The sequence below is a fragment of the Nicotiana tomentosiformis genome, chromosome 8 (genome assembly GCF_000390325.3).
Source record: "Nicotiana tomentosiformis chromosome 8, ASM39032v3, whole genome shotgun sequence".
Taxonomy (NCBI): domain Eukaryota; kingdom Viridiplantae; phylum Streptophyta; class Magnoliopsida; order Solanales; family Solanaceae; genus Nicotiana; species Nicotiana tomentosiformis.
In genome coordinates, this window is record NC_090819.1 from 81,035,430 (window position 1) to 81,107,518 (window position 72,089).

At 37.9% G+C, this 72,089-nt stretch overlaps 1 protein-coding gene and 1 long non-coding RNA gene across 2 annotated transcripts; both read left to right on the forward strand.

Moving 5' to 3' along the window:
- The first annotated feature begins 17,442 nt into the window (after positions 1-17,442).
- On the forward strand, positions 17,443-17,952 carry LOC138897729 (uncharacterized). The gene has a single exon (XM_070183737.1). It carries the CDS (start codon positions 17,443-17,445, stop codon positions 17,950-17,952), a length of 510 nt encoding a protein of 169 aa, XP_070039838.1.
- A 19,366-nt stretch (positions 17,953-37,318) lies between these two features.
- On the forward strand, positions 37,319-37,844 carry LOC104093862 (uncharacterized). Its single transcript, XR_685735.4, has 2 exons — positions 37,319-37,539; positions 37,617-37,844. It is a non-coding gene; the product is annotated as an uncharacterized lncRNA (long non-coding RNA).
- The last annotated feature ends 34,245 nt before the right edge of the window (positions 37,845-72,089 follow it).

Consider the following 72,089-nt stretch of genomic DNA (forward strand, 5'->3'; position numbering starts at 1 on the left):
CGCTTTCCTGAAATCACCCTTTTAAATCGGAAAAGCTTATTTGCTGTAAAATAGTCGATTAGCGGTGCAGTCGACGATCCCGTGCCTTTCCCTCTCCAGTTATCCACTTGAGAGTATCAGTCTAGACCCTTCTAGAAACCCCACTCTAATTTTAAATGTGCATTTATCATGCCAAACCTAGTACGTATTGAGGCGTCATTGGCGTAACAACCACTTAGATAAACCTTTTCCAAAGTCTGACGGGATTTCCATAATCCCAAAGGACACTATCATGTTATGTGCATTACTTGGGAAAAATGTGCCAACATGTTGATCATTATTGCGTAAGTAATCGAATCTGGAGGGGGAAAGGCTAACCTTTGTTTATTTGCAAAAAATGAAGCATGAAATCCCCAGGTTTGGTATGGTCCAAAATATCCCACCTTTGCTAATTGACTGGTGGAAAGACCTTGCATATTGTGATAAAAATCATGTGAGGAGAGTACTTGGTGACTTGCCATATTTACTGAATATTCGACCAAATAGGGAACTGATCGAGGCCGCTACCATGTTCTGGGACGCAAAAAGAGATGTTTTTTGATTTGGCAATATAGAAATGTCTCCTCTCCTAGAAGAAATAGGAGGTTTCTCCAAGTTGCCTTGGGATACTCCGGGATTACTGGTACCAAAGAATCGTACTCCCCCCGGTTTTTTGAAAATGTTAGGTTTTAAGAAGAATGATGAGCTGCTCTATCTAAAGAAATCATACATCCATTTTGAGTTTCTTTACGAGCGTTATAGGCATAGCAAGTCATATCTTCTTCATCATGATGAACTACCCATTACTTCTTTGGGATGGGTACATCGCCGGGTTTATGTGTTCATTGTTTGCCTCTTGGGGTTGTTGATATTTCCAATGAAAGGAGGAAGGATTCATACTCGTTTGACCATGGTCGTCGGGACCTTAATGGATGGTATTGAAGGAGAAACTTATACTATCATCCCAATGATCTTTAGCTGAAATGTACCGCGCCCTAGATCGGTGCAAGCATGGATTCTGACACCTTGAGGGTTGTATTCTATTGCTACAAGTCTGGCTGCTGGAATAATTTCATAGAGGCGAGTATCGTCAACAGCTTCTACGAAGGCCACTGAATGACTACATAGCCAACCATCACCCAAAGAAAATGATGTTTGTTCCAGACACGTTTGCAAAGCCTGGAAATGCTGTAAGTTGGGTGCATTTCATTAGCAATCTGACAGACAAACAGGTGCATTGGATGTTCGAATAGTTTCCTAGTAGTGAGTTTATCATCAGATCGAAGGGGACTACTCACTTGGTGTTGATCGGGCAGCGAGGTATCCACTCTTACACTCCTATAAGGGTAATGAGACAAGCCGGAAGAAAATAGTCATACCTCGGGTTTCCAATATGGTCCAGTACAAGGAAGATTTCAAGGGAGATGTCATTCCGTTCAAATTCGAAGCACAACACATGTGGGACCAAAAGATCATTGTGGAAGAGGAAACTATAGAGCCAGACAGGTACCACACCGGTCATATATACTACTATCTGTCATGGCTAGAAGACGACGTAGCGGGAGACATCAAGCCAGGAGTCAATCTGAAGGATAAGGTCATAGATGAAGTGGCTGAGGCACATGTTAAGTATAAAAGGCTGCGCAAAAGGGTGTTCGAGTCTGAAGTTAAATATCTGGAGCAACACAAAGTGAACATGGAGGCGATAAGGGAGTGGAAAGAGATTGCCACCAAGTCAACAAAATGATTGGAATACTTGGAACAAGGATTGATTGAGCTGGAAGGGAAGATGAGAAAGAGACTCTCGGATTGTCAAGGCATGAACAATGATGAAGGAGGGAATCTAGCAAAATATTACTTACTGTTAGATATGCGCGACCTGGGAAACTTGATTGATGGGGTCAAAAGTGCCAAGCATGGAGAAGGTCCTTCAGGGACCCAGTAGATTAGGAGATAATGTTCTTTACTGCTTTCTAGCTTAGATTAGGATATTATTATCAATTTAGTGAAAGTTTGATTTTGGCTCATTTTCGTATTAATGAAATGAAGCAAATGTTGGCACCAATTTTCTCCAAGTCTATGTGTCGCTTAGGCCTACCTCAGGCACAATGAGGTCCCCAAAATTAGGACGCGAATTATTGCATGACTTTGTGAAACATGTTTAATATTGCGAACACTCTTTTATTTCACCTTACTAACTAGGTTACCTTTTCTTTTTTTTTTTCTTTTTTGATTATTCCCATTCCCAAAGGTTGGTTCGTGCATACTGGCATCATCGATATACACACTAGATCCAGAGGTCCTCCACCTCCTCCTCCACATAGCGACCCGAAAGGCAAAAGCAAGGGAAGATGGATGATTTAAGTATCAAGAAAGACAATGCTACTGTGGCAGAAAACGTTGAAACTTCCAATGGCAGAAGTACTCTGGGGCAGAATAAGCTGGTCTTATGTTTGGAGCAGAAAATCCTAGAACTACAGGGTGAGCTCGAGCAGGTCCGAAATCTGGCGAACCTTTCCCTTACGCTCAATGTTCCCGACATCAACCAGCAAAACCCGACTACCCAGAACCAAACACCACCAAAATATGCACAAAATCAGAATCCACCACCCATAGTTCTAAATCCTCCCGCACCACACCAGTATCATAATCCCGCACCTCCCCAAAACCTTAACCCGCCTTCAGTGCCAACCCCTCAACAACACCATCATCATCCAACTCAATAACCGCAAACTACCACTTATCACACTCCCCAAAATGTACCACAACCCACTCTCGATCCCCAAAACAAGACCAATGACCACCCACATACCCAAGTTCCAGGAATCTATCAAAGCAACCCGATATATGGGGTAAGGTCCAACCCGATATATGTGGAAACCTTACCCCATAACCCGCAGCAAACCCTATACATACCTGAATCAACTGAGAAATACATGCTCATTAGAAACATGGCAGAGGAACTCAATAAGCTCACAGGGAGAGTCCAGAGTGTTGAAGTGAGGAAAGGCGTTGGAGGTCTAAACTATGAGGACCTGTGCATTCAGCCGGATGTGGAACTACCAGAGGGTTACAAACCTCCCAAGTTCGAAATGTTTGATGGTGCTGGTGATCCAAAGGTGCATATGAGAACATATTGCGACAAGCTTGTAGGAGTGGGTAAGAATGAATAAATCCGCATGAAAGTGTTCATGCGAAGCCTTATAGGGGACGCTTTGTCTTGGTACATCAGTCAAAACCCAAAAAAGTGGGTTAATTGGGTGAGTATGGCATCAGATTTCATGGATAGATTGAGGTTCAACACGAAAAATGCGCCAGACATTTTCTACATTCAAAACCTCAAAAGAAAGCTGACAGAAAACTTCAGCAAATATGCTACTCGTTGGAGATCAGAGGCAGTGAAGGTAAGGTCAGCACTTGAAGAAGAACAAATGAACAAGTTCTTTGTTAGAGCTCAAGATCCACAATATTACGAAAGGTTGATGGTCATCAAAAATCACAAGTTCTCCAACATCATCAAGCTAGGAGAAAGAATAGAAGAAGGAATTAAGAATAGGATGGTAACCAATTTCGAAGCACTGCAGGCCACGAATAAAGCTTTGCAATAGGGAGGCATTTAAAAGAGGAAAGAAGTGGGTGCCGTGATGGTTTCCCAGGGCCCTAAGTCTCCCCTCACATACCAAGCACCTCCATCCACATATCAAACCTCACCCCCAAAATACCAATACCCTGCCATCACTTATCATACCTACAACACTCAACCTGCATATTACCATTTACCTCCACCCACCCGCCAAAACTACCCAAATCCACATCCTAATTTTGACCACAGACCGCCCAGACAGTACACCCCAATTGCTGAACCCATAGCCCAACTATATGAGAGACTGAAGGCCTCTAGTTATGTCACCTCTATTCCTGCTATTGTTGTGGAAAATCCTTCCCAATGGGTCAAACCCAACAAAACATGTGATCATCATTCAGGCATGAAGGTTCATACCATTGAGGAGTGCCACAAGTTGAAAGACAAAATTTAGACGCTGATCGACACTAAGGTTATACAAGCAAAGGAAGTTGCACTAAATGTTTGCAACAACTCTCTCCCGGATCACAGAGGTGAGGGAGTGAGTGTGATAGAAACTGATGAGGGGTGGGATCAGGAAGGGTCCATTGGACTCATTCGAGAGGGAGACGCTCCTAAAACATCTTCAGTCACCCTCGCACTAGTTGTGGTTCAAACTCAGGTGCCATTTGAAGTTGAGGTAGCTACACCCTTCACTGTAATGGTAGCTCCCACACCATCTTACAAGTTTGATGCCATCCCGTGGGATTATGTTGTAGAAGCAAGGAGAAAGGGAAAAGCCAAAATGGAAGAAATAGGTGTCGCATAAGGTATGACTAGGACTGGCAGAGTTTACACACTTGAGAATCTGGGAGGAACGAGCAAATAAGCTGCACCTAAGCCGTATATTGTTGAGACTGGCACTAGCGATCTCTGGAGGAAGATACAAGCAAGGGATTACTCTATTGTTGACCACTTGAACAAAACTCCCGCTCAGATATCCATCTTATCACTGTTGCAAAACTCAAACGTGCATATGAATGCTTTGATGAAGGTGTTGAATGAAGCTTTTATACCCACCGACATCACTAGTGGAGATATGGCTAACATGGTCGGACATGTATTGGAGAGCCACAAAATCACTTTCCATGAAAATGAGTTACCACCAGAAGGATTGAGTCACAACAGGGCGTTGCGCATCACAGTGCAATTCGAAGATAAGTTCATCGCCAGGGTCTTGATAGATGGAGTTTTGAGTCTGAATATATGTCCACTGACCATCTAAAGAGATTGGGTAAAATCCTGCACGAGATATAAATGGGAAGCATGAATGTGAAGGCGTTCGATGGATCTCAGATAGCCACAATCAGAGAAATCAACCTCAATCTACAAATGGGTCCGTCCTGATTTAATGTTGAGTTACAAGTACTTGATATATCTGGTACTTACAATCTATTGTTGGGACAGACATGGATACATGCAGCCGGGGAAGTGGCTTCAACTCTGCACCAGGCTGTGAAGTTTGAGTGGAATCATCAAGAAGTGATCATTCATGGAGATGGGAGCAACCCCATCTACAGCAATCAGACTGTCCCAGTCATCGAAAACAGAAATAAGTTGGGGGGGAGAAACATATCATCGCATTGAACGGGTTAACGCAATTGAAAAGGACCGATGGTGGAGCAATAAGATAGAAAGAATATTGCTGTGGACAGGATACGAACCAGGCATGGGTCTTGGCAAAAAGCTTCAGGGAATCACCAAACCCGTACAACCACAGTATCATGGCACGACCTTTGGACTCGGATATGAATACACATGGCAAGAATATCAGGATTGGACACTGCCGTGGCGTGCTCCTTATTATCTACTGGAACAACCCGTATCACTTTTGCACCAGACATTCTATCAGGCAGACATGATGTGGGGGTCTGAGGAAGATGAGGTTTTGGCTGGCATGAGGAAGCTGTTTCTAGATGAAGAAGACATGGACTGCAGTGCAATTGTTGAAGAGGAGGATGAGGAAGACCTTACTATTCAAACCATGGAAGAAGGAGCTATTCTCAAGAACTGGACCACTGCACCATCCCGAACTCGCTGAGTTCCTGGGTAGCCTGGAATATTAGCATGAATTATTTTCAAATAGTTTTGAGCATTTAAGAATTTTTCAATATTTTGTTTGAAATAATTACTCGAGCCATCGAGTCGTACTTGTTGACATTTTAAAAGTTTTTTTAAGGCATTATTGTTTTACATATTTATCATTATCTTTCTACATTATTTTCAGCATTATTATTACATATCCTGATAAATCTATGTCTGTGACATGTAATGAGACAACGCAACATAAGGACAGTGATTTGGAAGATGTGGAAGATGATATAATACAAGAGGAAATCATCAAAGAAGTAGAGAATTTTAAAAACAAACCAAAGTCTAATTTGGAGGAAACTGAGGCCGTTAACTTTGGGGATTCCGAAACAGTCAAGGAAACTCGTATAAGCATTCATCTATCACCATCAGAGAAAGAAGAGTATATCAGATTCCTAAAGGAGTCTGAAAACATCTTTGCATATTCCTACAATGATATGACTGGTTTAAGTACATCCATAGTAGCACACAAGCTACTCATCAATCCCATGTGTCCACTGGTGAAGCTGAAGCTCAGAAAGTTCAAGCCAGATATGAGTTTGAAGATAAAAGAGGAGGTCACCAAGCAAATCAAAGCCAAGGTTCTCCGAGTGGTAGAATACCCGACCTGGTTGGTCAACATTGTACCAGTTCCAAAGAAAGATGGGAAAGTTAGAGTATGTGTCGATTACCAAAATCTGAACAGATCAAGTCCTAAGGATGATTTCCTGCTGCCTAACATACACATACTGATTGACAACTGCGCCAAGCATGAACTCCAATCCTTCATGGATTGCTTCGCAGAATACCACCAGATTTGGATGGATGAAGAGGATGCCGAAAAGACTGCCTTTATCACACCATGGGGAATATATTGTTATAAAATGATGCTGTTTGGTTTAAAGTATGCTGGGGCCACCTACATGAAGGCCATGACAACTATCTTCCACGACATGATACACAAGGAAATAGAGGCTTACATGGATGATGTTATCATCAAATCTAAAACGAGTTCGGATCACATAGTAGACCTGAAGAAATTTTTCGATCGGCTTTGAAAATACAACTTGAAATTAAACCCTGCAAAGTGTGCCTTCGGAGTTCCTGCTGGAAATTTGTTAGGTTTCATCATCAGCCGCCGAGGTATTGAGCTAGACCCGTCAAACACCAAAGCTATCCAGGACCTACCACCTTCAAAGTATAAGTAAGAAGTGATGAGTTTTCTAGGGCGCCTCAATTACATCAGCCACTTTATAGCACAATCAACGGTGATATGTGAGCCAATCTTCAGAATGCTGAGGAAAGATGCTGCAACAAGCTGGACTGAAAGCCTTCGTCAAAATCAATGAGTATTTATCTAAACCGCCCGTGCTGGTCCCACCAGAACCAGGAAAACCTCTACTTTTTTATGTGTCTATGTTGGATGGGTCTTTTGGTTGTATTCTAGGATAACATGATGAAACTGGAAGGAAGGAGTAAGCGATATATTATCTAAGCAAGAATTTCACGCCTTACGAAGCGCGATAGAACGCACTTGCTGTGCTTTGACATGGATAGCCTATAAGTTGAGACATTATTTCTGTGCGTACACTACATATCTCATATCAAGGATGGATCCGCTGAAATACATTTTTCAGAAACCCATGCCTATGGGTAAGTTATCAAAATGGCAAATATTTCTGAGTGAGTTCGACATCGTCTATATAACTCAGAAGACAGTCAAAAGGCAAGCATTGGCGGATCACTTGGCAGAAAATCCCGTATACGGAGAATACAAACCATTGAAAACATATTTTCCCGACGAGGAGGTATCGTTTGTAGGAGAAGATATTACCGAGGCATACAATGGTTGGAGGATGTTCTTCGACGGAGCAACAAACTTCAAAGGAGTGGGTATCAGAGCTGTCTTAGTATCAGAAACCGGTCAACACTATCCGGTATCCGCAAAACTCAGGTTTCCATGCACCAACAATATGGCAGAATATGAGGTCTGCATCCTGGGGCTCAGGTTGGCCATTGACATGAACGTTCAGGAGTTGTTGGTAATTGGAGATTCAGATCTATTGATGCACCGGGTTCTAGGAGAATGGGCTACGAAGAACACCAAAATATTGTCATACTTCCAAGGATTCCGAATGAGTTTGCAGATGCATTAGCCACTTTAGCCTCCATAATACAACACCTAGACATGAATTTCATCGATCCTATCCCAATAGGAATTCATAAACAACCAGCTTATTGTGCTCATGTTGAGGAAGAGATTGACAGAAATTCGTGGTTCCATGACATCGAGGAATACTTGGAAATGGGAGAATATCCAGAGCACGCTACACACTCAGAAGCGCACGCTTCGAAGATTGACCAATCATTTCTTTCAAAGAAGAGAAATTATTTATAGAAGGAATCCTGACTTGGGATTGTTGCAATGTATCGATGCCAAGAAGGCGTCTAGATTGCTCGAGGAAATACATGCTGGAACTTGCAGACCCCACATGAATGGTTTCGTTTTGGCCAAGAAGATATTAAGAGCAGGATATTTCTGGATGACTATGGAAACAAAATGCATCAAATATTTTCAAAAGTGTCACCAATGCCAGATATATGCTGATATGATACGAGTGCCGCCCAACGAACTCAATGCAACGAGTTCACCCTGGCCCTTCTCTACTTGGGGTATGGATGTCATCGGACCAATTGAACCTGCTGCTTCAAATGGACATAGGTTCATTCTGGTGGATATAGATTACTTCACGAAAAGGGTTGAAGCCGCATCCTATAAGGCTGTAACTAAGAAGGTGCTAGCAGATTTTGTTCGGGACATCATCGTTTATCGATTTGGATTACCTGAGTCAATCATTATTGAAAATGTCGCCAATCTCAACAGTGACTTGATGAAATCCATGTGTGAAACATTCAAGATCAAGCATCGAAACTTTACAACATACATGCCGCAAATGAATGGAGCCGTAAAAGCCGCTAACAAGAACATCAAGAAGATATTGAGGAAAATGGTAGACAATTACAAACAATGGCACGAGAAGCTACTGTTTACTTTGCTCGGGTATCACACCACAGTTCGTACATCCACTGGGGCAACCCCCTATCTACTGGTTTACGGTATTAAAGCTGTTATTCCTGCCGAAGTAGAAATACCTTCCTTAAGAATTATACAGGAAGCCGAGCTCACCGTCGCAGAATGGATACGGAGCCGGTATGAACAACTAGCTCTCATTGATGGAAAAAGAATGAGCGCAGTATGTCACGGTCAACTCTACCAGAATAGAATGGCAAGAGCTTTCAAGAAAAAGCTTAGATCAAGGCAATTCACACCGGGGCAATTGGTACTGAAACGGATCTTCCCACATCAGGATGAAGCAAGGCCCTTATATGGTTCACCGAGTGTTAACAGGAGGAACACTTATACTTGCAGAAACGGATGGAGAGACTTGGCCAAAACCTATCAATTCGGACGCAATCAAGAGATACTATGTTTAAGACTATGTTTGCATTCTCTATTTGCTGTAATGGAACTACGCTTGACTTGATTCCCGTATAAGAGGGGATACGTAGGCAGCCCTGTGGGTTCGGTCACATCATAATAAAATCTTCATACCCCATATGGTTAGAAACTGGGGCAGGATCTCGAGTTTGCCCGACCCTATCATGTTTGAAATCACCAAGTAAAGTAACACAGGAAGTACGCATTTAAACAGGGGTAGAATTTTGAGGATCCTCGAAATTCCGAGTTAAGGAAGTACGCATTTAAACAGGGGCAGAAGTTTGAGGAGGATCCTCAAAATTCCGATTTAAGGAAGTTGCAATGTCTCAAAAGCATGTCATAGTCATCAATTCAACAAATTATCTGCTCCCATGCATTATCACATATTTCAAAAACAACTACATTTTATACAAGCAGTTTATCACAGATGTATGTTTTTCGAAAATTTTATTTTTTTAGCAGCCAGGCATTACCCGGGGTAACTCAAACAGGGCCTCCAAACAAGAGCAAAGGCAAAGCAATGAATCAAGAGCACAAACCAACCTTACCCCCCGCAAAACTCACAATTATTCTTTGGATGCAATCACAATGAACATAACAGGAATGACCGCAAATACATACACACAGATCACTATCTTCATAACGATAAAAGTCACCAAACGCAAACACGTCAAGCTAAGAAATGCTTTATCCTCTCGCATTTAGTCATTGTTTTTCTTGCATATGGCTAAGCATTGTCCTTATCGTTGCATAGGGTCAAACACTGCCCTTACGTTGCATGAGGCTAAGCATTGCCTCTACACGGCATGAGGCTAAGCATTGTCTCCATCATTACATAAGGCTAAGCTTTGCCTTTACTACGCACGAGACTAAACACTGCCTCCATAATTTCCATAGGGCTAAGCACTACCCTCATTATTGCATAAGGATAAACATTGCCTTTCCTACATATGATAAACACTGTCTCCATAATTTGCATGAGGCTAAGAATTGCCTCCAGAATTTCATAAGGCTAAGCATTGCCTTTTCCCTGCATGAGACTAAACACTATCTCCATCTCTTGCATGAGGCTAAGCATTGCTTCCAGTATTGCATAAGTCTAAGAATTGCCTTTCCTTGCATGAGACTAAACACTCTCTTCATCTCCTGCATGAGGCTAAGCATTGTCTTTCCTTGCTAGAGACTAAGCACTGCCTCCTTTCCTTACACGAGGCTAAGCATTCCCTCCATCATTGCATAAGGCTAAGCACTGCCTTTCTTTGCATGAGACTAAGCACTGTCTCCATTCCTTGCACGAGGCTAAGCATGGCCTCCATTGTTACATAAGGCTAGGAATTGCCTTTCCTTGTATGAGACTAAACACTCTCTTCATCTCCTGCATGAGGCTAAGCATTGCCTTTCCTTGCTAGAGACTAAGCACTGCCTCCTTTCCTTACACGAGGCTAAGCATTCCCTCCATCATTGCATAAGGCTAAGCACTGCCTTTCTTTGCATGAGACTAAGCACTGTCTCCATTCCTTGCACGAGGCTAAGCATGGCCTCCATTGTTACATAAGGCTAGGAATTGCCTTTCCTTGCATGAGACTGAGCATTGTCTCCACTCTTTGCATCGGGCTAAGCACTGCCCTTATCTCATACAAGACTAAACCTGATCTCGTCTCATTCTCACATACGACTAAGAATCACCTGCTTCCTTTATCAAGCAATACATATTACCACATACTTGCATCTCATGGGCTGAAACATCCACATTGTCCGAAGGCATCATAGTCCAAAGGCACCATCCTCATAGCCTGATGACACCATGCCATGGCCGGAGGATCTCTCAAAATCGCATATCATTATTCAAAGGCGTAATAGTCCAGAGGCACCATCCTCATGGTCCGGGGACACCATTCCATGTCCTGCGAATCCCATATCATACACTTCATGGCCCAGGACATCATAGTCTAAGGACCTCATCCTCATCGTCCAAATACAACTCTCATAGTCCAAAGGTAATTTGTATCATGGTTAAATTTCCTCAATCACCCATATATGTTCACATGCATCGTGTTTTAAGTTTTGTAGTTAACTCAGGAGGAAGCCATTATACAAACAGGAGCAATTCTCGCTCCGATTTCCGTTCACAACATTCACGACACTATCCTACCCAAGAGATCCTTTTTCAAAACATATGACCACTCTTATAACAACTCCATCAGTTTCGTTCGTCGTTGGATCCAGAACTACACACGGTTTGATTTTCGTAACACCAGGGATATGTAGGCAACTTAAGAACAAGGGTTTGACCCCCATTTTTTCAGAAACACATCATCCTCACTCATTTCAGTCAAAATTGGTCATCAATTTCTTTACCAGGCAACTCTTTCATCATTCCCGTATAAAGAGGGGCAGCTGTTGATACACAATTTTGCTCCATATTTTATAAATATCATATATACTTTTAAAATATCATTTCTGCATCATCACCAATTTACAAGAATCATATAAGGACTTTCAGTAATTTTTCATAATTCTTAAGACTTTAAAATTGATTTTCTCTTGCATTTAGATTGTTTAAATGTTTATTAATTATCCTTTCAAATTATTCTTTGATGACTTAATCATCCAAATTTATTATCTACACCTACATGTATGTATTATAATATTCTACTTCATTTTATATAACAACAATTGTATTGTTTGAGCTATTTACACAATTTTATAATAATAGCCTATACTCTACAATTAATTGCATTTATCATTTCATTTAGGGTCAAAATAATATTTTCATATTTTTATAATCTTCAACTATTATTTTAAAGTATTAAGTTTCATAAATAGTATTTTTTTATATTTTATTTAACTATTTTATTAAATTAATTTCCCTTAATTTCTTGTATTTAAAATCCAGCCCAATCCTAAGCCAATATTTAGGGCCAAATTAATGGCCCAACTACCCCAAACCTCATCCCAATAACCCCTAACCCAATACCAGCAACCCATTACCCTATACTCGTCCGCTAACCCAATCCGCCACACATTAAATCATGGCCGATGATCTCAAAGATCAACAACCCACAACCTCCCCCTTATTGTTATTACCCAAACCCCTGAAACCCTAACCCATTACCTCCCAAATGGCCGCCCCAAATTACTCTAGTTTCCCCCTCTCTTCTAAGAAACCCTAGCAGCCGCCTCCCCAAATCTTCTCTGATTCCGACCTAAAGTATGAAATCATTCTGTGATTCACTTACCTTATTCGTAATACCTCGATATTATGTATGCGTCTGTGGAATTACTTGAGTACTTGCTCGATTTTGGCAAGTATGACCTTCTGAGATCGGACTAGATCAACTTTGATCTATGGAATTTGGACGATATTGTGTCTATATACATGAGAGAAAAGGGTGATTCTCGCCTTTACTTGCTGGCTTGCGACCCAGGAACCCTAATTAGGGTTTGGAATTTGATTTCTTTCCTTCAACAGTTACTCTACTGATTGCATGTAATATTTTCCTTTTTCTGGTTTATGTTTTCTTGATTGCTTTCCTTGATTACTCACGTGATTCAACACTATATAAACTCATATCCCAAATTCCCCAAGGAGGAGACATTAATCACTATTATTCTTTTACTCTTTCACTCTATATTGTTCTGAACTTTGGCTCTTGGCTGACTGAAAGCCAGGGCCACCGGAATTCGACTAATTAACCTTTCTTGGTGCGAGCACTGCCCGGGGTTCATCTGAAACCATTGGAAACTCTGACACACTTAGATTATAGGTTCTACTGCTCTTTGTTGACATTTGGAGTACTGTTGAGATTGTTCTTCTTGTTTATCTGTTTATCACTTGATAACTGGTAAGTTTCTTGGCCTTCGCAGTTTCATTCTCCTTCGTTTGTGTTCGTATTATTTACACTCATGCCACTAAAATTTGTGAGTTAATATGTTTCTATGCCACCTATGTATGCAGCCTTATTGGCTCTGAAGTTGTCTTGTGACTCTGAGCTTTTTCTAGTATTTGAACTTGCTAAAATTTCCAACTCTGATATGTCAATTACCTGTGTTTAATATGAATGATTGTTGGATCTCTTAAGCATGTTTACCTTAATGTCTGTGTTTGAATGCTTTTTACCAGTTACTCTCCCTGAATTTATCCCCTACTTTATTCTTCATCCTTACGATAGACAACTCATGTGTTCTAATGTATTTGATACTCTACTGCGACCAATTCTTAACTGTGATGTCAGCCAATTATGAGCTTTATTGTGTGTTCCATGCTTAGTTCAATCCTGGGTGGTTTAATAATACTTATAGTCTGTAAGGTAAAATGTAATATCCAACCTTTATGTGACAATCTAGCTCTTAATGTGTCTTTGTATATTGAGAATTCTGGCTCTACTAAACCTATTTAGTTTACTATGTTATGCTGATGTTTGTTGTCAATCTTACTTTCCTACCTTGTCCTGAATTGTTATGTCAACCAAACTCATGCTTAGGAAGTAATTTCATCCATGCCTAACTTGTTACTCTTTTGGTCCTGCCGTTCATAAGGACCTGTTATTTTGCTGAATCCTGCACTCCTTAGTACTAGTTCAGACCTTAGGAATAAATTTTACAGCTGACCTTCTTTCACCATATATGGCAAAATAGTATTAGATTTGATGCTTACTTCTCTTACTGTTGAAGTTTGATATTGTCTCTTGTACTGTGATAACTTTCTCTTATTAAGTAATTGCTCGACCATGAACCTATACTGTTAATTTCCATGTTGAACTTACTACATTGAGGTTGTTCTTTATTGCTCCCTTAGCTTTTCATGATCAAATCCCCTATTTGAAAATTGTCTTAAGCTGTTTTTGGCCATGCTAGTGTTTGAAACTTCATTCGAAAGAGTCTGTTATCCTAGGATAATCAATCATGTTCCCTTAAAATTCAAGCATGAACTCGTCTTGTATGTGTCCTGCCAATATGTCACATGATTTTGTCTATACATCTTGGTGATAATTAGCTTTACCAAGATGCTGGGGCAAGCAAAGCTGACCGGAAGCATCATTCTGGTGGCAAAACTTTTAGCTGGATTCAACTTGAGAAGTGTGACAACCCGAGGAGATATTTTGTTGCCCACAAACGCCGAATGATTGATCAAAACAACTCTATTCGAAATGGTAAATGGCGATATGGGTTATAATGTAATCCTCGGAAGGTCGTGGACACAAGAGATGAAGGCCGTACCCTCAACGTATCACTAGTTGTTAAAATTCCCAACCCTGGAAAGAATCAAGTAGATAAGAGGAGACCAACCAGTGGCAAGGGAGATGAACGCAACAACTATTTCGAGAAGCAAGGGGAATGGTCCTAGCAAATAGCAATTACAGGAATCGATGCCTTCCCCATTCCCGAATGAAGACGATAAAGGCGAGGAGTCATCAGAATCCCACCAGGTGCCAAGATATTTTAAGGTACCAGAGGAGACGGATGCGACCAAGTTGACCGCGCAAGAACTCGAGCAAGTGGCCCTATTCGAAGAATTTTTGGAAAGGAAGTTTCACTTGGGAACATGACTCGATCCCGAAATCAGGTTAGAATTTACAAATTTTCTTAAAGCTAACGCAGATTGCTTTGCATGGTCACACTTGGATATGACAGGTATCCCATTAGAGGTGGTCGTTCACAATCTGCGTCTGGACCCAAATTTCCCACCGTTAAGGAAAAAGAAACGTCTGATAGCTGAGGTCAAGAATAGGTTTGTTAAAGAAGAGGTAACTCGACTACTCAATATCGGTTCCATTCGGGAGGTAAAATATCCATAATGATTATCCAATGTAGTTGTAGTTCCAAAAAAGAATAACAAGTTTAGGATGTGCGTAGATTATAAGTATTTAAATAAGGCGTGCCCTAAGGACTAGTTTCTGTTGCCAAACATTGATCAAATGATTGATGCTACAGCCAGACACGAGTTAATGAGTTTTCTTGATTCTTACTCCGGGTACAATCAAATCAAGATGAACTCGGAGGATCAGGAAAAAACTTCTTTCATAACAAACTTTCATATATTGTGACAATGTGATTCCTTTTGGGCTTTAGAATGCCGGAGACACTTATCAGAGGCTCGTTAATAAAATGCTTGAGAATCAGATAGGCAAAACATTGGAAGTATACATTGATGACATGTTAGTCAAGTCTTCGAATACAATAAATCGTTTGAAACATCTTCAAGAAACATTCGACGTTCTGAGGAAGCATAACATAAAACTCAACCCGAAGAAATGCGCGTTCGGGGTTAGTTCCGGTAAGTTCTTGGGATTCCTGATTTCACAAAGATGGACCGAGGTAAATCCCGATAACATCAAAGCTATTAAAGACATTCTGGACCAACTAACGAGTGTGAAGGAAGTACAGAGGCTAACCGGGAGGTTGGCGGCTCTAAGCAGATTCAACTCAAGATCCTTAGAAAAGTGCCATCACTTCTTTTCACTTTTGAAAAAGAAGAACGATTTTTCATGGACTTCGGAATGAAAACATGCACTTAAAAACCTAAAAATATACCTGTCCATAGGGGTGTACAAAGAAAACCAATAAACCACATCAAACTGATAATTCGAGTCAAACCGAAAAAAACCCGATGTGGTTTGGTATTGAAAAATAAAACCCGACCATAATTGGTTTGGTTTGGTTTTAACTAAAAAAAGTCAAACCGAAATCAAACCAACCCGATAGTATATTTATATAATTTTTAAAAATATTTTATACATATAAATATTTATTGTTATGTAATTTAGAAATATTTCTTAAACATTTTCACAGTTTTATCTTTTAACGTATTATTCAAGTTTAGATTGAAAATTCTTGAATGGTAAATAAATTTTATAGCCCATAAATGTAGTAACTCAAACAAAGTTCGAAACAATACTAATGCTAACAAAAAAAATTCAATTCAATACTAGAAATGACGATATTGTTGGATAATTATTTTATTTTTACACTAGTTTATAATGAAAATGCATAACTTAGTTTATCTTTTTCTTTAGTTCTTAGTTATGTAATTAATATTAGTACTTATTAGCTATACTTATTTTAGCATGGCCTATGTTGTATTTTTAGATTATGTTAGTTTTTATTATGCTTATTAATTAGCAATATTTATTTTATGTAATTTTATCTATGTTATTGAATATTTTAGTATAATGCTATGACTTATCTCATATTATTGTGTTAGTTTATTGAAAAATACGTTATATATAGTTGTATTTTACTAGGACTTAAGAAATATTTGGAGCACAAGTTACATATTTTATGCTATGAAGACTTTACCAGAAACAAAACCCGAAAAAATCCAAAACCCCCGAAAAACACCGAGATTGAAAAACCCGACTTACTTGGTCTGGTTTGGTTTATAAATTTAAAAACCCGACACCATTGGTTTGGTTTGATAATTGAAAAATTCGAACCAACCCGACCTATGTACACCCCTACTTGTCTAGCCCCCCGTTACTATCAAACCAGGGGAGGGTGACAATTGTTGATATATTTAGTGGTCTTGGAGGTATCAGTATATGCAGTTTTGGTCAGAGAGGAAGAATGTACACAATTTTCCATTTATTATGTTAGTAATATACTTTCAGGAGCAAAGACTCGCTATTCGCACCTCGAAATGCTGGCCTTAGTTCTCGTAGTCGCCTCTCGAAAGCTTAGGCCTTATTTCCGGTGCCACAATCTTATATTGTCGTTGTGACAACTTTTCCTTTGAGGAATGTCCTTCACAAGCTTGAATTGTCAGGCCGTTTGGCTAAATGGGCATTCGAGATTAGTGAATTCGACATTGAGTACAAGGTCATGAATGCGATCAAGTCACAAGTTCTGGCCGAATTTGTGGCCGATTTTAGTCCCGGATTAATGCCCCTGGCTGCTAAGGAAGCAGTTCTGTGTCGGAAAAGGCATAGGGAGTTTGGACCTTATTTACAGATAGAACTTCCAATGCAAAAAGGTCTGGTCTCGGGTTAGTTCTAATCACGCCCTCGGGGAAACCATGAGGTAGGACATTAAAACTATTCCGTTAACTAACAATGAAGCTGAGTATTCGTCTTTGGTTATAGGATTTGAACTAGCCTAGGGACTAGGCTCTGAGGTCATCGAAGTAAAATGCGAGTCCCAGCTGGTAGTAGACAAAGTGTATGGGATTATCAACGCAAAGGAAGAGCGCATGCGAAAATATTTGAACAAGGTTTAGGCATTACTTACGTGATTCATGGAATGGTCTATCATCCACATTCTGAGGGAGGAGAATGTGGAAGCAGATGCACTGGCTAATTTAAGGTCATCCACAGAAATGAAAGGATCTGACTCTGGTACTGTCATCCAACTTCTACATTCGATAATGGATGTGGACGGTTACTACGAAGTCAATTCAACCAACTTAGTCTGGGACTGGAGGAACAAGTTCATCGAGTATCTTCGGCATGGTAAATTACCCGAAGATCTGAGGCGTCCCGGGCACTATGTACCAAAGCAAATCGCTACTGCCATCGTGGATGGGCATTTATATAGAAAATCATACCAAGGACCATTGGCCCGGTGTCTGGGGGCCTCAGAGGCGGACTATGTGATGAGGGAAGTCCACGAAGGAATTTGCGGGAACCATTATGGTGCACACTCGTTAGTGCTAATGTTGATTAGGGCAGGTTACTATTGGCTTCAGATAGACCAGGACACAAAGACGTTTATTCAGAAGTTTGATAAATGTCAACGCCATGCATAGTTGGTGTGCCAACCAGAAGAACCCTTGAATTAGATGTTGTCCACATGGCCATTCATGAAATGGGGAATGGACATAGTTGGTCCTCTACCACTGGGTCCCGGAAAAGGTAAGTTTTCTTTTAGTTTTAACTGACTACTTTACTAAATGGGTTGAAGCAGGTCCTTACCAAAAGATCGATGAACGCGAAGTGGTGGACTTCATATGGGACCACATAATCTGCCGATTTAGAATACTGAAGAAAATTGCTTGTGACAGCAGGCCTCAATTCGTAGGCTCAAAAGTCGCCAAATTTTTGGAAGGATTGAAAATCAAGAGAACTACATCTTCACCATACCATCCAAGTGCTAATGTGCAGGCGGAATCAACCAATAAGGTAATTATTCAGAACATGAAAAAGAAGTTAGAAGATGCTAAGGGCAAATGGCCCGATGAGCTAGCTGGAGTACTATAGGTATATCGGATAACGGCGAAGTCGAGCACGGGATAAACACCTTTCTCTCTCGTGTATGCTGCGGAAGCTCTGATACCGGTGGAAGTGGGGAAGCCGACTTTACGATTTTCCCGAACAAATGAAGAAGCAAATAATAAAGCGTTGCTGGTGAGGCTGGACTTGCTCGATGAACATAGGTACTTGGCATACGTGAGGATGGTGGCTCAAAATCAAAGGATGGAAAGATATTATAATCACATGGACAATCTCCGTTACTTTAAGGTAGGAGACTTGGTTTTGAGAAAGGTGACTCAGAGCACTCGAAAAGTCAATGCCGGGAAGTTGGGACCAACATAGGAAGGTCCTTACTGGGTTTTGGCTATCACCGGTAAAGGGTCGTACGAGTTGGAAAATCAAGATGGAGTCAAATTTTCCAGCAATTAGAATGTGACTCACCTCAAAAGGTATTATTGCTGATAGGTCCTACCAATACTGAAAGTATATGCTATACTCTTTTTCCCTTCGTCTAGTTTTTGTCCCAATCGAGTTTTTCTAGCAAGGTTTTTAATGAGGCAGTAACGAAAAACATACTAAGAAGGGAGTGTCATCGGCAAAGGAAAGACCTTTAGATATCATGGCACGAAAACTTTCACATCGATGGTAAATAGCTATGTGTATGGTTAAATAATCTTTGGTATGATGGCAAGCTTTTCCTTCCATCACTAAATAAGGATTACTTAATCATTCACAAGTTGTTTCCATCGATGAAGCAAGACTTCAAGTATTCGAATCTGCATGCTTCATATTCGAACACTAGGGGGGATATAATATCTGATACGACACCAAAAGTGTCACGCACATCGAGGATTGTTAGAACCGAGATCAATAATGTCTCATCAAGGCCGAGGACTGCACGATCAGCCCATAAAAATAAGTTGTAAAAGTTAGCCACATGTATTGGCAATTTTATTTTAGCAAATAAATGCTTATGTACTTTTAAAGATAGAAGGAATAAAATAAAGTCCTTTTATTTTTATCTTATTTCTTGTCTAAATGATGAGTTAATTTTATGGTTTGAAAGTTAACTAAAACTTCAAATTCTTGTACTAGAATGAACATGAGACGTCCTCTTCAAGAGCACCATAAAGATAAGGGCCCTTTCTTATGAAACCCTCATAGTAAAGGGTAGATTCTGGAAGAGTTTATACCCCGAATCAAAAGCTATCGGATGAAAATATACTTGAAGCTTTAATCGACTAAACACAAAAGGAATATTTTTGCACAACACTTAAGCAAAAACATTCTTTACTTATTTATCAGGTGACAAACTCGGTGAAAGATTTGACACAGTTACAAAATATAAAAAAAGAAAAGAAAAAGAAACAAAATAAGAAGAAGATATACATCATTGCTGCCAAAACCCGAAGGGAGAGATGGATCTACATTTCCCCGGTAGAGGAAGGCGGATTCAAAACTACCGGTTCAGGACCTTCATCTTCTTCAGTATCCCCTTCGATTCTCAAGTACTCGGAACCAGTACTCGAGGAGTTACTCGTAACGGGCCGAACAAGAAGATTTTGGTGAGCAGATAACTCCAGTTCTCGGGCCTAGGCAATACAATGGTCTATGTTGGCGATACCCACTTTGGCCTCCTCCAAGGTCTTCCTCTTCATATGGTATATGGAATATGTCTTTTCAGAGACTAGGGAATCCTCTTGGTCTTGGAGTTTATCCTAAAGTTTATCGATTTTGGCATGAAGCTCTTTTCTTTTAGATTTCATAGCACGGAGGCGGGCGTCGAGCTCAACTTGAGTGAAGCCGATTTTGGTACATGACCTCTTAAGCCTCTCTTCCATTCAGGCCCTCTTTTCCTCAACAACATTGGCCTCCTCGGTTTTGGAGCTTAAGTCTGCCTTCAAATTATTGATCTGCTCCTCGAAGGCAGACTCGCGCTCGGCAGCAGCAAGCACATCGTCATGGAGCTCGACCCACTTAGCCTTAGCATCTTGAAGTTTTTCATGTAATTGAGTAGATTCATGGTTGTGGGCCATTTTATCTTGCTCGCTCTGCTGCAACCGGGCCTCAAGCTCGTTCATCTTTGCGGCTTTTACCTCCAGCACCAGGAGGCACACGACAAGCTGGTTCCTTTTAGCTAAGAATTGATACCGCTCGAAAACAAGTCCTTGTTTATCAAGGATCAATCTCTGCAGACTCTCAGAAGGGAGAAAGTTGGCCTAAAATAGAAGGTTGAAATTAGGATTATCATTGCAACATGTAAGCAGAAAAGAAAATACGAGGAAACTAGTACGGTACCTGCGCCGTGTTATGCATTGCATTGTTTATCAAACACTCCCCAGAAAGGTAGCGCATTTTCTTCCAATTTTTTGCCGAAACTAGTGTCTTTATTTAATTGGCGAGCTCCACCGGCCTTGAAAGGACGTGACAATCCTGTAAAATTGAAAGAGTGGCGTTTCGCCTCCCTTGGGTTTTTTAGAGAAGGTACAACATAGTTGCTCCCCAAGTTCCCATAGTCGGGAGACCAATAGGGACAAGCATCCCTCTCTTGTTCAGATGGTACCGGTGGATGAGATGTAGTTGTTGCTAGTGGCGAAGGTGCAACTAGTGTCGATGGGCGTGAACTCATCGGTGTGGAAGGTGAAGAAGCAGCGGTGGCAGAAGAAGTATTAATTGTTATTTGCTTAGTGGTTAGAGGCAGAAGAGGCCCAGGGTCCGAACTCCTTGGACCTGAGGCAACAATGGGGGTCGGAAAGCGAGAATCGGCATTCTCGACCAAGCACATCTCACCCCAAAGGGCCTTAACTTCATCTGACGTCGGGTTTTGAATCTCTCCCGGCTAAGCATCCGGTTGAGTTGATGAAGATATTTTTCTCTTTTGAAGGGAAGTATTTTTATCACTGGCTTCCCCTTCATCAAGAGGACCAATGTCGCCAGCTCGGATGACATTTTCTTTTCTCTCTTCTCCTAAGTCCCAGCCAAAGAGGGGCATTTTTTCTTCAATTTCTTGTCCTTGGGATGGAGAATCCGAGAAGAGGCATCCTCACTAGAAGCAGATCCTCGAATTTTGCTTCGGGCAAGGGCATTTTGCAGCACCCTCCTGGCGTCTTCAGGGTCAACTAAGACGTCTACTTCGGGGCAGACGATAGAGCCCCTCGGAATCCCTGTATCAAGCAAAAATAAAGTTAGCAATTTATCTATTCAATAGATTTCTTGTGTCCGAATGAAGATAAGGGAAAGAGTGACTTGTATTACCATGGTGTTTGTACTTCCACCCATATTTTGGGGGCCATTTCCTTCCACCGGTAGAATTCTGGAGTCGTGATTTCTAGAATTTTCTGAAGCCACTAGTCCAGGCCTTGAACCCATGGTGGTTCCCTTCGGGTAGCTGAAATGACAGAAACGAGAAAATCAGTAACAACGGAAAATAATCTTTTCACGAAGGAAGGAAGTGAATGATCGAAAACTTACGAAAGTTATTCCACGACTCGGGAAAAGTTGGAGTTGTGGCCGAAAAGATGTCCCTGGTTGCAATGATGATGAATCGTTTCATCCATCCACAATCGTTGTTATCGTTTACGCTGGTGAGAAGAGTGTGGTGACCACACTTGCTAAAATTTATTACTCCCCCACGAAAACTTTTGGGAGAGTAAAGGTTCATTATATGTGCAAGAGTTATGGTTTTCCCGGTCTTCCTGCACAGTTGGCGAAGGCAGGCCACCGTCCTTTATATACATGGGCCTACTTGCGCTAAGCTGACCTGATATCGGTGACAAGACTCCAAAATTATTGGGTCGAGCCCTACTCTCGACCCCAGGGAGAATGGACCCAAGGTAAAGGGGTACATATAGACATACGTAAACCCCTCCTTGGAGAAAGTAACCTGATCTATCATATCCCGGGCAAGGATTTCAATATTAGAGCAGTTGCAGTCCTCCTTCACAGTTGGGATACTAGAAGGGCGAATGGAGGAGCGATACCCACTAACTTGCCAAGTCCGTGAAGATGCAAAAGGAGCCTTCTCTTGAAAATCATTCCCAATGATGAGATAATGTGGTATGATGGTGCTAACAGTGGGAGGATCAGAATCGATATCAATCTCCTTGTCATTGTTTTTCTTTGGGCCTCCACCAAAGAGAAGACCAGTGTTTTCGAAGAAAGAAGTGAAAGAAGCCATGGTAACAAAAGCTCAGTAAAATTCTTGCTGAGATAGTTGAAGAAGATAGAAACGTTTCTAAGCAGATGCAAAGAGCAAGAAAGGCTTATGAATGTTGTAAATGTGAAGAAGTGAAAATGTTGAGTATGGAAGTTATAAACGGCAAATATCGTGTTCATGATTACCTCGAAAACTAACGAAAATAATTGTTAAATCATGGGGCAACACGTGTTTGGGGTATTAAATGCGAGAAGACATGCGTCCTTTCAAGGATCAGAGATTGTTAAGGAATTTTCCCACCAAGAAAGGAATCTTCATCAACTTTCCGATAACACTAAAATATGTCACCGAAAAGTAGTAGGACTATATGTATGGGATAAAATTGGTTTACAACGGATGGTCGAATAGTAACATGACAGGTGGAACCAAAGTTAGGCAAAGGGCAAGTCAGAAAATAACTAATACCGGATACATCGAATGTAATCGATACCGGGCAAATTTCGAAGGGAGCGTAGTTGGCAGTAGAAGTTCAATGGGTCTGTCATCGGAAAATATTCAACGGGAGAATATTTATTAACAATAAATGAGCGACCGTTGTAGAGAATATTTGCATTCAAGGTCGACAGTTACATACAAATCAATGACTCTTTTATTACCATTTAAAAGGGGCTTGATTATAGGATCTTATTTTTCTAGGTAGAGCTATAAATAGAAGGCTTAACAGCCATTGTAAAGACAAGAAACATTCTATACAAAAAAGGATATAGTTTAATATTTTGCTCTACAATTAACAGCTTTATTTCACTTTTTTATTATTCCCATTTATGCTTTAGAAGACGTGGAGTTCGGAGCTAGGCTCGTTATCTTCTTCAATTTCAACTGATAGTGAATAATACTTTTGTGAGCGAGCAGAACCTGTACTCTAATACCAGTTATTGGGAATAAATCCTCTACAAAAATAATATTCACAGTAATAAAATTAGAATAATAATGTAGCACCGAGATACGGTAATTAACAAGAATAGAAGAGTAACAACGACACAAAAGATTTTTACGTAGAAAACCCTTTTGAATAAGGGAAAAAACTACGGCCCCGAGAGAAGCAACTGATATCACTATAGCAAGAAATTTTACACTTTGTAGGTCCGAGTAAATACTCCAAAGATCACTACAACACTCAAAAGAATAACCCTCTTTTGATATTCCCATCGTACTACAATATTGCTCACTCTCTATTTTTCTCACAGACTATTTTCTTATACCCTTTCTGTGAAACCTCACTCTTTCTTTCTAACTCTTGGATATATTTTTCCTCTAAGATTGGTGTGTTGAGATGAGAGCCGAAGATCTCCTTTTATAGACAGAGCCTTACCCTCTCACGCCTACTATATTTGACATTTTCCTTCAATTTTGACAATTCAGAAACGGTGGCTGCTAATTCAAAGAAAAAGACTTAGAAGCTTTTATCAAAGGCCTTAAATCATGGTATGGACCCCACAAATCTCCCCCCAGTCCCATTCACATTAAGGAGGTAACACCGGAGATTCTAGTTTGAGTGCATGCCGACAAGTTCTTTGCATAGCTCAAACTTATCTCTTGGTACTACCTTGGTCAGCATATCCAAAAGATTCTCACTTGTATGGATCTTCTTGACCTGCATAGATTCATCCTCTATCCTTTCTCGAATCCAGTGATATCTCACGTTGATATTCTTCGTCCTTGCATGATACATGGTGTTTTTGCTCAGGTCTATTGCACTTTGACTGTCATAATAGACGACATACTCATTTTAATGTAATCTAATCTCTCGAAGGAACCATTTCAGCCAAACCATCTCCTTGCCAGCTTCAGTAGCGGCAATATACTCTTCTTCAGTTGTAGAGAGTGAAACACACTTCTGCAACTTTGATTGCCATGATATAGCTCCCCCTGAAAATGTGAACAGGTATCCTATAGTAGATTTACGATTATCAAGATCACCTGCCATATCAGCATATATAGCCCTGCAAGATTGGATCTGATCCTCAAAACACAAGCAATCTCCTACAGTACCTCTTAGGTACTTGAGTATCCACTTGACTGCTTCCTAAAGTTCCTTTCCAGGATTTTCAAGGAATCTGCTAATAACACCAACTGCATGAGCAATATCAGGTCTGGTGCATACCATTGCGTACATCAAGCTTCCGACTGCTAAAGAATAAGGAACTCTAGCCATGTTCCCTTTCTCCTCCACTGTTGTAGGACACATCTTCTTGCTCAACTTTAGATGACTAGCAAGAGGTGTGCTGACTAGATTAGCATTCTTCATGTTGAAGCGTTCCAGTACACGTTCAATGTACTTCTCCTGAAACAGCCACAACTTTCCGCTTGTTCGCTCTCGAACTATCTTCATACCCAGAATTTGTTGTGCTGGGCCCAAGTCCTTCATATCAAATGACTTGGACAAATATCCTTTCAACTTTGCGATCAGCCCCTTGTCTTTTCCTATAATTAACATGTCATACAACAACAATATAATAAAGTTATTCTCAGAAAATCTTTTGAAGTATACACATGGATCAGAATATGTCTTTGTGTAAGTTTGACTTTTCATGAATGAGTCAAACTTCTTGTACCACTGCCTTGGTGCCTGCTTCAACCCATAAAGACTCTTATTCAGTTTGCACACCATGTGTTTCCTTTCAGCTACTTCAAATCCTTCTGGCTGCTCCATATAGATATCCTCTTCCAAATCTCCGTGAAGAAATGCAGTTTTCACGTTCAACTGCTCCACTTCAAGATCTAGGCTAGCTGCTAAGCTCAAGATTGTTCGAATATAACTCATTATGACAACAGGTGAGAAATTTTTATCAAAATCAATACCTTTCTTCTGCTTGAAGCCTTTTACCACCAATCGAGCTTTGTATCTGACCAGCTTGCCATTTCCATCTTTCTTGAGTTTAAAGACCCATTTGCATTTGAGTGGTCTTTTACCCTTTGGAAGTTTAACCAGCTTTTACGTGCCATTTTTCTATAGAGATTTTATCTCTTCTTGCATGGCTTTCATCCACTGGTTCTTTTCTGGATGGGACATCACCTCCTTAAGACTTTCTGGCTCCCCGTCATCACTGATGAGGACATACTCTGTGGAAGGGTACCTGCATGACTCTACCCTTGGCCTTTCTGATCTCCTCAAAGGTTGAGGTTGTTCTTCTTCCTGAGTGGGGTGCTCCACTTTCTCGACATCATCATCAAGTTGTTCCCCCTGCTTAATAACATCACCAGGTTGCTCTCCCTGCTCGACAACCTCGTTGGTCCTACTTTCTGCACTTGTGGGATTGTTAGAAGTAGAAGGAAGAGTAACAAGGTTAGGAATTATACCATTCTTGGCCTTCTCTGTCATATCATTAGCAGTTCTAACTTCACTTTCTTGGAAGACTACATCTCTGCTTATGATGACCTTCTTCTTTACAGGATCCTACAATCTATATCCAAACTCTTCATATCCATATCTGATGAATATGCAAGGAACAAATTTAACATCCAGCTTTGTTCTCTGCTCCTTTGGTACATGTGCAAAAGCTCTACAACCGAACACCTTCAGATGCGAGTAGGGCAGCTCTTTGTTGGTCCAAATTCTCTCTGGGATATCAAACGCCAACGAAACTGATGGACTCTTATTGATCAGGTAATAGGCTGTCTGAACTGCTTCACCCCAGAATGACTTAGGCAATTTAGCCATTTTGAGCATGCTTCTCACCTTCTCCACAATGGTGCGGTTCATCCTTTCGGCTACGCTATTGTGTTGTGGGGTTCCAAGAACTGTCTTTTCATGTCTGATCCCATGGCTCGAACAGTACTCTTCAAATTCCCTTGAAGTTTACTCACCTCCATTGTCACTTCGGAGATGCTTTAGCTTTTGGCATGTCTCCCTTTCCACCAGAGCATGAAACTTCTAGAAAACTTGAAACACCTGATCTTTGGTTTTAAAAATATAAATCCATAATTTTCGTGAAGCATCATCAATAAAAGTAACAAAAAATTTGTTACCGCCCATCGATTCAATTTTCATTGGACCACAAATATCAGAATATACTAAATCAAGCATATTTAATTTTCTTTCAGACGATGTCTGAAATGAGACTCTATGCTGCTTACCAAATAAACAGAAATCACAAGATTTTACCATTGTACATTTGGCATAAGAAATGAGTGATTTTCTGGAAAGAATCTGCAATCCATTCTCGCTCATATGACCCAATCGTTTGTGCCACAAATCTGTAAAAATCTCATCTTGTGTCGCGTTCAATTCACCTTGGCATATTTCTGTATTTGTCATGTACAACGTGCCACGAGCAACTCACTTTGCAATCACCAATTATCCCTTGGTGATTCTCCACTTTTGATTTGCAAAATAGTTCTCTATCCATCCCGGTCTAAAGCAATTCCCGATATCAAGTTCATCCGCAAATCAGGTACATGTCACACGTCCTTTAGAACCAATGTGTATCCAACATTTGTCTTGATACAAATGTCACCGATCTGTAACTTGTGTTACTCATTCTCACAGTGCCGAAATCACCTGCTACATATCTACAAAAAAGATCTCTTGTGGCATGGTAAGATGCTGCTATATCAACCACTCATTCCGACTCTAGACCTGACAAGTACATGCATTCCTCATCCTCATTTATAAAGAGGACAACATTATCATTGTTTTGAAGCATGGTGGCTGTGTTGTCATCATTTTTCTGGCCACTGCTTTCACCTTTGCCCTTCCTTGGATTTGGGCAATCTCTTTTGAAGTGACCCGGTTGATCACAATTGTAGTAATTTCTGGCTCTTGATTTAGATCGGTTCTTAGACTTCCCACGAGCTCTGGATCTGCCATAGTTGCTCGAACTTCTTTGATAACTCATGCCTCTACCTTCTGTGATGAGAGCCTGTCCTTTATTTTCAGGCTTCTATCTCATCTTCTCATTGAGTAAAAGAGCCGATGTGACATCTTTCAACTTAATTGTAGTCTTGCCGTGCAAGATGGTTGTTGCCAAATTATCGTATGAAGATGGCAACGAGTTCAACAACAAGATGGCTTTATCTTCTTCTTCGATTTTCACTCAGAGATTGGCGAGCTTTGTGATTAGTCCATTAAACACATTTAAATATGACAAAAAATTCGTACCTTTACCCATGTGTAGGGCGTATAGTTGCTTCTTCAAGTATAATTTTTTTGTCAGCGTTTTGGACATGTATAAGCTTTCCAACCTGTCCAAATTCTACGTGTGGTATCTTCATCAATGATGTTATTTACGACATCATCTGATAAGTGCAACCTGAATGCACTAGCAGCCCTTTCATCCAAGTCAGCCCAATCCTCAGCTTTCATGGTATCAGGCTTTTTGGCTTCAGCATCTAGTACCTTGTGTAATCCTTGTTGGATGAGCAGATCCCTCATCCTTCTTTGCCATGTTGAGAAACCATTATCTCCGTTGAATTTTGCTACCGACATTGAATAGTACTTCTGTGAGCGAGCAGAACCTGTGCTCTGATACCAGTTGTTGGGAATAAATCCCCTACAGAAATAATATTCACGGTAATAAAAGCGGAATAATAACGTAATACCGAGATACGGTAATTAACAAGAATAAAAGAGTAACAACGATACCAAGATTTTTACGTGGAAAACCCTTTTGAATAAGGGAAAAAACCACGGCCCCTAGAGGAGCAACTGATATCACTATAGCAAAGAATTTTACACTTTGTAGGTCCAAGTAAAATACTCCAAAGACAACTACAACACTCAAAAGAAATAACTCTCTTTTGATATTCCTACCTTACTACAATATCGCTCACTCCCTATTTTTCTCACAGATTATTTTCTTATACCATATCTGTGAAACCTCACTCTTTCTTTCTAACTCTCAAATATATATTTCCTTTGAGATTGGTGTGTTGAGATGAGAGTCGAAGCTCTCCTTTTATAGGCAGAGCCTCACTCTCTCACGCCTACTATATTTGACATTTTCCTTCAATTGTTGACAATTCAAAAATGGTAGCTGAAAAAGACTTAGAAATCTTTATCAAAGGCCTTAAATCATGGGATGGACCCCACAGATTGCAGTTGCATCCCGCGATAGCATAAACTCACCAGTCACCACAGCAGTCCGCGGTGTATTCTTGAAGTTCTCTTTGAGAAATTTGTGTAATAGGTTTCTATCCGTTGATTAGCTAAGTTTCTGCGGGATTCAAAAATATGGCTGGAAAGCTGGTCAACATCAGGTTTTAGTGTTTTACGGATGAAAGGATCCAAAAGTATGTGCACTTGCGAGTGCAGTCATCCATTGTTACAAGCCTAGGTCCATTATCTTGGTTGTAGATCAAAGATGTTTTCTTTTTTGTCTTATATTATTTTGCACTTCGACATTTAATTTAATTTTATAAAACTTAGCAAACTGTAATTGGGTAAGTAAAAACTAATAAGTAGATACCGTTTTGGTATTTCAAATTCCATCGTAATTTTTGAGGATAAAGAAATGGAGCATTTTCGTATATTGATAGCTTGTTTGGGGCCAAGATGAAAAAATCAACTTATTTTGAGAAGTATTTTTTTTTTTTTAAAAGTACTTTTGATGAAAAACAGCTTGTGTTTGGCTAATTAATTTGAAAAGCACTTCTAAGTAGCAATTTGTGTTTAGCCAAGCTTTTAAAAACTGCTTCTAAATATATTTTTCTCAAAAGTGCTTCTTAAAAAAGTGCTTCTGGGAAGAAGAATAGTTCTTTTTCTACTTCTCAAAAACTACTTCTGCTTTTATTCAAAAACACTTTTTTTTCTTGTAAAAGCTTGGCCTCCAACTTTGAAAAACAAATATTTCTCAACTTAGAAAAATTTGGCCAAACACGCTAGAGGGAAGTAACGACGTTTGACTTAGTTGGCGAAGAAGAAAGACTGTTTTAACTTCTTTTTTTAACCTGGTCCACGCGCTCATATTAGGTGAAAATCACTCTTTGTGCCAAATCAACTTTTTGTGTCTAATAGCCGAATAGGTACCGTTCAAATAGAGATGGATGTTTAATAGGTCATTGGCTTAGTTTAAGTGTCTATATGGAATTTTTAAACAAGTTTAAGAGGTATATGTATTTAACCTTATAATTAAGAATTATTCGCTTCTCAGACGGTAGTTTTGCCATAGATCTTATCCACCCTTATTCCTTTACAAAAATAAATAAAAGGGTTAAATAAATTTCATAAATTAATTTTAAACTACTAAATTTCCTGCCAGTCTGCCACTTATTCAATTGGCTAGCAAAAATTAGATGATTAGGTACAATCAGACCTCTGCATAACAACCATCTTATATATTAATATTTTACTTTTAAAGTTATTTTTTTCAGTATTAATTCTTTATGTTATATTTTACCTATATATAGTCCTTTTTAGTACATTTTATGGAAATAGAATCTCTAAAATTATCAATAATAGGCCTAGATATTTCGACCAATTGTTTTTGAAACTATAATACACCGCTTATGACTTAAAATATTTCGTGAGTACATACTTTCATAACTAAAGTGTCATTCCGGTTGAGAGATCTGCATATATAGTTCCATTGGACAAAAGTTGCTCATCTTGTATTGAAAACCCCATTGCTGAAAGTTTCAACGCAAATCTTTGTTAATTCAAGTGCTATATCGCCGCTCAGAGATTGGAGTCTATGAAACAAGCTACAATTATAGAATTTTTCATCAATCTTGAATGAATATTTAATTTTCAAGTAGGTTTAAAATGTGTCCCTTAGAGCTTAAATCTTTGTACATTTACTTATGAATTTATTAATAATGTATTGTCTTTATTTAATTTTTAATTAGAGAAATAATGTATATCTTTTAAAAATTTTAGTTTTATATAATTTTTTAATCTTTTATAATGTTAAAAATAAAAAATTTATTTTCGAGATACTTTTTGTCTATAATAGTCAAATATAATTTAAATATCAAATATTAATAAATATATAACAGTCAATTGCCGTGAAGGTCAAAAAAGTATCGAAATAAATAAGACGATTATAGAGAGGTTCAACTATAATATAATGTCTTTTCGATAGTGGAACCTTTGTAATTATATCATCTACTGATTTTCTTTTTAAGAAAAAGAGAACCAAACTTCAGGTTATAACCAAAAAGTAAGTAATTGACAGTGGTTTTTTCTTTGGCTCCAAAGCAAAGTTTTAAAGGTCGAGATTCTACATAGATAATTGACGGGCGTGCGAGCATGCACTATAGAAATTGTGATGTAATTAGTTTAGTAAAATTTTGTAGTCAAATATTCTTAGCATTTTCTATGTAGTTTTATGTGTTAAAGAAATTGAGCTCAGAATCATATTAAAAATCATGCTGAGGCTATTCCGGATGGGCTCCTTCAGCCCAAGCGCTATAATCTGCACGGACAACTCACGTGTTATAGTATCAATATCTGTATCCGGATGGATAACTCATAATAAGGCCTGCTACAGGCGGGCAACCCCGATCTACATAATAATAAAGTATATAAATCTAATATGGCCTCCTGCGGCGTGCAGCCCGATCCTATAATTATCCTCACAATCAGGCCCTCAGCCTCACTCAGTCATCAATCTCTCTAGTCTCGGGCTCACAATGTCATGAAACTAGCCCAAAATAATGATATGATGAATCAATAAATAGCAACAGAGAGTGAGAGATAATATGAAATGAATGAACATGATCGAGTATGAAATTTCAATTTAAAATAAATAATTCAACAGCAATATGACCTTTGTGGGGTCTCAAGTACACACCCCTAGTGAGTGCAGGTAACTACTAAGTGCGAGTGCCGAGCGATTGGGAGGATTGAGTGACTATGAGGACTGAGTGACTGGGAGGACTGAGTGAAATGATACTTTGAGAGTATGCATATGGTTTTATCACTGAGTTGCATCGCATTGACATGAACACTAGACATACAGGCATAGAGATGCATTTTTCTCATGTTGTACGGTATCACGTCATTCATGACTTCTCACACATATTGGCATATGGGCATATTGATGCATTTTCCACTGGCTATGTGGAAAAAAAATGAAATCTCTTATTTATTATTGAAAGGAATTTTTAAAAAATTACTGTTTTCAAACTTATTCATATTTTTGGCAAATCCGGTAAAAGACTTGAGTTTTCACTGATACACTTGAAAGGCAGAGCTATTTTCAGAAATCATGATTAAGTTGAGCATGTTATTGTTGAATTATTACTTGTGCTGCTTTAAATTATATTGTTATGAAATATTGTTGGCTATTGGTGTTGGACCCCGACTTGTGTTTCAGCTCGTCACTACTTTCAACATAAGGTTAGGTTTGTTACTTATTGAGTACATGGAATCGATTGTACTCATACTACACTCTTGCGCCTTGCGTGCAGATATTGGATGTTGATGTTGCTGTGATCGACGGGAGTTGGATTTGAAGATGTACCTGTGTTCCGGTCATAGTTGCCTCTTGTTCATGGTAGCTTTAGATTTATAAGAATTTGTTTATGTACATTTCAAACAGATGTTGTATTTATTTCATACCAATTTTTGTTAATTCTAATCTTAAAAGCTCATGATTTGTACTATCAGTCCTTGAGGAGTTTAATAGAGCCAGTTAAATATTATTTGAATCAAATATTTGTAAATTGGCTTACCTAATAGGTTGAGTTAGGTGCCAACATGGCTAGTTGAATTTTGGATCGTGATAATAGTGCACACCGAAAATTATGCACTAAGTTCTAGTATAGTGCGTAAAATTTATCTACAACAGAATACTTTAGTTTAAATTCAAATATTCCCCCATTCATGAATAATGAATCAATATCTATTTTTCTAAGTTGCATAAACGCCAAAGACATTTGCGAAAGCATAGTAGTATGTATAAACCGTTAGCTTCTATGTTTTCCAATCAAATAATCATCCTCAAGAGTCATTTTACAAATTTCTGTAAAGTTTGGAGCTCATGATTATGGACGGCAAAATGGTTAAAAGAAAACAGTTATTCATTCATATTAATCATTAAAAAATAGGTTGGATAATGAACTTTTTAAAACGGGTCAAATATAAATAAAAACCATATTATTCACTTAGAAAATAGATAACTAATAAGTTTAACTTTTTACATCTGTAAAACCTCAAATTGGGGGTTTCTCAAGTTTGGGAGATTAGGAATTCTCCCAAGAGTGATCATATTCAAGAAGCCATGGATAATATATCTACATTATCCGCCGGTTAATCTGTTTTTTAATTATCCGTAATAAATATGGGCCGGATCGGATAATTTATTCGATTTTACATTACTCATTTTTGACCCGTCTCATATCCGACCCGACCCGTCCGTTTGCCACCCCATGGACGATTCTATATATCGCAAAGTCACTAGCGGGTCATGTGGAAAATGAATCCTATAAGTACTTTTATTATGTGAAAAATCAAAACAAAAACACGAGAAAAAGAGCGAAACACTTAACAAAGAGTGAGTTTGAGAATACCCGCGGTTGTGAGGCAAATATTTGAGAGGGTAAAGACGTGCATTACACACGTGGAAAAGGTCTAATTCGATTCAATTGCTCTTTTCTTTTCTTTTTAAATTGTTTTGAGTCATAAAATTGTGTGAAATCTTCTCTTTAAATAAGAAGAGGAAAAATCCCTGAAAACTGGTTTCTATTCTTTTTTTTTAAAGAACATTTCACTGCTGAATATTATCACTATCAGATAATATGCTTATATTAGTTGACATTCTATGTCAATCTTTCAAATGACGAATATATATGATATGTCTATGCATGACAGAGAGAGAAAGAAAGAGAGGCTCTTCTTGGACTGAAGAGGAATATATTCAAAGATGAAGAGAAGACCACTATTTAGATAAGAGAGGAACAAAAATATTTCATAGGAACAAATACTTGAGATTTAGCAAGAATAATATTTGTATCGCTATAAATACCGAACAAATTAAGCAGCATAATTAACCAAAAGAGGAGCTAGCCAAGTTAGGAGGAGAGGCCTTACATGAATTAGAAGAGTTTCTCTTTGTTTAGTAGCCAAGGATGACTTGCCTTTCATCATTGCATGCAAAAAGGGGTAATATTATACCAAAAACATCTTTTCATGGTTGGAAATGAATGAGTGGCAAGCATCTTTGGCGACTTGACGAGCTCTTCTTTATCATGTTAGTCCATCTTCTTCTTTTCTCATATATGTTATGGTGAAGGAATAGGTTATGTTGTAATTGTCTCCTTAATATTATATGTTTTTGGGTTATTCGCGCCCAAGGGCAGAGCTACAATAGTAAGTGTTGGTTCAGGCGAACCTAGTGACTTTTTCTCGAACCCTGTATATGTGTTGAAACATTTTGTGTTCCTATATAAATATAATATGGCGAACTCATTATCAAAATGGCTTTGGGTTCATCGGTCAAGGTTCTGGGTTCAGAGTCGAAAGACGCAGGTTCAGTTCTCCGTGAAAGCAACTTAACTTTTTTACAACTTTTCCTTTTTAAAAAAGAAAATTCACAAACTTAATTAAGAGTCTTCAAAGTCCAAAACCAAGAAACCCATCAAGACTTAGTAACAAAAAAGCTCATTAGGACTTAGTACCTTGTTTTATTTGTAAGAAATAAAAACATAAATCAAATTGAACAATAAAAAAAATTGCTCCTCTAAATAAAAAAAAGAAATCACGCTATGGTTCTGCCAAATCAAAAATCGAAAGAAATTGTCCGTCCAACTCTACTCCCTTCTGAGGGGTGACCTCTGTATCTATTATTTCTCCTTTATTTCTCCTTCTTTTCTGTTCTTTTTTGTCATTGTTTCCCTCTTATATTTCATATTTGTGTTAATAATTTATACAAAAATTTGATTTTTAATTTTTAATTATAGGGGTGTCCCACATTTTAACCTTATTCTCTTTGTCAATTTGTACTTTTGTGCTTCCCAAAATTTCAAAAAGTCGAGTTTCCGACAAGGTGTGTGGTCCTACTTTCTTGTTTTTAATTTTTTACTTTCTTAGTGAAGCCAACATCCTCAATAAATTAGTGACTTTAGAAGTTTTCAGATTAAACTTTTCTGTTTGATCGATTGTTGACCTCTTATGTTATTTTTTTTAAATAAAGTAATTGGTCGAGTGTAATTGAAATAAAGTAATTATTAATTTTTAAATATATATTAAATTTCGGTACTCGTTCTTTAGTCTGCTTGTTATTGTATATTAGTTTTAGGCCACAATTCTATCTTAAATTTAGAACTCATACACTTCAAATCCTAACTCTGCCTCTATTCTTACCTTATAATTAATCAAACTTTTGTGGTTGAGTTATAAGTAAAAGATCCATATCATATCAGATCAGACACAGACTCATTTCCACTTTTGTTTTATCTATTAGTACTCGATCTGTTTTATCCATGCTCCTGCTCCAGATATGAAGTCATGGGCAGAAGAAAGGAGAAGGGAGGTTATAAGTGTTCTATGTACATTAGGAAAATGAATTATTGTCTCATTACGAGATGCATGCACCTAATCATGAGCTAGCTTTTGGCTATTGTCTCTTTCCATGTTTCTCCTTAGGTTTATTTGGCCTGATGTTGAAATTTCCACTGGAAGTGTTTTATCTAAGACATTTGGTACGGTACTTATTTAGTCCATCTTGGCAACTCCTATGCTTCGGCAGTCTTTAGTCTAATGTCATCGATGGCAACCAGTGCCGGATCCTAATGTTCCTATTTAATAATGAATAAGTTTCTCTATTTCGCCAAAAAATAAGGATATCTATGTACTCACTCCGTTTCAATTTATGTGAACCTATTTCCTTTTTAGTCCGTGTCAAAAAGAATGACCACTTTCCTTATTTTGAAACAATTTATCTTTATGCAATGATTTATAGCCACACAAAATATATGTGCATCATTTTACACCACAAGTTCAAAAGTCTTCTCTTTTTTTTAAACTCCGTGCCCAGTCAAATGACTTCACATAAATTGAAATGGAAGGAGTATTAATTTATTATTTTATTACTCTAGAGAGAAAAAAATTAAACAAGGGGTAAGACTTCCTCGATTATGACGGAAGTCATTTCTTTTATAAACATCTCAATTCACTACATATCACTTAATTCAAAATACCAATGAAATTTTATTGTCAACCTTTTTAATAGATGGAGTGATCACTTTTAAGATAACTAGTTTGTTGACACGTGTGTTGCACGTGAATAGTATGATAATTAATATTAATATTTTAAAATAATATAAATAATATTAGAGTATATATGCGATGATTTGCACTAAATTTAAAGGGGAAAAATACAAGTTCAAACTGATAAATGGTGAACCGATTCAACAGACTTGATTGTCGAATGTAAAATAATTAGGCATTATTTGAATATGTGAAGTTGGAAAATTTAGTTACTTAGGTACAATGTGTAGTAAAATTAATTCTGATGTTATTTGGTACAAATATATGATATGAACATGTCTCACATAGCTAATAGTACTGTTTTATAAATAATGTTGTTGGTGTATTACCATTTTGATGTTTGTCATAATCAAAACTCTCGTTGTGTCCATTGATATCGTTGTTGAAAGCGAAATACAGTTGTCCATGTAAGAGAACAAGTTACAAAAAAATACAAGCCAATGATGAGAAATATGTGATATGAACATGTCTCACATAGCTAATAGTACTGTTTTATAAATAATGTTGTTGGTGTATTACCATTTTGATGTTTGTCATAATCAAAACTCTCGTTGTGCCCATTGATATCGTTGTTGAAAGCGAAATACAGTTGTCCATGTAAGAGAACAAGTTACAAAAAAATACAAGCCAATGATGAGAAATATTTCGGCCTTCTGTTTTATTTATTATTATTGCTTTCAAATGCATTTGATGAAAGAATATCTTCAAATATGGATTGTAAAAGTTCAATTACAGGTATAAAGAAAAGTTAAGATAAACCATTAACCATTTGCATTCAGATTGTGAAATGAAATAAATATATTACCTCCAGATCTAAAAAGACAAAACAATATAAATTATCCAAGTTTATATTTAATTTGCATGTTTAAAAGTTTCATAATGAGTTCGATACTACAATTAATGCAGGCCAAGAAGTAATTTCTTAAAGCGTCATATAATGGAGACAATAAAATTCGTAATTTAATTATTTATTCCAAAATTAGTTTTTAGAGTTGCTAGCATACATAGTTTGAAGAAATAAAATAAAAAGTTAAATTCCTTATGAGGAAATGAAGCCAAGCTCAATACAACAATATTAAAAAGAAAAGAAGCAGAAAATAATTATTGAATCGAACATTTGTGTCATACTATTGCAAAATTGTAAATAAGGTTAGACATTCAACTTTCAAATTCCAAGGTAGAAAACAAGTTTATGGATGTGATGTACAGTTTCATGATAACAACACTCTAAAAATATATATGGCAAGGAGCAGCTTTTACCACAACAGTCACAAGACCGATATAAAAAAAAAAGAAAAAAAAGACTTTTGCAAATTGATTGTGTGCTGTAGATGGAATGAGATTATCAAATAAAATCACCAATGTTCTAATATAGGAAAAAGATTCTGATTGATAATAGTTTGTCAGAAAAAAAAAGAAGAGAAAGGGGCAAGTGATGTCACGCATCATTGTAAACTTCTATAATCTATATATATATATATATATAAAGCAAGGCCTTGAGTAGGTGATGTGGCATGCTTCTTTGACTTGAAATCTTATTTATCTTTTTTCTCCATTTTTTAGATTTTCCTATAAAAAACAGCCTTTAATTGCGGCTCTTTAGTAAATAAATAAAACCGAAAAAGCACCGTTTCAAAAACCAGCCGTTCCAAACCTCTTCACGTTTTCAATTCATCCAAACAATGAAGGTTTAATTGCAGGACAAAGAGACAAACCACCGTTTCAACAAAACCAGCCCTCCAATTCGCACCAAAGCAGAGAAAGACCAACATACAGGTACAGAGCTTCATCTTTGGTTAGTAGAATTTGATTTCATGTAGGTCTGTATTAAATTTCGTTTTTCTTTTGTCTAGGACCCTATATCAAACTTAATGTCTTTGCGTAGGGTTTGCCAGAGTAAGGAACAATGACTCAAAATATAGAGATTTTGGTGAAAGTTTTCGCCAGACTTTATTATGATTGAAAAGAGGAGTATATTTTAAGTAGCACAAAATCTTCTCTGTTTTTCTTAATTTTTCACAATTATTGAGGAAGATTTAAGTTTGGGATTGCTATAATATGATCTCCTCTGCTTTCCTACTGCTTTTTTGCTTTCGATCCTTCCTTTCATGCTTTTTTTTCATCGTCTATGTTTGCGATATTTTCCTTTATATTTTGCTTATACACAGTGTTTGTCCTGAGTGCGGGATATTTAGTAGGATAAAAGACAATAGTGGAAAAAATTTATAAAAAACCACAGTCGTCAATAAAAGCAAAAACCATGTAGAGATGGTCAACCTTTATCTTGAAGCTTTACTTAGTATGATCACCGCACAAAGAAACAAACATAATAGGAAAGAAAGAATGATGGTTGTTCTGGATTATCGGTCAAGAACTGTCTTCATCTTTCTCTTTCGTTCTCTACGAGAAAAATCTAAAATTATAAATTAAACGATTTGGAAGAAGGGTAGATCAAGATGTGTGGAAAAGAATCAGAAGAGTGTTTCAGGGCCAACAGGACAAGACACATAAAGTGAAACGAGGCATATGTTTTCTTGAGTAAATTTTCCATATGGTCACTCAACTTAGATGAATTTTCTTATTAAATTTACTCTTTATAAAACTAACGCAAAAGGAGTTGCACGTTTTATGCTTTTCTTTTCTGTTTCTTTTTATTTCATTTTGCACTTTAATTTGCTTGTATCATTGTATTTATATATCTTTGAAACGAATTTGTTTCAAAGAGTCTGAATCAACATAAATATGTCGGAAAGTGTTGCATTTTCAACTCTATAGTTATCTTTTGAGATATTGTTTTGGCCATCTTAGGACTGACATTATGCTGCTATTGTAACCTTTTTTGATGGTTTTAACTAAGTTTCTAGCATATTTAACTTCACATAAATTTATTTAATTATATATATCCTTATTGCATCACTCTTCATTTATAGATTAGATAATCATGGGTGCTTTTATCTTATAACGGAATGGATTTGCTTGTGATCTGCGCTTTTAGATATTGCGGAAGTACACTATTCCCTCGGAAATTTATCTTATTGCATATGATTTGTGCCTTTAGTTTCTGTATTGCAATTGCTTTATCTGTACTACAATTGTATTGGTGTTCCTTCAACCTTGAACCTAGATTATCGCGGTCTTTTTGCTACTAACTCTAATGTGTCCAACTCTAATTATTATTGTTCAATATTGTTGAAACACATATATTTGAATTTTAAAAAAAAGTATATGTCTGTATTCAGTATTCTTGAGGCAGGGACAAGGTGGAAGAAGCACCAAAGGTTTGATATGACAGTCAATGAGGAACTTTCTACATATGTAAAGGTTTTCTAAGTATAACCTTTTTTCTCCCTTTTCCCTATTTCATTTTTCACTCTAAGAAGACAAAAACAAGATTTGTTATTCTTCATCAGTGTTTTCTTTTGATTTCTCAAAGCTTTTTCAAAAGTATAGTACTGTATGTGTTTTTAATTTTTATTTTTCAAATTTGTTATTTACAATATTTCGTTTCTTTGATAGTATAATAAGACGAAGGAGTCGCTTTGCTTCATTTAGATAAAGCTAAAGGTATTACGTATATCTAAAGTTTCAGCTTTCCCTTCCGGGTGAGTAAAGATAAAATTTTAATTTATATACACATATGGACAATCGGGACATGGTAGGATTATATCTCACAGTGCTGCTTCTATGTAAATTTGGCCGAGAAAGGTCTTCCACTGACAGTTTAATATATTCTTTAGCTTGTTAGTGTAGTTTTACCGGTTATAATAGGTTGTTTATCCATTGTCATAATTTATCAGGTTGTTTATCCATGGTAATAGTTCATCGTAAAATCATGAACAAATATTTGGTTAGTAAAGATTGACTTTCTTTTATATGACATCAATCAATTATAACTTACCCATATGTGTGTTTTCACTATCGCGGACAAATTTACTAGTTTAAAATAAAGGAAGTCAAAAGACTAATATATAAATGTTATTACTGTTGAAAAATGTAAGAAAACGGATACGTAGTGAGTTAATTTGTGTAGTTACTGGAAGATTAAAAAGTCCATGCATTACTATTGTTTAGTGTCGTTAAAAGTTAATACATTTAATAGAAGATGAAAGATCAGACTCTAGGCGTTACTATTGGTTTAGTCACTAAACTTTTGTACAAAAGTTATACATTTAATAGAAAGATTTTTATTTGAAGGGCAAAATAGTCATTCAACTTTTAATGGATTTTCTGGTCTTTTAGCTTTCACTTTGGGTCTTTACACTTATAATATGGTATGATAACTAGTAAATGTCTTTAATAAATGCTACTAATTACTTTCTCTATCTCATTTTATATTGCACACTTTCCTTTTAGTCTCTCCCAAAAAATATAGTATTACTTTTATATATTTAAAAATATTTTAACTTTAAAATTCCTCTTTACCCTTAATATATGAGATGATTTACCGCTGCATAAATGTTTAAGCTTTATTTTAGACCATAAATTTTAAAAGTTTATTTTCTCTCTTAAAATTCGTGTCATTACTAGAAAATTGCATTTTTCCGACCGAAAATTTCCGACGGAACAGTGTTGTCCGAATTTTTTGACTGAAACAGTCAGAAAATTTAAAAAAAAAGTAGTTACATTTTTATTAAATAACTTCGACCATGTTTCCGACAATATCCGCCGCACAGCTTGGCGCAAAAGTCCGCGAACAAAATTTTTGATTGAATTCGCCTTTATTTAAAAGTCAAAATTTCACCGTTGACTGTCTTTGCGACCGAATCGGTCGCAAAATTTAAAATTTTAATTTGCGACTGATTCGGTCGGAAACTTTAAACTTATTAAAAATAAATATTAAAGTTCCGGCCAAAACGTCCGGAAAACTATTTTAAAAACCCTATGCTCGACCCCTTTCTTTCTTTCTTTCTTTCTTTCTTTCTCTCTTTCTCTCTTTCTCTTCTTTTCTCTCTCTTTTCTTTCTTCTTTAGCCACCCCAACCACCCCCATCCTTCTGTTAGTTCCTCCGGTACCTCTCTCCCTCTCTCTCTCTTTTTCTCTCCTCCCTCCGTCTATCATCTCTCTTATTTTTTTTTACTTAGTAATCTTTTCTTTCAATTTTTCAGTGAATTAGTCGTGCCCCCACCTTCTCCGACGCAGTTTGTAACAACCCAGCCGGTCGTTTTGAGTATTTTAGCCTCGATCTCCTATTTATTAACTCATATATGTTATATTATGGTTATGTTACTTGCCAAGGTATTTGGTTTTAGTTTCGGGTGAGTGAAATTGGACACATAGTCCGTAAGTTGGAGGTTTAAGTTGTAAGAGTTGACCGTAGTTTGACTATTATGTAGATGACTCCGGAATGAAGTTTTGACGATTCCAATAGCTCCGTATGGTGATTTTAGACTTAGGAGCATGTCCAGATGTTGATTTGGAGATCCGTAGGTCGTTTCGGCGTAAATTGGCGAAATTTGGAAAGTTCAAGGTTTGGAAGGTTGGAAAAATTGACCGGGAGTTGACTTTATTGATATCGAGGTCGAATTCTGATTCCGAAAGTTAGCATAGGTCTGTCATGTCATTTATGACTTGTGTGCAAAATTTGAAGTCAATCGGAATTATTTTGGTATGAATCGATATTAGTTTTGAAATTCGAAAGTTCGTAAGTTCATTAGGCTTGAATTGATGCGCGATTTGTGGTTCTAATGTTGTTTGATGTGATTTGACGCTTCGAGCGTGTTTGTATGATATTTTAGGACTTGTTGGTGCATTTGGTTGAGGTCCCGGAGGCCTCGGGTGTAATTCGGACCATGTTCGGCGTATTTCGGAACCTTGAGGATTGCTGAAGCTACTAGTTTTCTACAGGTCTAGTTTCCTTCAACACGTTAGCGAAGGTTTTTGCGCGTTCACGTAGAGTCTTCAGGGGTTGCTGGAATTTTACCCTTCGCGTTTGCGAAGGTGAGGACGCGATTGCGAGGCTTGATGATGGAAGGATTGTACTTTCTCACTCCTCGTTTAGAGAGAAGGAGGAGAATTCTTGCATTCCCTAAGAAACACGTTATTGCCGACTCCAACCTTGCATAAACAGTGAAGAAGAAGAAGCAGGAGAAGACTTTTCTCCTCGTGTAAACCTTCTCTTCTAAGTATTTAGTTCCTCGATAATTCTACACATCATTTTTCTTGTTGTTTTCAGTATTTGAAGACAAATAATAGGATTTCGGATTCTACTAATTTGACAGTGTATTTGATACTCATCAGCCAATTTGCCTCATCCATATATTTCCATTGTCCCTATATATCTGAATGATGCTCTATTCATGCATATTGGAGGAATATATTCCTTCCAATAGTTCAACCAAGCTTCTCGATCTATTCTTTTTCATTTCTTTCCTGATTTGGATAGAATGTCAACGGAATAAGATGTATAGTAGTCCAATCTATCCCTTCATTATCTCGATCGGCGCTCATCTCCCTTTGGTAGAGTAGAATATGAAATTAACGTGGGGGGACTTTTATTCACAAACGATATATATAAATTAAAGGAATCATAAAAATTATTGAAGAAAGACAGACAATTAACATGGAGAAGTTTTTTTTTTTTTTGGGTAATTAAACAATTTCATTAATCCTAAAACTGCAGCCACATATATAGTAAAGACAGCCTTTTGTCTAGCTTCAGTTTTATAAACCAATACTTTCCATGGTTACTTTGGATGGACACCCAACATCTGGAGATATATGTATCAATATCATGTTTATTGTTCCCCTGTCTAATATGCTCCCTTGCTTCAAAAACTTTTCTTACCATCTCATGTTTTGCCATAATTCTATAGTTTTAGTACATTACTCGCATTATATTTTGTTGGTTTAGTGGTTAATTATGCGATATTTGAGCTAAATTATGTAATTTTATTTGTAGGAGTATGGGAAGACAAAGTCGAGTGAAAGTTGTACGAAAAGAGGACGAATAGGTAGGATTTTAGTGGCCCAAGAATGCAAGAAAAGAGCACAAAAATACAAAGTACCCAAGCCTGGCTATAGGAAGGCATCGCCAGCTCTGTAGCCAGCTTGGTTTCGCTATAGGCCTCGCCTCCCGAGCTTTCAGGCGCGCTACAAGCCTGGCCTCGCGAGGTCAGGCGCCCGATGGCCAATTATTCGCGAACGTCCCCCCTCGTTCTCTCAAAAGTGAGTTTAAAGACTATTTATATGGGATAGGGTTAGCATGGGGTGAAATAATACAAGCCAACTTCAAAATAGCCTTTTTAGGATAGCTCGTTCACTCTCTCGTGCGCACGCGATAGTGAACGAACGAAGTTCTTCTCTTTTTCTTATCCTTCTAAGTCTCTCATGCACTTCCATGCCTTTTTGCCATAATCCGTTGTTTTTTCTCAAGTTTTTCCTCAGCTATCTCGTTCACTCTCTCGTATGCATGCGAGAGTAAACGAGCAAAGTCCTTCTTTTGCCTTTTGGTCCCGAATCAACTTCTTTTGCTCATTTTTCGTCCAACTTACTCCTACACATAAGAATGCACGTAATGAACATAATTCACTACAAAAACTCATGTAACCTACTCTAACCACACAAGTTATGAGATGAAAATACACCAAAAAATATGCATTTTTGGCTCTTAATAACTGTGCCTATTTAGTATGTACTGCTTGAAAAAGGGTACGCATTTAGGTAGTCATTGAACAACATCACTCCTAACATAGTTGAGAAATCAATACAGAGGGTTTAAAGGCGGGATTAGAGATAACGAAATATTGGTGCGATCGTAGTGAACGGTGAATTAATGCCGCCTAGCGTAGTTCAAAAGAATACATCTAGTAAATTATGGTAGTGGCTCAGAAAAGAACTACGACACTCAAATTACTCACGATTAGTAGAAAATACTTAGGCGAATTTATAGGAAATGTAGCGGGGGAGATTCTGACAATTGGGAAAATTACAACCCTAGAAATTTTCAATCTGTTTACAACTTTTGTTATAAATTTACATTATTTTAATTATTATAATTATCAAGTTTCTTCATACTTAATTAAGCATATATCTTGCTTGATTACTAGAAGTAAATACCTTTTATCTCCAGCTATATATATCTTGGAAAAGTAATACAGCAAACATTATTTCTTATGCTCCTGGTCCTCTCCTTTTTCAATCTTTTATTCTTTACGTATTGACAAGAGGGGTTGCTCTGATGGTAAGCAACCTCCACTTACAACCAAGAGATTGTGAGTTCGAGTCACCCCAAGAGCATGGTGGGGAGTTATTGGAGGGAAGGATGCCAATGTTTCTATTGGAAACAGCCTCTCTACCTCATGGTAGGGGTAAGGTCTGCGTACACACTACCCTCCCCAGACCCCACTAGTGAGATTATACTGGGTTGTTGTTGTTGTTGTTGTTATTCTTTACGTATTCCAAATTGCTTGGTATTCTTTAGAATATTTATGTCAAACATTTCTTGAATAAACGAAGCGGTAAAATGCCAACACCGTAAATAAATATATCGGATAAAAGAAAACTTTTGAAAGAAAAACACCCATTTCTAAAGAACACTTGTTCGCAATTGCGAGCATCGCAAATGCGAGATATAGGTCGCAATTGCGAACTATGTCCCTAGCCTGCTATAGTTGCTATTGGGACAAAAACATCATAAATGCAATCTCCCCTTCAACCTGTCTAAGCCCAGGGTTCAGTCGAAAATGCGACCAAGCCATCGCAAATGTGAATCATGGGATGTCCGCAATTGCGAACATTTCTTCGCAAATGCGAAGACTACCCTGCCTAGTTCCCATCGAAATTACGATCTCAACCTCGCAAAAATGGAGTTCACATATGCGAACAGGTCTTCACAATTACGAGACCTGCAACCCATTACAAGAACTGAAACACTCTAGCAGTCCTTACACTATCCAAAATCATCTGAAACACATCCCAAAAATCACCCGAGCCCTTTGGGCTCCAAACCAAACATGCATAGAAGTGTAATAACTTAATACAAACTCGCTCGCGTGACCAAAGAGCCAAAATAACATCTAAAACTACAAATTGAACATCAAAACGAATAAAATTTCAGAGGAAAACTTAAGAACATCTAGAATCACAATCAAGCATCTGATTCCTATCAAACCAACTTCGAATTGCATCAAATTTTGCAGACAAGTTTCAAATAGAAAAATGGACCTATACCAAGTCTCAAAACCAAAATCCAAACCCGTTAACCATAAAGTCAACCTACGGTCAAACCTAGGTTTCAAAATTTTCAAATTGCTAACTTTCGACAAAACAAATCAAATTAACCTAGGGACCTTCGAATTCAATTTCGGGCATATGCCCAAATCCAAAATCACAATACATATCTACCAGAATCATCAAAATACTAATCCGGGATCATTTACATAAAATATTGACCGTAGTAAACTCTAGCCTCATTTTTACTCAAAATTTCCATTTTCTTCAAAAGTTCACATAAAAGCTTTTCAAAAAGCAACATGGACCATGCACACAAACCAAGAAATACCAAACGAAGCTAATGGAGGTCTCAGAACTTGGAATAAAGGCTAGTACTCAAAACGGCCTACCAGATCGTCACAAATCAAGTTAGAACACAAATAATACCTAACTAAAAAAGAAAAAAAAAGAACATGGGTTGCCTCTCAAGAACTAAGATTTATCTTTGCTTTGATACAGACAATGGTTCAATCACGAGGCCACGGATACACTACAAAAGGAAGAGGTGAATCTTCTAAGGGTCGAGGTAGAGGTACCTTGCTCCTTGGCCAGCCCAAAACCATCAGAAAGAAAGCCACATCAGGCAGAGGGAGAGGTGCAGACCTATCCAAGTCTAGTTCCTATGTCCCGTCTAGGGAAGCTTCAGAGGCAACTCAACCTCTATTCAGGAGGAGCAGACGGCCACACATTCTAGGCCACAAGGATGATTCCAACTCATGGATGAGGCCTCTTCATTTCACAACACTTTCGAGGGGTCAGAAAGTGCTAGCTAGACCTTTGAGTCAACAACTACCCCAGACACAGAGGCACATACTATACAGGATATCCCCGATGATGGTACATGGAGATATGGTACATCCACGGGTGTGGAGAGATTGAATAAAAAGGATATATGGGAGGATAGGTTCGTCAGCTTGGCTGCCTTCACTGATTTCCGTATATGGTGGCCGGTGAGATCCTTAACACTTGAGCGGCATTTTCTATTGAAGGATTTGGATAAATACAACCCGGCGGTGTTGATGAATTTTAGAGCATGAAAGGGTTGGATGTGGTTTACTGAGAGAGTTGAGAATGCCAAGGAGTACCTCGTACGAGAGTTCTACGCAAATGTCTCTCATATCAAGAAGGGGACGAAGGTGACTAAAGTACACAATTTGATCAGCACACACTAAACGCGTACTTGGGGTTTGAGGACTTGGAGCCGAAGGAGTATCTAGATAAATGTGCAATGAAAGAAGAAGTGCGACCTTGGATGGCAGATATCTTAGCACCACCAGGGCCACCACCATCATGGATCACTGTTGAGGTTCCCATTCAGCGGAACACATTGAGCTTTGAGGCAAAGGGATGACAGACCTTTGTTTGCAGCAGACTTCATCCATGCCAGAATGAGACCTATCTACCTCTTCCTCGAGTTGTTCTTGTTGCTTCTATCATGGACGGGTACCTAATTAATGTGGGTGCTGTGATGTTGGTCAACATTTCATTAGTAGCACACCTAGTTCAGATCTACCCCACATGGACATATAGATGAACTCTAATAACAGATGGCCTAAAAAGAAACTAAAATTTTAAAAATTAAACTAACACAAAAATGTAACATGAAATGAAGCATACCAGATAGAGTGAGTGCACTAGGTGTGGTCGAGAATGCCCTCCTACTGTGGCACACAGAAATGGGCGGTCCGCACAAATAAAGTGCGGTCCGCGGATCTTTGAACACTTAGCCATTTTTTTTAGTTCACCCTTCTTGCAAGTCACACTCAACTCTGTAGCTATGTCTTCGAATTTATGTCTTTACTTATTATTAGCTCATACTTGTTATCTGCCTCTAATTGTCATATGATATACTTGCTAGATGTCTTAACCTGCTACATGCCTTCACTCACCACATGATACTGTATGTCTTTACTTACTATATTTTTTTACTTACCATATGCCTTCACTTATTAAATGCCTTTATGTAACGACCTAGCTGGTTCTTTTGAGAATATTAGTCCCGATACCTTATTTATTGCTCCCTCTATTTCATTTTGTGGTTATGTGACTTGCCTCGGCGCTTGGTATCTGGTTCGGGAGAGTTTCAGAGTGAAATAGGACACATAGTCCCTAAATTGGAAGTTTAAATCGTAGGAGTTGACCGTAGTTTGACTTGTATGAATGCGACTTTGAAATAGAGTTTTTCCAATAGCTCCGTGGGGTAATTTTGGTCTTAGGAGCATGTTCGGATATCGATTTGGAGGTTCATAAGTCATTTCGGCGTTAATTGGCAAAAGTTGAAAAGTTGAAAGATTTTGGAAAGTTTGACCAGGAGTGGACTTTTTATAACAGGGTCGGATTCCGATTCTGAAAGTTGAAGTAGGTCTGTAATGTCATTTATGACTCGTGTGTAAAATTTGAGGTTAATCGGACTTGATTTGATAGGGTTCAGCATCGAATGTAGAAGTTAAAAGTTTATAAGTTCATTAGGCTTGAATTGTGGTGCGATTTATGATTTTAGAATTGTTCGCTTCGAGCATGTTCATATGATATTTTAGGAATTGTTTGTATGTTTTATTGTGGTCCCGGGGTCCTCAAGTGTAATTCAGACCATGTTCGACGCATTTCTGAACATTTAGGATTGCTGAATCTGGTGCTTCTGGTTTCCTTCTATACGATCGTGTGGTTTGAACCGCGATTGGGGAAAAAAGTGCAAAAGTTCTTAGACCAAGTTTTTGGGTTTTGAAAGGCTAAATGAGGCCGCATTTGGTTAATTCTTGTATTGTTGGGATAGATATCGAATGGGTTTTTGAATTTTATAATTTTAGCCGAGTTCTGAGACGTGGGCCCGAGTCGAATTTTTGGAACGATTTTTCAATTCTTAGCTAAGATCATTATTTCATTATTTAAATTAGTTTCCTATAGTTATATTTATAGTATGAAATTATTTTGGCTAGATTTGAGCTGTTCGGAGTTAGAAAATCGAGGGAAAGGCTATCTAATTGATTGGCTGAGCGTGGTTTGAGGTAAGTGACTTATCTAACCTTGTGTGGGAAAAATTCCCCGTAGAATTTGGTACTGTGGCGATAAATTGTGATATGTGAATACCGTGTACGCAAGGTGACGAGTGCACACACGGGCTAAATGTTGAAATTTCTGTTTTTGCTACGTAGTTTCCTTTTCATGCCTTAATTGAGTTATTTTAGCACGTTATAGTCGTCATGTTTAGCCTAGTTTCACATGTTTACTTGTCTTATCTCCTATTTGAAACTTGTATCACATGTTTAGTTGAATTACTTTCTTTTCTTGATTTTTGTATCCATTACTTAACAGTGAAAATTCTTTACTTGAAATTGCTATCCTTGAAATATCTTGTTGTTGAGTTTGGTGTTGAATTGCAAGGTTGTGGTTCCCTTGAGGCAAGGTGTAAGTCTTGAAATATCATTTATTTAGTTGATGTGTTTTAATGAGGAAAGACTGTGATTTGTTTTTATGATTTGGGACTACGAGGCAGTACCTCGGAAGTGCCCCTGTTGATATTCTTTATTTGCTGTATTGTTTGGTTCTTATTTCCTTGGCATGTAAAATTCTTCTTTTCCTTTCGTGTTGCATTAGATTTCCTTGATTTTGTGTTGTTATTTCCTGTAAATTCTTTATTGTTTACTTCCATGTCATTTTCATTATATCATTATATCTTCTGTCTTGTTTCTTATTATCTCCAATATGGCCTTGACCTGACCTCGTCACTACTCTACCGAGGTTAGTCTTGGCACTTACTGGGTACCTTTGTGGTGTACTCACACTACGCTTCTGCACATGTTTTGTGCAGATCCAAGTACATCATATCAGCCTGGGTATTAGTACACTGTGTTGCTGCTTTGGAGACTTCAAGGTATACCTGCCCGCGTTTGCAGGTCTCAGAGTCCCCTTCTACCATGCTTTCCTTATTTTTTTTTATGTTTTTTTATAGACAGTGATGTATAGGATTGTTCAGCATTATATCTAGAGCTTGTGTCTTATATCTCACCGGGTCTTTGGGAAATTGTACGTATTGAGCTTATAGTCTATTGGTGAAATTGTTGAAGTTTTGAAATTTTAAGTTTTTAATTAATGTTTTCGCATATTGTTAGGATTACCTAGTCTTAGAGACTAGGTGCCGTCACGACATCCTACGGAGGGGATTTGGGGTCGTGACACTTTACTTGCTACATGATTTCATATATTGAATACCTTCATTTTATCCATGTTATTAACTGACAAACATCTTTATTCGTTTCATGTTTTACTCTTCTTTGCTTAACCGGATTGGGTGACTTTTAGATTGCTTGTGTGTTATGCCTTTTGAAAGCTTTGTCATTATTTACGCTAGACTAGTTTTTGATATTGGACTGCTCACCTTACCCTGTTTGAATTGTATTACCTAGTTGAATAGCGTATGTTTGTTTTCTAAGTGTTACGTTGTGAACTTTTCCCGAGTTTGGTTGTTGCGGTTTCATATGCAATTACTTTATATTAAGGTTCAGTTGCATGCCGCAACAGTATTTTTGATATTGGGATCGGGTTGCACGCCGCAATATTGTTTATTGATATTGGGATCAGATTGTATGTCGCAACAGTGTTTATTGATATTGGGATCGGGTTGCACGCCGCAACATTATCTATTGATGTTGGGATCGGGTTGCTCGCCGCAACCACATTTATTGATATTGGGATCGGGTTGCGCACCTCAACGGTAATTGTTAGTGATGTTTGGTTATGATCTTTGCGTGTACTTCATGATTATTGTTTCCTCCTTAGAAATGGTTATGAGATTATGTATTGTTTTCCACATCTGTTAACTTGCTCCATAGCTCTCCAGTTGATGCTCTTACCATTATTCGACATACCTCTTGCTTTGTCTATCCTTCTTATTATCTACAAAAGTACATAGTATTTGAGTGTCTTTAACTTAAAAACCTCGTCACTACTTCACCGAGGTTAGTCAATACACTTACTGAGTGCATGGATTCAGTTGTACTCATACTACACTTCTGCACTATGACCGGAATATAGGTACATCTCTAATGCCAGCTCCCACCATGTACAACAGCATCAACCTCCAAAATCTTCACGCAAGGTACAAAAGTATAGTATGAGTACAACCGACCCCATTTACTCAATAAGTAACAAACCTAACCTTAGGTTGAAAGTAGTGACGGGCTGGAAAAAGGGTCAGAGTCCAACTCCAATAACTAATAACATCTCATAACAATATAACTTAAAGCATCATAAGTAATAACTCAATAATAAAATGCTCAACTCGTATAAAATTTCCGAGAAAATAAACATTTTCTTTTCAATATAACAGTAAAACTCAAATCTTTTGCCGAAAGTCACCGAAAATATGAGTAAGTCTGAAACCTGTGATTTTTCTCAAACACTTTAACGAAAGATAAGAAATCTTATTATCAAATGGCATGAGGAAAAATACTTCTCTATGTCTATATATAAAGTATGCATGTCTAATGCAATGCAGCACAATGATGAACTCATATACTCATACTCTTAGAGTACTCAATCTCACTATCTCGCATTTCCACTCATCACGCTCAATATTCCATACACTCAGTCACTCGGCACTGGACAGGTTAGATCTAGCCCAAATATAAATGACAACTTGTACACGGTCACTCAGTATTGTATATGGCCAATCTAGCCCAGGGAAGATCCATCCCAAATATATATACATAATAACTAACATTTAGTCACTCAGTACTGTATAGGGCCAATCCATCCCAGAGAACTTCATCCCAAATATAAATAAATAAATAAATAAATAAGGCAACTCCATGCCCTGGGAAGTCCATCCGCAACATAAATAAATAAATAAATAAAGCAATGCCATGCCCTGGAAGTCCATACCAAACATAAATAAATAGATAAATGTAACGATCTGGTAGGTCATTTTTAGAGTAATAGCCCCGGTCCCCTATTTACTGCTTCTCCCATATCTATTTCTGCTATTGTGACTTGCCGGGAGGTTTCGTTTTGGTTTTTTGGAGTGATTTGGGACACTTAGTCTCTAAACAAAAGCTTAAGTCTTAAGATTTTGATCGTAGTCGGAACTGTATGAAGACGACTCCGAAATAGAATTTCGATGGTTCCGTTAGCTCCGTTGGGTCATTTTGGACTTAGGAGCATGTCTGGATTGTGTTTTGGAGGTCCGTATCTTATCTAGGCTTGAAATGGCGAAGGTAAAATTTTGGGAGATTTGGACCGGTAGTTAAAATTTTTATATCGGAGTCGGATTCTGATTTCAGAAGTTGGATTAGGTTCGTAATGTCGAATAAGACTTGTGTACAAAATTTGGGGTCAATCGGGTGTGGTTTGATTGGTTTCGGCATCGGTTGTCAAATTTGGAAGTTTCAAATTCTTTAAGTTTGAATTGGAGGATGATTTGTGATTTTAGCGTTGTTTGATGCGGTTTGAGGGCTCGACTAAGTTCGTATAGTGTTTTAGGATTGGTTGGTATATTTGGTCGAGGTCCCGGGGGCCTCGGGTGTGTTTCGGGTGCTTAACGGATTGAGTTTGGGACTTATGCAATTGCTGGAGCTGCTGCACCTGGTGTAATCGCACCTGCGCACTTTGAGCCGTAGGTGTGACGCCGCAGAAGCGGCCATAGAGCCGCAAAAGCGGTTTTGACCTTGTCCAGCTGGGACCGCATGTGCGGCCATAGATCCGCAGAAGCGGACACGCAGAAGCAGAAGAGAAGCACAGATGGGGGCTCGCAGAAGTAGCCCTTGTTCGCATATGCGGACTCAGTCCCCCTTAAGTGGTTTTCTCACATGCAATGGAATTTCCGCAGGTGCGGTTGAAGGCTCGCAGCTGCGAGATGTCTAGACAGAACACTTAAATGTAAGTGTTCGCGATTTTTTATCATTTTCAACATTTTGAGCTCGGGTTTGGCGATTTCTTGAGAGCATTTTTCAGGGGTCTCTTGAGGTAAGTCCCTTGTGCTTATTTTTGATCAATAATCTTGCTTCCCCATGCATTTTCCCACCTAGTTAGTGTGTATTTAAGGTGAAAATTTGGAATTTGAGGCTACGGATTTGGAAGTTTGATTTGTGGATTTGGAGGACCATTTGGTGTCGGATTTTAGTAAATTTGATATGGTTAGACTCATGAGCGAACGTGCTTTTGTATTTTATGACTTTTACTCGATTTCGAGAAGTGGGCCCCACAGGCGATTTTTGAGTTAATTTCGGAATTTTCGTTAAAGTATTGATTTAGTTAATCAGATGAGTCTATTATTATTGTATTTATGATATGTAATTGTGTTTGGTAGATTTAGGCCATTCAGAGTCGGATAATCGAGGAAAGGGCATTCTTACGGATTGATTGAGCTTGACTCGAGGTAAGTGGCTTGCCTAACTTTGTGTGGGGGAAATCTCCTTAAGATTTGGAACTATTGTGATATGTGAGCGCCGTGTACGTGAGGTGACGAGTACGTACACGTACTAGTTGTGGAAAAATCCGATTTTCTTACTGAACAGCAACCTGTTTTCCTTTTATTTTGAGTTATACTATTTTTATGAGTATTAATCTATTTTCATTCTTAATTGAATTATTCTCATTTGCGTAGCTATCCTGTTTAGTCTAATACAGCATGTCTACGTATCTTAATTGCCTATGTGAACTCTGTGCAGCATGCTTAGTGAATTTCCTGCTTCTTCCTTGACTGGTACTTAGTCTAAATCGTAAGATTTCGTGATGTAGTTGCATTTCTATTGTTTGCGCTGCATATTTACTTTGGGACTACGGAACGATATTCCGGGAGATCCCCCTCTACTGTATATTTACTTTGGGACTACGGAACGGTATTCCGGGAAATCCCTTTGTCTTGCATATTTACTTTGGGACTACAGAACGGTATTCCGGGAGATCCTCCTGCACATTTACGTTTGGGACTACGAAACGGTATCTCGGGAGATCTCTTGTTGTGTTTCTGTGTACTATGTTGTTACCTTCTATGATTTTATTGTTGTTAAATTTCAGCCTTTATTTTATTGCGGTATTACACACTATATTATTTTATTATGTATTTATCAGTAGGGCCCTGACCTGATCTCGTCACTACTCGACCGAGGTTAAACTTGGTACTTACTGGGTGCCGATTTTAGTGTACTCATTCCAGAATGATGCTCTATTCATGCATATTGGAGGAATATATTCCTTCCAATAGTTCAACCAAGCTTCTCGATCTATTCTTTTTCATTTCTTTCCTGATTTGGATAGAATGTCAACGGAATAAGATGTATAGTAGTCCAATCTATCCCTTCATTATCTCGATCGGCGCTCATCTCCCTTTGGTAGAGTAGAATATGAAATTAACGTGGGGGGACTTTTATTCACAAACGATATATATAAATTAAAGGAATCATAAAAATCATTGAAGAAAGACAGACAATTAACATGGAGAATTTTCTTTATTTTGGTAATTAAACAATTTCATTAATCCTAAAACTGCAGCCACGTATATAGTAAAGATAGCCTTTCGTCTAGCTTCAGTTTTACAAACCAATACTTTCCATGGTTACTTTGGATGGACACCCAACATCTGGAGATATATGTATCAATATCATGTTTATTGTTCCCCTGTCTAATATGCTCCCTTGCTTCAAAAACGCTTCTTACCATCTCATGTTTTGCCATAATTCTATATTTTTAGTACATTACTCGCATTATATTTTATAGATTTAGTAGTTAATTTTGCGATATTTGAGCTAAATTATGTAATTTTATTTGTAGGAGCATGAGAAGACAAAGTCGAGTGAAAATTGCACGAAAAGAGGACGAATAGGTAGGATTTTAGTGGCCCAAGAATGCAAGAAAAAAGCACAAAAACACAAAGTACCCAAGCCTGGCTATAGGAAGGCATTGCCAGCTCTGTAGCCAGCTTGGTTTCGCTATAGGCCTCGCCTCCCGAGCTTCCAGGCGCGCTACAAGCCTGGCCTCGTGAGCTTAGGCGCCCGGTGGCCAATTATTCGCGAACGTCCCCCCTCGTTCTCTCAAAAGTGAGTTTAAAGACTATTTATATGGGATAAGGTTATTATGGGGTGAAATAATACAAGCCCACTACAAAATAGCCATTTTATGATAGCTCGTTCACTCTCTCGTGCGCACGCGAGACTGAACGAGCGAAGTTCTTCTCTTTTTCTTTTCCTTCTTAGTCTCTCGTGCACTTCCATGCCTTTTTGCCATAATCCATCCGCTGTTTTTTCTCAAGTTTTTCTTTAGCTAGCTCGTTCACTCTCTCGTGTGCACGCGAGAGTGAACGAGCAAAGTCCTTCTTTTGTCTTTTGGTCCCGAATCAACTTCTTTTGCTCATTTTTCGTCCAACTTGCTCCTACACATAAGAATGCACGTAATGAGCATAATTCCCGTATATTCTTTATTGTTCACTTATCTGTCATTTTCATTATATCATTATATCTTCTATCTTGTTTCTTATTATCTCCAGTATGGCCTTGACCTAACCTCGTCACTATTCTACCGAGGTTAGGCTTGGCACTTACTGGGTATCATTGTGGTGTACTCATACTATACTTCTGCACATGTTTTGTGCAGATCCAGGTGCATCATATCAGCCTGGGTATTAGTGCATTGTGTTGCTACTTTGGAGACTTCAAGGTACACCTGACCGCGTCCGCAGGCCTCAGAGTCCCCTTCTACCCTGTTTTCCTTATTTCTTTATGTTTTTTATAGATAGTGATTTATATGATTGTTCAGTATTGTATCTAGAGCTTGTATCTTATATCTCACCGGGTTTTGGAAAATTGTACGTATTGAGCTTATGGTCTATTGGTGAAATTGTTAAAGTTTTGAAATTTTAAGTTTTTAATTGATGTTTCCGCATATTGTTAGGCTTACCTAGTCTTAGAGATTATGTGCCGTCACGACATCTTACGGAGGGGATTTGGAGTCGTGACACTTTACTTGCTACATGCTTCTACTTGCTACATGATTTCATATATTGAATACCTTCATTTGATCCATGTTCTTACTTGACAAACATCTTTATTCGTTTCATGTTCTACTCTTCTTTGCTTAACCGGATTGGGTGACTTTTAGATTGGTTGTGTGTTATGCCTTTTGGAAGCTTTGTCATTATATACGGTAGACTAGTTTTTGATATTGGACTGCTCATCTTACCCTGTTTGAATTGTATTACCTAGTTGAATAGCGCGTGCTTGTTTTCTTAGTGTTACATTGTGAACTTTTACCCAGTTTGGTTGTTGTGGTTTCATATAAAATTACTTTATATTAAGATTTAGTTGCACGCCGTAATAATATTTTTGATATTGGGATGGGGTTGCACGCCGCAACAGTGTTTATTGATATTGGGATCAGATTGTATGTCGCAATAGTGTTTATTGATATTGGGATCGGGTTGCACGTCGCAACAATGTCTATTGATATTGGGATCGGGTTTCCCACCGCAACCATATTTATTGATATTGGAATCGGGTTTCGCACTGCAACGGTAATTGTTAGTGATGTTTGGTTATGATCCTTACATGTACTTCATGATTATTGTTTCCTCCGTAGAAATGGTTATGAGATTATGTCTTGTTTCCCATGTCTGTTAACTTTCTCCATAGCTCTCCAGTTGATGCTCTTACCATTATTCGACATACCTCTTGCCTTGTATATCCTGCTTATTATCTGCAAAAGTACATAGTAAGTGAGTGTCTTTAATTTAAAAACCTCGTCACTACTTCACCGAGGTTAGTCAATACACTTACTAAGTTTATGAATTCGGTTGTACTCATACTACACTTCTGCAGTATGACCGGAATGCAGGCACATCTCCAATGCCAGCTCCCTCCATGTACAACAACATCAACGTCCAAAATCTGCATGCAAGATGCAGGAGTGTAATATGAGTACAATCGACCCCATGTACTCAATAAGTAACAAACCTAATCTTAGGTTGAAAGTAGTGACGCGCTGGGACAAGGGTCAAAGTCCAACTCCAATAACTAGTAACATCTCATAACAATACAACTTAAAGCAGCACAAGTAATAACTCAATAATAAAATGCTCTACTCGTATAAAATTTCCGAAAAAATAAACATTTTCTTTTCAATATAACAATAAAACTCAAATCTTTTGCCGAAAGTCACCGAAAATATGAGTAAGTATGAAACTTGTGATTTTTCTCAAAAACTTTTACGACAGATAAGAAATGTCATTATCAAATGGCATAAGGAAAAATACATCTCTATGCCTACATATAAAGTATGCATGTCTAATTCAATGCAGCACAGTGATGAACTCATGTACTCACACTCTTAGAGTACTCAATCTCACTGTCTCGCATTTCCACTAATCACGCTCAATATTCCGTACACTCAGTCACTCGGCACTGGACAGGTTAGATCCAGCCCAAATATAAATGGCAACTTGTACATGGTCACTCAGTATTGTATATGGCCAATCCAGCTCAGGGAAGATCCATCCCAAATATATATACATAATAACTGACATTCGGTCACTCAATACTGTATAGGGCCAATCAAGCCTAGGGAACTCCATCCCAAATATAAATAAATAAATAAGGCAACTACATGCCCTGAGAAGTCCATCCCAAACATAAGTAAATAAATAAATAAGGCAACTTCATGCCCTGGGAGGTCCATCCCAAACATAAATAAATAGATAAGGCAACTCCATGCCCTGGGAAGTCCATCCTAAACATAAATAAATAAGGCAACCCCATGCCCTAGAAAATCGATCCTAAATATAATGTCATCTGCGCTCACTGTGGGGGGTGCAGACTCCGGAGGGGCTCCTTCAGTCCAAGCGCTATAATAAGCCAATCTGGCCTGCTGCGGCGCGCAGCCCGATCACATAATAATAAAGCCTATAAGGCCTACTGCAGCATGCAGCCCGATCCATATAATAATAAAGTATATAAAGCCAATATGGCCTGTTACGGCGTCCAGACCGATCCCATAATTATCCTCACGATCAGTCCCTCGCCTCACTTAGTGATCAATCTCTCTAGTCTCTCGGGCTCACAATGTCATGAAACTAGCCTAAAAATGATGATATGATATATCAATAAATAACAACAGAGACTGAGATATGATATCAATAAATAACAACAGAGATTGAGAAATAATTCAACAGCAACATGCCCTCTGTGGGTCTCAATAATATAGGCATATAGCCTCAGCATGATTTTTAACATGATTCTCAGCTCGATTTCCTTAACACATGAAAGTACATGGACAATGCCAAGATTATTTGACTACACAATTCCACGAAATCAATTACATCACAGTTTCTACAGTGCACACCCACATGCCTGTTACCTAGCATGTGCATCACCCCCAAACAAATCATATAACACGTATTTTTGAGGTTTATACCCTCAAATCCAAGTTTAGAAATTTTACTTACCTCGAACAAGCCGAATCCAATGCCGAGCAAGCTAAACAATTTCTCCGAAAATTTCATTCCGCACGTATCCACCTCTGAACGCCTTCTTATCTTCTCAATTCAAAGCCAATGATCCGAAATTGAAATTCACCCCTTAATGACACTACAACTATGCACTACACTAAGCAACTTCAATCTACAATATCAACATCCAATAGAACCAACATTAGTAACCAATTCCATAGTTTAAGCCATTTAGACACTTTATCAAACACCTAGTAGGCATAAATCTATACATCTCTTAACCATAGAATTAGTTCATTCAACTACCACCATTTACCAACAATTTATCCCACAATTATTCTTTAACAATTTATACTCCCAATATCACATGTGTGACCAACCATTCACACCCAACCAAAATAATTCCATCAAATAATCACTTTTCAATCACTACAATGGTTATGCATTTAAATTGGGAACTTATGGCTTCCAATCACCATCCCATGAGTTCCAATACTTAATTCATACTCATATTCCCATAATAAATCCATACATGTAAGTCTAAGGGTGTAGGATTACCTTCTAGAAGAAATCTTGCCAAAACCCTCTTTTGAGTTCTTGAAGACATTTCTTGAAGATCTAAGAATTTCATGGTGGATTGAGTTAGTTTTAGGGTGGAATTGATGGAATGAAACACAAAATTAGTAGGGATTACTTACCTTGAAGATGTGAGGAGTTGGAGGTCTTGAGAGAGTGGAGGAAAACCCCAAAATTCGGCCAAGAGAAATGGGGAAAATGAACCCCAGAAGTGAGTAATTAACATTTCAAGCGCCACAGGTGGCATGGGGCACTACCTGTGGCCCTGTTTCCAGAACCTCAAAAATTCCAACGCCAGGGCTAGCGCCCCATGCTACCCTGGGCGCTGGTGACGGGATTTTTTTCTATTTTGCACGAGTCAAGGTTATTTCGGTAACCACCACTTTCACACAAGATTTATTCAAGAATTTCCCCGAGGTACCAAACCTAAAAATCACGAATCACATATCGATTCAAGCCTAAGAAACTTATGAACTTCCGAATTCCAAATTCTACATTCGATGCCGAAATCTATTAAATCAACTCCGATTGACCTCAAATTTTGTATAAAAATCATAAATGACATAACAGACCTATCATAATTTATAGGACTGGATTCAGACCAGGATATCAATAAAGTCAATTCCCGGTCAAACTTCCAAACCTTCAATTTTCGACTTTCGCCATTTCAAGCCAAAATCAACTACGGACTTCCAAATAAATATTCGGACACACTCCTAAGTCCAAAATCACTATACAGAGCTATTGGAAGCATCAAAACTCTATTTTGGAGTTGTTTTAATAAAAGTCAAACTCCGATCAACCCTTTTTATTAAAGCTTCCAAGATGAAATTTATTCTTTCGAACTAATCCTGAAACACCTGAAACATCAAAACCGACGATTCACACAAGTCATAATACATCATATGAAGCTATTCAATAATTCAAATACTTGAAAGGAGCATAAATATTCAAAACGACAAGTCAGGTCGTTATACAAATGTCTAGTAGAGTCTTCCAGATCGGTATGATGACGTCCATACCTATCTTCGAGAGGCTACAGGGCATTTAGGAAACTTCTCTTCTTTATTTTCTTATCGTGCGACCTTCTTTCATCTTGAAACCTACCTCTTTCATTCTTTATATTCGTTTGTATGTGATGTTAAGCACTAAGTATCATTGTGCACTAGCAGCTTGTGATGTTGCAGATAGGCTGTGAAGGGTTGTGGATGCTTGATTACTATCACGATGTGTTATTGTAATGAGTACTTTAGCCTCGTTCCCTTATTTATTGCCTCCTCTATGTTCAATTATGGTTATGTGACTTGCCGTGATAGTTGGTTTAGTATGAGTCGGCATTAGTTTTAGAAGTTGAATGTTCATTGATTCAATAGGCTTAAAATGGGGTGTGATTTGTAGATTTGATGTTCTTTAATGTGATTTTAGGCTTCGAGTAGGTTCGTAATGTGTTTTGGGACTTGATGGTATGTCCGGACGGGGTCCTAGAGGCCCTGGGTGTACTTCGTGTTGAGTTCGGACTCATTGGCGACTTGATGGATTTTGGAGGCCTGTTGAGTTTTGTTGAAATCGCACCTGCACACTTTGGGCCGCAGGCGCGGCACCGCAGAAGTGGCCTCTAAGCCGCAGAAGCAAGAATTGGCCTGATGCATAGGTTCCGCAGGTGCGGTGAATTCTCCGCAGGAGCGAAGGTAGGACCGTAGAAGCGGCACCGCAGGTGCATTTGGTCAGATGCTTAAGTAGAATATGCAGTTGCAGAAATTTAACCGCTTAAGCGACCAAGTCTCTGCAGAAGCGGAAATCGCTCGGCAGAAATAGAGAAATCGAGAAATTTTGTTTCATTATCCATATTTTGCGTTAGATAGCTTGGTTTTGGGCGATTTTGGAGGGGATTTTCAAGGATTGGACCGGGGTAAGTGTTTTTGACTCGGATTTGCGTATTATTCATGATTCCATCCTTATTTTTATCGTTTAATTAGTGTTTTGAGTAGGAGAAATTGGGAATTTTTGTAAGACTTCCTAAATTATAAATTGAGTGTTTGAGGTTCAATTTGAGGTCGGAATTGGATAATTTTATTATGGTTGGAATCCTATAGGAATGGGTGTTCGAATTTGGTAAGTGTGGTCGGGTTTCAAGGTGCCTGCCCGTGGTTGACTATTTGAGTTGATATTTTGATTTTCTTTAAAGATTGCAACTTTATTATCCAGAATCATTTCCTATTATTTGTATTTATGGTATTAAGTTATTTTGGCTAGATTCTAGCAGTCCGGAGTTGGATCGCGGGAAAGGCTTACTGGTGGGTTGATTTAGCTCGTTTGAGGTAAGTATCTTGCCTAACTTTGTGTGGAGAAACTACCCCTTAGGAATTGGGTTAATTGTGCTATTTGTGTTATGTGAAAGACGTGTACATGAGGTGACGAGTGTGTACATGGGTTATATATTGTATTTGACTGGTTTAGGTTATTTAGACTCTTTCCATGCCTTAATTGAATTGTCATAACATGTTATATCTTTCATTGTTAGTCTACTTTTATATGTGTTAATCTACTCCTACATGCCTTATTAGCCGTTGCTAGCACTTGTTCTACCTCTTAATTGTTATATTGATCTCATATGTCTTAGTTGAAGTTGTTACTTTGCTTATTGTCTTGTTACCTCTTTATTGTTGAATTACTCTTACTTGAAGTTATTATTTCGTAGAATATCCTCTTGTTAAGTTTGTAACATTCCATAAATGCATATTAGGTATGGATGCATTAAATGAGTATTAATGTGACCTTTTAGGCATGTGAAGTCCTATCGGGATGAGTATGGGTGGAAACAGTTGTTTAGGAATCAAGACCGTGAGTGAGGTGCATAAAATTCGATTGAATCAACTAAGTTTATAGGAGGTCCGTCTTACAGCCCTAGGCAGTGCAAGGCCATGAAAATTCACAGCCTTACTTAGTGCAAGGCGATGACAACTCACGGCCATAGACAGTGCAAGGAACTGTCAAGGGCATTAACCTCAGCGCCCCTGACAGTGCAAGGAAATGTCCAGGTCATTAACCTTTGCGCCCCTAACAATGCAAGGCACTGTAGTTTTGGTGCCTCTAATGGCGCCTTGCACAGTTATTTTGGCACCCCTGATGATGCCCCGCGCCGATGATGTTTATCCTAGCTACTTTTATTTCCTCAATTTTTAGGACGCGTACACTTATTTAAACCCTACCTCGTCTCCTACAACCCCAAACACGTACATTTTCTCTAGAAAGGGGAGCTCTCAAGAACCCAACTTTTCCAAGGTCCCTCCATCATCGAAGGTAAGTTCTAATGATGATTATAAGTTAATTTTAATTCTCCAACACCTTATTAACATGGGTAAATCCTTCAAATCATTAGATATTCGATCGAGACATCATTGTTGAGAAACGAAACCCCATAACTCGAATTCAAGAGGATTGAATGTCAAAAAGTAATGTTTCTACTTCCTAATCATTTATAGTAGTGAATTGAAGAGTTTTTGGGAGAATAGTAGATGGGTTTGATAAAGGGAATCAAATGAACTATGTTAGGGTTTTGTGTTGTTGACATAAGATTGTTATAATCATTTGCGTGATGAGAAATGGTGTTAGTTACATCTATTTGGGATTGTAGAATCACCTAGAAGCAGTAGAATAAGAATTGGGTGAAGAAAACACCATTAACGAGGGCTATGAGGCTTTTTGCCCAAAAGGTGTTTGATAAAATTCCCAAGTTACTAAAACATGAGCATTAGTACTAATATTGGTTCCTCTTGATATATATATATATATATATATATATATATATATATATATATATATATATATATATTGACGTAGATTATCATTGAAAGAGGCAACGAACATTGTGATACGCTTAAAAAGGCCTAGAGTCAAGCTATTTAAGGCTAACTCTCTATGGTTAAGCTTAGTTCCTTGAATAGTTGCAGAGTATCTATTCTCTAGCTTCGTAATTCGTTCATGACTTTCATTCTGAACATTGTGAGCTCAGTGCGTAATCCATATAGACATGTGTTTGATGCCCATGAGGCTCAGTCTAGATTACTCAGCATGTCATAAATAGTTGAAGTTTCAGTTTTTATAATCAGTTCATGAATACATGTCTCAGTCTAGTCATATTAAGCATTTCAGTATCATATAGCTTAGTATGATTCAGTATTTCAGCATCACATATTGCTGTATGATTCTCAGTTCCTGATTTTAAGTCCCAGAATGTTGAACACCTATATTTGGGCCTGAGGATGCAGTTTATGCTTTATGCATCTTTGGGCCTGAGGCCGCAGTTTATGCTTTATGCATCTTTGGGAATGAGGCCGCACTTATGTATACGTATACTTAGACCCGAGGCCGTAACTTGTGCACATATATATTGGGCCTGAGGCCGCAGTTTATTATTCAGATAAACATGTGGTTCATCACTCAGAATAGGCAGTATTCAAACCCTTACTTCCTTTGTTCAGTTTAGTTATCAGTTATCATTTTAGTTTCAGTTTCGGCCGTTATCTTTTCAGTTTCAGTTTCGGCAATTATCATTTCAGTTATCAGTTATTAGTTATCATTTCTGTTTCTGTTTCAGCAATTATCATTTCAGCTTTCTTTTATCAGTTCTCAGTTATCAGCTCAGTTTCAGTTTTAGCATTTACAGTTCTTTCTTTCAGTTGTTTTACATACCAGTGCAATTCAAATGTACTGACGTCCTTTTTTACCTGGGGCCTGCATTTAACGATGCAGGTGATGATGTACAGGTTGACAATTCAGAGCTCTAGGATTCTCGTACCAGCTATTTGGTGAGCCCTAGTTCTTTTGAGGCATTATCATCACTTTATAGTCTTTCAGTATATACAGATAGTCAGTGTTTTCAGCACTTCATTTGAGGCTTCGTAGACTAGAGTAACAGTTAGACAGAGTCGCATGCTTTTCATGTTAGGTAATGTTGGCTACAGATATATTTCAGACTTATGTTAGTGTTTCCGCACATTGATTTATATCATTCAGACATTCAATATAGCAGCACGTATTAGTTTTATCTTCCACATTCAGTATGTTATGATATCACATGTTGATTCAGTCAGCCAGTTAGTTCACTCGGTCACATGTAGTCAGGCATCGAGTTTCGTGTTACGTCCAGGCCTAGGTTCGGGGTATGACAAAGCTTGGTATCAGAGCCTAGGTTTAAGTATCCTAGGGAGTCTATGAAGCCGTGTCCAGTGGATTTTCCTTTATATGTCTGTACCAGCCACACATACAAATGGTTAACTCCCAAGACATTCTGGATGATCTCATTTCTTTGTACTCTAGATCGTTCCATGAACCTTATAGAAATAGGTAACCTTTTCTCCTTATGGAATTCAGACGTATCGAATGCCCAAGCGACGGACAAGAAACAACCTAAGGTCCAAGAGAGGATGATCGCCTATTGGGGTATAATTATGGAGTACAGGTTGGTAACAAATAAGATTTGAGAGGATGTTGAAAGTTGGATACGATGGATAGTAGTACAGATTAGAGCATCACCTTATCAAAAAGTAAAAAAGGAGTTATCATGTTCTATGGTTATCAGTTTACCTCAGCTATTAGTTATACAGTCTTTTAGTTAGCAGGTATATGTTTATTCAGTATGCCAATATTCAGTTATTTAGTTACCAGATCTCTAATTTTCAGTGTATCCAAATTCTGGTGACTTGTGAGTATATAGTGATGCCTATTGGTGCTAAAAGAAAATGTAAGTAACAGATATATCAAAATCTTCGCACGTTTTAGGTCCAGATTATGACTCAAGATTCGATGGATGGTGCAGGAAGTGATTTATTAGATAATTATATACTATGAAGGACATGTTTGTGTATTGTAGTGTATCCGTATATGTTTTACCTCATAGAACAATTTTATTTTAATTCTTGAAAATGGAGCCATATATTGGATGATGATAGTTCAGATGTCAGACCCCATAGTGTAACATGTTAAGAATTTAATCGCAACGAACATAGATTGATCACTATAGTTTTGGACACAAAAGAGTCTAAGGTCAAAATAAATAGGAGTAAAAAACGTTTGTTATTACCAAAGATGTGTCTTTCATATGACTCATGCATGTGACTAAGAAGATATGATGTAAGAAATTAGAACCAATAGCAGCCGATATTGAATTTCAGGGAATAATTTCAAGTTATTTTAGATATATTCAAATTAGAACTAGGAAGTACCACATTAGTATGTTACTATAAGAAGCAGTTATTATTGCGAGATGAAAGATATGACAATTCCCCCTTAGGTTATGTGACTAAGTATTTACCCCGAATGTTTATAGTCTGATATAATTTTGAAGTGTATAGAAAGTGTGGGGTTAGATATTCCAATGCCATTTAAAACAAATTAAATGAAATTTCCCTAAGTGTGATCCATGTACAGAGTTTTAAAAAAAGAAGAGATAGTAGGCAACCGTAGAATAGGGTCGGATGGTGAGGGACGTTAGGAATAACCTTATGCTTCACTTTAGTTGTTCAAAGTAGAACAAGAAAACATGATGCTAGCAGATGGTTAGTAAAATAATAGTAAGTTTTGAGTAGATACAACAAATTAGCAATTTTAGCAGAGCTAGTAGAGGTACAATTTGATTTACTTAGTTAGGTTAACACTAGTAAGTGGGTAACAATTTGAAACATTGAACGCGTGTTAGAACCCGAAGCATTTAAGTTAAACCCGAAGTACAGTGACATCGAGAAAATAAATCAGCTAGCAGTAAGAGAGCAAACTATAGAAGAATAGCCTTTAAGAATTATCGAAAAGGGGTCTACCCAAGATTGACAGTGTGAGCAGAGTTAAATCATTACGATTGTGTGTGATAGTTGTGAATACATTAGCTTTCCATTTATGTAAGTAATTTAGTTTTTCCTAGTAAGAAAGATTGATTAGAAGTATGTTGGAAAATGAGTCATCATTGATGTAAAGTACAAAGAATTGCAGAAGATAAGGAAAATTGTTCAGATCCCAATAAAAGAAATGGATCCACAAGAACAGGACCTTAACCTTTGGTCTAGGGGAGATGTGAAAATCATCAGCAAGTCCAGTTGGAGATTTGAAACCCGCATAGTTAGCATGGGATATGAAAACTATAAAATCATGCCCAGTTATGTTTCACAGGGGTAGTGCCATTGCACGAGACTTTAATATTTGGTATACTGGTTAAGAGACTTAGCTCACATAAATACTATAATTACTTTTAGGAAGTGCCTTAAAAAGATAATTAAGTATGGGAAATATAGCTCATGATTGGGGCAGACAAGAGAACTACGGTGAAAGAGATTCACTACTAAGCCAAGGTAGGAGTTCAACTTTCGAACACCAAAGATAGTGAAGTTGTTGTCCGGAATATGACTTGTTCCTCCTTAGTAGCCGAAGTGAATGAGAAACGGTTTGATGATCCCTACTTGTTGTAGCTCAAAGAGGGGATTCACAAGCATATGACGAGGGCTTTTGAACAAGGGGAGATGATGGTACTTTGAGGTACCAATACGAATTGTGTGTTCCAGAAATAGATGGACTTAGAGAAGGAGGATCATGTTAGAAGCTCATAATTCCAGGTATTCCATTCACCCAGGTTCCACAAAGATGTATCACGATCTCAAGGAGATTTATTGGTGGAACGACATGAAAAAGAACGTCGTAGACTTTGTGGCCAAGTGTCCGAATTATCAGTAAGTGAAAGTTGAGCAGCAGAAAGTCCAGTGTTTTACCATAGAATACACATATTCTTGAGCGGAGATGGTAGATATGGACTTTATACATGATTATCTTGCTCATTTTGAAAGTATGATTTAATTGGGTATTTCTGAAAGTTTCGTTTGTGAAAAATGTTATACATTTGGGAATAAAGAAAAGCTCAGTCCCAGACACATCAGGCCATATACGATCTTATGAAGGATCAGGCAAGTAGCTTATGAGTTAAGAGTTGCCACTCGAATTGGCGGTTGTACACCCAGTATTACACGTGTCATGTGATAACATTCCAATATTCAGATCTCACGTCACAACATTTATGTTAGCAGTATTCAGATCTCAAGTTATATCATTCATGTCGATCCAGTACTCAGATATTCATGCAAGTTTAGTACTCAGATATTGATATTAGTTTAGTGCTCAGATATTCATATCAGTTTAGTACTCAAATATTCATGCCAGTATAGTATTCACACATCCATAGCAGACCAGTATTGACGTATATATTTCATGTTATACGTATTATGATGCCTTGTGAGACTTGAGTTATGCTATGTTAGTTGGCAGGTGTTTTGGAGAAATGTTGAAGGTAACTAACCTTTTCATTCAGACCTTATATTATAATCTCCATGTCTTCAGTATTAAGCCAGCTCAGTATTCAGTTAGTTCATCCATTACCTATTCAATTCAATATCTTAGCAGTCCAGTAATAATGTATTCATTTAGTTTAGTGTGCATATGTTCAACACAGTTCTGTGTTCACATATTTTGATCAATCCCATTTAAGGTCCCGAGTTAGTCGTAGTTACAATCAAGACAATATTCGAGGACGAATGATCCCAAGGGGAGATAATGTAACACTCCATAAATTCTGATTAGGTGTGGATACGTTAAATGAGTATTAATGTGACCTTTTAGGCATGTGAAGTCCTATCGTGATGAGTATGGGTGGAAATAGTAGTATTTTAATCAAGACCGAGAGTGAAGTGCATGAAATTTGATTTAATCAACTAAGTTTATAGGAGGGCCATCTTACAGCCTTAGACAGTGCAAGGCCATGAAAATTCACAACCTTAGATAGTGCAAGGCTATGAAAATTCACGGCCATAGACAGTGCAAAGCACTGTCCAACGCATTAACCTCAACGCCCCTGACAGTGCAAGGCATTGTCCAGGGAATTAACCTTAGCGCCCCTGACAGTGCAAGGAACTGTAGTTTTGGCGCCTCTGATGGCGCCTTGCACAGTTATTTTGGCGCCCCTGATGATGCCCCTCGCCGACGATGTTTATCCGAGCTATTTTTATTTCCTCCTTAGTTTTTGGGACGTGTATACTTATTTAAATCCTACCTCGTTCCCTACAATCCCAAAAGCATACATTTGCTCTAGAAAGGGGAGCTCTCAAGAACCTAACATCCCCAAGGTCCCTCCATCATCCAAGGTAAGTTCTAACAATGATTCTAAGTTAATTTCAATTCTCCAACACCTTATTAACATGGGTAAATCCTTCAAATTATTAGGTATTCGATCGAGACATCATTGTTGAGAAAAGAAACCCTAGAACATAAACTCAAGAGGATTGAACGTCAAAAAGGTAATGTTTCTACTCCATAATCATTTATAGCTGTGAATTGATGAGTTTTTGGGAGAATAGTAGATGAGTTTGATAAAGGGAATCAAATGAACTATGCTAGGGTTTTGCGTTGTTGACTTAACATTGTTATAATCATTTGCGTGATGAGAAATGGTGTTAGTTACATCTATTTGGGATTGTACAATCACCTAGAAGTAGTAGCATGAGAATTGGGTGAAGAAAACACCGTTAATGAGCGCTATGAGGCTTTACGCCCAAAAGGTGTTTGGTAAAATTCCCAAGTTACTAAAACATGAGCATTAGTGCTAATATTGGTTCCTCTTGATATATATATATATTGACGTAGATTATCATTGAAAGAGGCAATGAACATTGTGATAGCTTAAAAAGGCCTAGAGTCAAGCTATGTGAGGCTAACTCTCTATGTTTGGGAATATTAATGATTCTCCCTACACTACGTTTCTTTGACAACATTACTAATTGCCTCAGAAATATAGTTAAGCTTAGTTCCTTGAATAGTTGCGGAGCTTCTATTATCTAGCTTCGTAATTCGTTCATGACTTTCATTCTGAACGTTGCGAGCTCAGTGCGTAATCCATATAGACTTGTGTTTGATGCCTATGAGTCTCAGTCTGGATTACTCAGCATGTCATAAACAGTTGAAGTTTTATTTTTCATAATCAGTTCATGAATACTTGTCTCAGTCTAGTTTTATTAAGCATTTCAGTATCATGTAATGTTGATACCCAATTCTTCCCTCATATATATATATATATATATATATATATATATATATATATATATATATATATATATATATATATATATACCTTCAAAATAGTATATTTGCATCATCATCTAGTTTATGAACCTATACAAGCATTTTTCATAATTTGCCATAATTTTTAAAGGCTTTAAATTAATTTCTTTCTGCATTTTTATTGTAAGTATCCAATAATTATCATTCAAATTATTTTTATGATGATTTAATCATCATTTACACCAACATGTATGTTTTTAAATATTGTACTGCATTTTTTATAATTACATTTGTATTTTTAGGCTAATTGCACATTTTCTTTTGCAATAATAGCCTATATTCATGTATAATTACATTATTTATGCCTAATAGCTTTTATATTTTTACAATGTTAAGTTATTATTTTCAATCATTTTAGTGCACAAATAATATTTTTTGTTATTTAATAATTACTTTTATAAACTATTTATTGATAAAAATACTGGGTATTTAAATAATAGCCTAATTTTAACCTATTTTCGGACCTAAAACTACCAACCTCAGCCCAATTACCCCATACACCAGCCCAATTATCCTATACACTATCCCAATTACCCAAGCCCAAAACAAATCCCCTTTATTTTATAACCCAACCGGTAACTCATTTACACGACCCGCCCAGCTCCCTCCTATCGTCTTGGCTGTTGATCTCAAGAGATCAACGGCCCCTAACAAACTAACCTCTTTTAATTACCCCCTTTTCACCCAAAACCCTAACCCATTTCACCCTTCACCCGCCGCCCTTGAACTCTCTCAAACTCCCCTTCTCTCTCTATCAAACCCTAGCCGCCGTAACCCCTAATCCTCTCCGATTCCGGCTCAAACATGGAATCAATACATGATCTACTTACCTATTTTTTAATACTCTATCATTATACGCATGTGTTTGGCATCACTTAGTTCTTGCCCTATTTTTAGCAAGAACTACCTCTCAAGAACAGGCTGATTCACTTTGATTCTATGATGATCTGGACGATCTTCTGTCTCTATACATGTTATATTGAACGGTCCTTGTATTTTTAGTCCAATTCAAGGTGTCAGTCTCAACTAGGGTTTGAGATTTTCCCTTATTCTTTATTGATTTCTGATTGATACTCTTCCTTTTCTTGTATTTGACCGATATTTTCCTTATTTCTGTTTAACCCACCGTGTTTCCCTTATTTTTTACTTTATTTCGCCCTAAATCTGACTCTAATTGATCTTTGTATGATATTTTCCTTATTCTCTGTTGTATCCCCTTATTTTAAGTGTTATTTGCATGATTATGTTCTCTCATTCTCTGTTAATTTATTGAACTCCCTTGTTTTTTGCATCATTTTCCCTAAAATAATTGATTCTAATTGATTATGTGTTTAATATTTACCGTGTTTCCTGTTTTATGTATGAAATATGCTACTATATAAACCCCTCTCATAAAACCCCTCAAAAAGGGATTGGAACCTCTGAATCCTTACTTTGTTCTCACTACTCCTTTCTCTTACTCACTCACTGGCACACTCAAACGCTCTCTAAATTGTTGAACAACCTCCTCCGGTGCAGGCACTGCTCGGAGCCCATTCTCTAGGATCTTGTGAACTGTGAAGCATCAGGGATTTGGGGTTTTTGCTACTACACTCTGCACTCTTTTAATTCTGCTACTGGTTAGTATTTAAACCTTCATAATGTTTAATTTCTTTCTTTCTTTCTGCACATGTATTTGAACTTTGGTTCAATTGTGATGGTGTTCATCTTTGATATCATTCTGTGTTAATTGATGCTTGGGAATAGTCTACTGTTCATGTCATGCTTCACCATAATCTGCACTCTGTGATCTCTTATCTCCTAGTATTAGTTCTATACCAATGTAGCATCTTAACATGTTAATTTAGACTTCAGTATTGTGGTTGTATGTTGTTTTGCATGTAATGCTTAGATAATGCCCTAGCTCTATGAGAACCCCTTTACTTGAATGAACTTTCAATGAATCCTGTGTATATTGGAGTGATTTAAGACCTGTTCAAACTCGTTTCATGCTGTCCTGGATTTACAACTCTATTTTTCTAAGACTCTTGTGATAACATGTTTCCTAGTATGTCTTGGTCTATTTGTTGTTCTCTCTTTCTGTGGTTACCATCATGTGCATCCCTCTATTGTGTTCAAGTGTTGATTAATGTGGCATTAGGTTAGACTAAGTTTAATTTAGATCCTTAGATGTCCACTAGTGCAACCTATGTATGCTTGCAAACCTGTCTCTTCTCCTAGTTCCTATGATGTTTATTTATATGATACTTTGTTATGTGCACCTTGCTGAACCAACTGGCTTGCTTGACTATTTGTGTTGTGTGTTCAGTTAAGTGATCTCTATCTACCCTCCTTACTTGTTACTTTGACATTCTAAATTCCTATTCTTAAACGGCTAAAAGCCAAGGCTATCTAGGCTTTGTTGTTGGCCTTCCTAGTATGAGCACTGCTCGGGGTCTAATTGAGACCCTTGGGAACTCTGACACACTAGGGTTAGGGTTTAGTCATTCTTCAACTTATAAAAAAAACTATCCCTAATACCTTACCTCCCTATCATGTGTTGTGTTGATTCCACGTGATGCAATATTTGGTGTTGTGGCTCACTAAAGGGGTCTGAACTCCCCTATGGACATGTGATCGTGTGGCATGCTAGGCCGGAAATGTTGAAGGCCCAACAAGGCTAGGTATTTAGTTGTTTATTTGGGCCTGCTATAGGCCTGTCTATTGCCATGTAATATTGCTATTTTATCTGGGCATGTAATAATACTTTGTATAAACCATTGGGGTGTTAGTGAAAAGGGAATGGGTAGAATTCTATATATATGGGTAGATAACATGCCTATAGGACTTGACAATATGTTTGCTATATGTGTTGTTCGATTGTATGAGCCCTATAGAAATTATGATATTAGGAGAAGCACACACACACCCTACTTGTTTACTATTCAGACGCTATGTCTACTGTTGCGTGGTTATAGACAGCATACCCACATGAAGTGAGCACTTTGCATGACTACTCAGTTATTCATTAAAGAGCATGCCTATAGGATGTATAATATATACTTTGTCGACTTAGACACCATGCCTATAGGAAATCACGCACTTCACTTAACTTGCCTAATATCTGCACATTATTCAAAAGCATGATCGTTTGACTAAATATTTTACCTGCTCTGATGTCTGTTTCTGTCTGATTATTAGATATCATGCCTATAGGGAATGAATTCTAATAACAGCCCTTTCAATCTGCACCACGCTCAATAGATATCATGCCTGTAGGATTTTAATTACTTAAGTTCGCTGTTGCATCATACTGTCTATCTAGAAAGCATGCCTATAGGAGCTAAATATGTATAAAATCAGCTCAAACTGTCAACCTTTAGAAAGCATGGCTATAGGAGCTAAATATATGAGAATCAGTCCCAATCGCCAGTCTCTAGAAATCATGCCTATAGGACATCACTACTCGCTCTTCAAACGCGGTTATCCACGTGATTATTAAGAAGCATAAGTAATTTTAAGCATTTCCAATAAGTTTTATTGTCCCTATTGCGTAAATCACCTAGAGATCATGTCTATAGGTTTAATAACTTATAACCTGTAGTCTCAATAATCAGCGTGTAATACTAAATACTCCTAAACTGTATAGTCGCTTAGAAATCATGTCTATAGGTTCCATAACCCCCCCCCCCCATAATCTGCAAATCAGTTAACTTGGGACTGCAGCACCACATATATGATATTGAATTCAGCATCACCTAGAATCCATGCATATAGGACTCTAAGTCTCAAATTCTGAAACTATGTATTGCTTAAACTGCCCACGCGCATTTGTTTGTTTGTGTGTGGAGGCTAACTTGAGCCCTCAATTGCCTTTACATGAAGTCCAACTTGTTTTTGTATGTCGCCTAGTTTTATCATTTTTGAGCAGCCTACGTAAAGTCTAGAACTATCCAAATAGAGGTCCAAAGCCTCCTGGACC

Excerpts from the sequence above, each read along its gene's own strand:
- LOC138897729 (XM_070183737.1), top strand. The coding sequence starts at position 17,443 with ATGGAATGGTCTATCATCCACATTCTGAGGGAGGAGAATGTGGAAGCA.